The following is a 71675-nucleotide window of genomic DNA, read 5'->3' as shown; positions in this document are numbered from 1 at the left end:
TTACCAAAGGTAATTGAAGCAGATATTTATGAAGTCACTGGGAGGTGAACTATCTCCAATTCAAGAGGTCAATCATTAATATTTGGAGGATTTTCTTGCCAGGCTGTATTAGAACATCAACACACAGACATTTAAATTGTTTTATTGAACTAAAACAACAACGTTAAGTATTTGGGATTTTTTTCTTCAACAGCAAACAACATATTTTAACAAAAAAGGATAAATCACTTCTCACATTTATCTCCAGACTTCTTCTCCTTCTCCGGGTCTATTCCGCCCCCAACAATCTTCTATTCATTGAACTTTTGAAACTTTTCACTTTTAAAGAGAGGTAAGGGATTCACTCTGTGTACACAAATTTGCAGAGTGACAATAGAGTTGAGGTCTGTTATTTCTCACCTGTACACATTATTTATTTAAAAATATTTTTGCTGCTGACAAGCATGTTACCTCTGGAGACACAAAACCACAGTTTGAGAACTGCAAAACTAAGCATCTCTGATGGTATCTTCTAGACTGAGCACTGAGTCCCATTGGGTAGATAGAAAGATTAACCTAAATAATCTATACAGAAGCCTGTGGAATCCTGTAAGATTGGGTCCCTAATCCATGAACTATTAGAACTCATTTACAAAACTTTTCTTAAACATTACATGAATATATTGTCTCATTCTATATAATTAGAATTTATAATCCCTATTCCGTGACGAGATATAATGTATCTTAATTAAAACTATCTTTAGGTAAACACATGAAAGATCGTTCTCTGTTAATCGACCGTGAGGAGTTTGCACAGTGTTACACCTTGTTTGCCTTTGACCTGTCTCCCGACCAGGAATGTGCCGATCACTATTCCCTGATTAAAACCTGGAACCTGAGAGCAGAAATACATTTTGGGAAGGCTTTGATGTTCAATATGATCATGTATGGGGTTTTTGACAATGTCATAGAGATAAATCAGAGGAGAAACGTTCTGTTTGACTATATGTGAATATGGACACCATGCAGCTCTCACATGTCTTATCAACGGAACCTTACACAAAAAAAGAATTTCTTAGATGTGTTCCCTTGTGATTGGCTCCCTGGCGGCAAGCTGTCTCAGAGACCCCTAGGTTTGGTGGTCAACCGGCATCTGCACAACCAACCGAGTGAATACTGTCTCACCTTGTATCTGGCGGAGCGTAACCGTGGAGAGCTTTTTTTTACTCATACGGGTACCCCCTGAACAGTGTGTTATTTCTTAGAAGCATTATGAAATTTTTAAACAAAAATGCCACCGACATTGTGTTTCACACTAGATAATTACAAGACCCCCACTCCGTTGCTTGCAGCTATCACTGCATGTTTTTCTTACATCACCGTAGCAAGGGTTTATCTTTTGACCAGATTTTTTAAATTGTATTCTAACGACTTACTGCAAAATGACCAGATGGTGATGAATTTTGTAAAAAATATAAAATGTAAATTCTCAGGCATGCCTAGCCTCACTCAAAACATGTTTCAACAAACCTAGACATGTGTATCTTGCAATAACTTTCATTGCCATGATACCCTATAAAGCACCCAAGGTGAGGGGTTTAAAGGCAATTGCTGTTTGGTGAGGTTTTGTTCTTTTTAAAAAAAAACAATGACCAATTCAGAAAAAGTTCACGTAGATATTAACTTCTTTGGAAAAGTATAGAAATGTTTTATTTAAAGCAAAACATTACCACTTTTAAATATTTTAGAATGTGGAAAAACATCACATACTGAGCCATTCGGATCTTTTAGCCAATTTTTGTTTTTTAGATGGGAAAAAAGAGATCACCGTTTCTCGATCCACCCCAGTGTCGGCAGTCGAGGCCTTGAGGCGTTCCAAAAGATCTCTGTTGGCCACGTTGACTATGACAGAAGATGGTATGTTCAGTTCCGCCATGGCATTCATAAACACATCCCATCCTTTAGATATGTGTCTGCTAGGAACAGAGCACATCTGGGTGATGGCCCTGACCAAGTCCAGCATGTTAGAACTATTAACCACAGAGCCTTCATACACAAAAGCCCCGTTATCATTCCACAAAGAGAAATTTTTATCCTGGCCCAGCTTATTTAGCAATACTAATACATTTTTCTTATAACGCTTCTTCACGTTATCCAGCACCTCCTGAGCAACGGAGTCTGAGGTCTTTGGTGTTTCAGGGATTTGGCAGTAACACTCTGTTTCTGTTCCGGTAGAAACAGACTTATTTTCCCTTTATCAGCATCGCTCTGCCTCACGTGCGTTAGGTACCTTTTGAAGCACGGCGCTGTAAAGTTTAGCCTTTTCGGGTTTGGCTAACTCAGTCCTTTGAAGAACAGACTTCATTTCAGCATCCAGTAAACCACTTGCGGTCACTCTGATATTTTCCTCTGCCGGAGGAGGAGCTCTTAATTGCTCCAACTGGTGGCTGGGCACCACGTACATTTTTTCTGCATACTCCATTATCAATTAGTCAAAAGCCCCCTTATCAGAGCGATCGCAAAACTTAACAGAGGTCTGATAAACCCCCCAGACTGCTTCACCAGAAAAGAAAGCGTCTTTCTTTTAAGTGACACCTTTTTATTATACAAAGTTTTTATAAGCGTGTGTCTCTTTTTCAGCATGCGCACTTGATTCTGTGTCAAACGTACGTTTACTTTTTAGGTATTGAGCCTATTTCTGAGATGGCTGCTACTAGATCATCAGAGGCTGAACACAGTAGAGCCCTCCTTTGCTGCGGGGATGATTTGCTAAGTAATTTTAAAAGGCCCAGGTTTCTCTTCACGCAGCTAGACATGTTTTCGGTCAGCAACGTCGGCTGTTAAAAAGGTGCCTGCCAATAATCCCTCTTTTTATACCTGGCTGTTGTTTTTTTCAAAGTATAAACCACCAGCCAGTCTGCAGGAAAAAGGCAGGTTCTTACTCTATAAGCTTCTGGTGTGGAAGCATTTAAATCCACCACCTGGTAGCCATAAGGTCTTTTGGTAGCATCCTCAAAAGCTTCTAGAAAAAATTGAGCTTTGCTGGGGTACATTTGCCGAGCGAGCATAGTGATTTGTAATTTATCCCTGGGGTTTTTGAACAGAACCATGTGTTTAGGTTAATCGTGCGACTCTTTTTTCCCTGACAAAACACATTCTGAACTATATACATAATGCTCAGGTTCTTGTGACGCACGTACTTGGTAAAGACTTTCTCGATTTCACCGCTTTCACAAGCAGAGTTCATCAGATTGTCTACAATAATAATATTTACTTTACCGGCAGGAAACAAATGGTCATCGTCAAAAGCATCAGGAAGTCCCTTCACAAAATTGATACAGAGGTTGCCAACAACTGTAACACTATACAGCATTCTCAGGCATAACAGACAATGTTTGTTCAGCATTATCCAACACATTTTTTATAAAGTTACTTTTTCCACAGTTGCTAGGCCCCAGGAGAATTGCAGAAAAGGAGTGCTTCCACCTTGTATCCATTTTCAAAAGCCATAGGGCAGGGTTTTAAACCCTTATCCTAGGACCCTCTTGTTGTAAACAACTTTTTGCATTTTCTTAAGGGTTTTTGTCTCTATTTTCCACTGATTTTTGTTCCTTATGATAGAGCAGGGGTGGGCAACCTATGGCACACGTGTCGAAGGTGGCATACGAGCTGATTTTCAGTGGCACTCAGGTCCAGGGGCCTCTGCATTTTAATTTAATTTTAAATGAAGCTTCTTAAACATTTTTAAAACCTTATTTACTTTACATACAACAATAGTTTAGTTATATATTATAGACATAGTGACCTTCTAAAAACTTTAAAATGTGTTACTGGCACGTGAAACCTTAAATCAGAGTGAATAAATGAAGACTCAGCACACCACTTCTGAAAGGTTGCCGACCCCTGTGATAGAGGCTGCTGCACCTCTATCTTTTTTGGGGTGTTCTCTCGCAGGTCCATGCAATAGTCCAGGACTAGATCTTTCAAACTGTCAAAGTTGATCTTTTCACAGTTTGCTACTGTAGCCTCCCTCCGAGTGGGAGAGTGAGGAACCATTACACTCCCCTTGGAGGGTGGAGCCTAGATCACCCCGCTCCCCTCACCGGAAGAACCGGGGCATGGCCAGAAGAATAAAAGGCAGGCCCTGCAGCCTAGTTGGGGCAGAGCTGTGGAAGAGAAGGACGGTCCGTCTATTCTGCAGTGTCCCAGAGGCAGGGCCGGCTCTAACATTTTGCCGCCCCAAGCGAAAACAAAGAGTGCCGCCCCCCCCCTGAGCGTCACGTCGCCCAAGTCCCCACCCCCCCTGAGCGTCGTGTCGTGCTGCCCAAGTCCCCGCCCCCCAAGCGTTGCATTGCGTCGCCCAAGTCCCCGCCCCCTCCGAGTGCCGTGCCGCTGCAGCCTGTCCCAGCCGAGTGCCGCGCCGCCCAAGTCCCTGCCCCTCCAGCACGGTGCCCCGCCTCCCAAGCCCCGCCCCCCCAGCGCCGCCCAAGTCCCTGCCCCCCCGAGCGTCCCCGACGTCCCTGCCCCCGAACGTCGCACCGCCCAAGGCCCCGCCCCCCCGAGCGTCGTGTTGCCCAAGTCCCGCCCCCCGAGCTTCCCCCAAGTCCCCGCCCGCCCCAAGCATCGCCCCGCCCCCCGAGTGTCGCATCATGCCGCCCAAGTCCCCGCCCCGAACGTCGCATCGCCCAAGTCCCCGCCCCCTCGGAACGCCGCACCGCCCAAGTCCCCGCCCCTCCAGCATGGCGCCCCGCCTCCCAAGCCCCGCCCCCCCAGCGCCGCTCGGCCGAACCAAAAAAAACAAAAACAAACCCCGAGTGCCGCCCTGTCCCGAGGTGCCGCCCCAAGCACGTGCTTGGTAGGCTGGTGTCTGGAGCCGGCCCTACGCCTGGCTGTTCCTGATCCCCAGATGCCAACGAGGACTGGCCCGGAGTGCCTTCTTCTGTGTACCTTGGGGTGGCTGACTCCGTACACTGTTCAGAGAAACTCTAGCCCTGAAAAGGACCCTCCCTGACTGGTTGTTTGCTGGCTGCCTGAGCCCTGCTCAGGCTAAAGCCAGCCTTAAGGCTGTTTGCTTGCTGGCAACCTGAGCCTACTAAAGCCTAGGCCCCAGCTCACCTGTAGATGGTTTGCTTCGCTGGCTGCCTGAGGTCCACCCAGGCCAAATCCAGCCCTGAGACTGTTTTGCTTGCTGGCTGCCTGAGCCTTTTCAGGCCCACGTCCCAGCCCACTGCTAGACTGGTTATTTGCTGGCTGCCTGAGCTCTGCCCAGGCCAAAGCCAGTGCTGATAGACTCTGTTTAAAGGCTGACAGCTTGCGCCACCCAAGACCAGGCTAAAGCCTGACTGTGACTATTGTTCACTCAGCCCTATTGTGGGATCGTGACTATCCTGTGGACAGGACCAGCCTGAGTGGCCTCCCTCTGAGTGGGAGAGCCAGAGACCATTACAGCTATGTTCAGAGTAATCCCTTTGACTTCCATACAGGCCTTTCCTCCCGATAGCTTGTACCCGTATGTCTTCGGGCTGGCTGCCACAGACTCAGTGATGTGCTGATCTGGTGGGATTAGGGTGACCAGATGTCCTGATTTTTTAGAGACAGTCCTGATATTTGGGGCTTTTTCTTATATAAACTCCTATTACTCCCCACCCCCATCCCGATTTTTCACATTTGCTCTCTGGTCATCCTAGGCGGGATCTCACTCATGAGGTCCCCTAAATAATCCTCCAGAGGGGGATTCCAGTCACCCTCCCTTTTCACAAATATCACCGAGTCAGTGTCGTGGTACAGGCACCGCTCTTGCAGCCTGTCTAGCCGGTTGTATAATCCTAAGCGGGCGTAAGCAGTGGTGAAACAGGCTATGAAGCTGTTGGTATTGCCAGAGACCGAGTGCCGGTCTTTTGCGTGATTCCAAGACACACATGCCGTTTCATCATTGATAAACTCACGATGAAACCTCGTAATTGGGGGAAAACAGGTACTGAAGAGTTTGTCAGGGTCTCTCACGATGCTGGTATTGGTAGGTTTGTTCTTTGGCCGAATTTACTCCACAGAGTTTAGTGGGGTTCAACCTGATCTCTTGCTGGCATAAATGCACGCCTTTTTTCCAGTAGAAATCGTTAACATACTGTGACGGGGCAAGGCCAGATGGCGATAGGAAAGTAGTGGGAGATAGATATATTAGCCCGAGGTTAAACAAATCCTTGGTACCAGGATAAGTAAATGCCAGCTGCTCCAAGTCAGTTAGGACACCTGGGGCCAATTAAGAGCTTTCCAGAAGGCAGGGAGGATGCTAGGTTGATTGGGACACCTGAAGCCAATCAGGGGCTGGTTGAAACTAGTGGAAAGCCTCCCAGTTAGTCTGGTGGGCGCACATGTCAGGAGCTGTAGGAGGAAGTTGTGCTGTTGGAGAGACTGAGCTGTACACACCATATCAGGCACAAGGAAGGAGACCCTGAGGTAAGGGTGAAATGGAGCTTGAGGAAGTGGGGGCTGCTGTGGGGAAGTAGCCCAGGGAATTGTATGTGTCCTGTTCCTAAAAGGTCAGCTACCATAGCTGCAGAGGTGAAAGTAAGCTGGTGTGCCGTACCAGGGCGGCCCGGCTTCCCCAGGTGGCAATTTAAAGGGCCTGGGTCTCCCAGCAGGGGCTGGAGCCCCAGGCCTTTTAAATTGCCGCCAGAGCCCCACTGCTGGAGCCCTGGAGTAGCAGCAGGGCTCCGGCGGCTATTTAAAGGGCCCGGGGCAGTAAAGGCAGGAGAGCCCCAGGCCCTTTAAATAGCTGCTGGAGCCCTGGGGTAGCAGCGGCAGCTGGGGGCTCCGGCAGTGGTTTAAAAGACCAGAGGCCGTAGCAGCAGCCGAGTCCTGGGCCCTTTAAACTGCTGCCGGAGCCCCCGGCTGCCGCTGTTACCCCGGTGGGGGAGGGGGAGGGCACTTACCGGTACAGGTCAGGCTGGGGCTGGCTCTGACCCCCCATCCCCGCCCCTTCCGCCTGAGGCCCTGCCCCTTCCGGGGGCCAGAACCAGCTGCAACCCAGCCCCGTACCAGTAAGTCCCTATTTCTACTTTCACCCCTGCATAGCTGATACCATTAGGGTCCCTTGGTTGGAGCCCGGAGTAGAGGGTGGGCCCAGGCTCCCCTCCCACCATTGCCTGATTAATCACCGAGATTGGGAGACAACAGAGACTGTCCGAGGGTGGGTTGCTTGTCCTCACCTCCCTCACTGGCTTATGATGAAAATGGCTCAGTAGACTGTGACCCTTGTCTCTAGAGAGAAAAAGGTTAAAGGGAGGGTCACAATGAGTCTCTGAGGCTAGCGAAATCTGTCAGAAAATGCAGGACCCATGGAGACAAGGACAGAGCTTTGTCGCAGTACTTATTTTGTTTTTCTTCATCTGTGCACCAGCTGGGATACCCTGAATCCTCTTGTTCCCGGTGGAGGTGTAATTTTTTGTACTCTGAAAAGAGTGTGTCAGATTTTTCATTAAAATCTGAAATTTCATAGACTTTAGCCACCGCGTACCCCTTCACTATGGCCGCGTTAAATTCCACCATGCACCAAGTCCCCAGTATGGCCCTCTCCTCGTCAGTATGAGTGCATGTCTCCTGCTGCTCGGTTTCCGCACAGGTTCGGCATAGAGGGAACTTGGCACCCACTCTGACAGGTAACAACAGGGAAAAGAGGCCTCGTCGGGGGTTATTTAACTTTTGCAATTCCAAAATAATTTGTGAGGGGTCCAAATTTGTCATAAACTATATCAGGGTGTCCAATAGGGTATTCTTTGGTTTTGTTTACAAAAGGGTATTACAGGCTGGTAAAATCATAACAGTGGATTTCTTCCCCAGGGTTAGGTTTGTAATATTGGCAGATAGCATTCGTCCTCCCCCGAAAAAGAGCATCCCTAGGCACAAGAGGCTGGGGCAACTGGGATCAGTTAAAAAAACCTGCAAGCTCCCTGTCTGTTTCTTTCATCACCTCCCACTTGTGCTCCCAAAGGCATACATAACCAAGTCTTTTCAGATAGTTGGTCTTGAGCTGCGTCTTGTAGTAAAGAAACCCAAAAGTTGACCCCATCATAGGGTTCTTTGCTTTTTCACAATAACAGGTGACACAGCCTTGGAAAAAATACTCGTTAAATTCAAAGGCTGTGCGTACCCCATCAATGACAGTGTGACTGTCTAGAAAGTAAGGGCCTACCTGTAATTCCCCACCCCATAAAGCATGCTGTATCTGTATATTGTCTTTGTGAGCGGTATACAACAGCCACTGAATAGAGGCAGTCGAATATCTCTTTTTCTGCCAATAATAGTTGTCTGGAGGGAGAAGAGCTACTGTGTTAGGCTGCAAAAACATAAACCTGTACATAGCTATGCTGACAGATGCCAGCGTTATGTACCGGAAAGCATCTGTACACAATTTTACCTCTGTGAATTTACCTGGGCCTCTCTCTACAATATCTCCCATCGCTGTCATTTTCATGATCTTTTCTCTGTACAGGATATAGGCCCATCTCAAAATTTTGATGGCCTGCTGACAATAATATGTGAGCTCTTTCTGCAAGTCAAACGTCTCATATATGTTGTCCTGATACCAGTCAAGAAATTCTGCTTTCTCCCTGGGCATCATGCTGTCTACCCCATAGTGCTCCACCCTGGGCATAGGCCCCACATAATTTTGTGTTTCTAAAGTGTTAAAAAATGTGGGAAATACCCTTTGCCACCATCAAACCTCATTGCCTGTGGGAGCTTGCTGAGCTTCATAGAATATCAGGGTTGGAAGAGACCTCAGGAGAACATAAGAACGGCCGTACCGGGTCAGACCAAAGGTCCATCTAGCCCAGTATCTGTCTACCGACAGTGGCCAATGCCAGGTGCCCCAGAGGGAGTGAACCTAACAGGCAATGATCAAGTGATCTTCCTCCTGCCATCCATCTCCATCCTCTGACGAACAGAGGCTAGGGACACCATTCTTACCCATCCTGGCTAATAGCCATTTATGGACTTAGCCACCATGAATTTATCCAGTTCCCTTTTAAACATTGTTATAGTCCTAGCCTTCACAACCTCCTCAGGTAAGGAGTTCCACAAGTTGACTGTGCGCTGCGTGAAGAAGAACTTCCTTTTATTTGTTTTAAACCTGCTGCCTATTAATTTCATTTGGTGACCCCTAGTTCTTGTATTATGGGAATAAGTAAATAACTTCTCCTTATCCACTTTTTCAACATCACTCATGATTTTATATACCTCTATCATATCCCCCCTTAGTCTCCTCTTTTCCAAGCTGAAGAGTCCTAGCCTCTTTAATCTTTCCTCGTATGGGACCCTCTCCAAACCCCTAATCATTTTAGTTGCCCTTTTCTGAACCTTTTCTAATGCTAGAATATCTTTTTTGAGGTGAGGAGACCACATCTGTACACAGTATTCGAGATGTGGGCGTACCATGGATTTATATAAGGGCAATACTTTATTCTCCGTCTTGTTCTCTATCCCCTTTTTAATGATTCCTAACATCCTGTCTGCTTTTTTGATCGCCTCTGCACACTGCGTGGACATCTTCAGAGAACTATCCACAATGACTCCAAGATCTTTTTCCTGACTCGTTGTAGCTAAATTAGCCCCCATCATATTGTATGTATAGTTGGGGTTATTTTTTCCAATGTGCATTACTTTACATTTATCCACATTACATTTCATTTGCCATTTTGTTGCCCAATCACTTAGTTTTGTGAGATCTTTTTGAAGTTCTTCACAATCTGCTTTGGTCTTGACTATCTTGAGCAGTTTAGTATCATCTGCAAACTTTGCCACCTCACTGTTTACCCCTTTCTCCAGATCATTTATGAATAAATTGAATAGGATTGGTCCTAGGACTGACCCTTGGGGAACACCACTAGTTACCACTCTCCATTCTGAGAATTTACCATTAATTCCTACCCTTTGTTCCCTGTCTTTTAACCAGTTCTCAATCCATGAAAGGACCTTCCCCTTTATCCCATGACAACTTAATTTACGTAAGAGCCTTTGGTGAGGGACCTTGTCAAAGGCTTTCTGGAAATCCAAGTACACTATGTCCACCGGATCCCCCTTGTCCACATGTTTGTTGACCCTTTCAAAGAACTCTAATAGATTAGTAAGACATGATTTCCCTTTACAGAAACCATGTTGACTATTGCTCAACAGTTTATGTTTTTCTATGTGTCTGACAATTTTATTTTTAACTATTGTTTGAACTAATTTGCCCGGTACTGATGTTAGACTTACCGGTCTGTAATTGCCGGGATCACCTCTAGAGCCCTTTTTAAATATTGGCGTTACATTAGCTAACTTCCAATCATTGGGTACCGAAGCCGATTTAAAGGACAGGTTACAAACCTTAGTTAATAGTTCCGCAACTTCACATTTGAGTTCTTTCAGAACTCTTGGGTGAATGCCATCTGGTCCCGGTGACTTGTTAATGTTGAGTTTATCAATTAATTCCAAAACCTCCTCTAGTGACACTTCAATCTGTGACAGTTCCTCAGATTTGTCACCTACAAAAGCCAGCTCCAACCCCCTGCTCAAAGCTTCATGGGCAAGAAGTTAAAAGAGTCTACAAAACGAATGCCCAGGGCCTTAACTTCCACACACATTTGTTTACTACCCTGAGTGATCAGTTCTATACACATCTTTTCCTTCAGTAACTGCCTAATGATGAAGTACGCATCGTAACCTTTGGAATTGTGCGCTAGGATTGTGTAGTCCCAGAACTTTTTGCCAGTAAAAACCTTTACAAAGATAGAAGGACACTCACTGCCCTTAAATTTTCTGGATTTTTCCAGCTTTAGGGACATAGCAAAAATGTAATTGGGCACGTGCAATTCCGTCTCCTGTGTGCATTCAAAATTGTAAAAAATACACTTTTCTGATTATTCGGGCTTTCTAATGCTGTCTATAAAACACATGTGGCTGTCTACATCACCTGCGATCAAACCCTGATGCTGCTTACAGAGCCTCCCTTTACACCTGTGCCCCTTGTTAACGTAAGACTGACACTTATCACACAAAGTTTTCGACAGGCATTCAACCTGTTTTTTCGATGCACAGTCGATGTGTCTGTCTAAACACTCTTTGGACTGACAATATAGTCTACAGCTAGGACACCTCAGCTGCACCCCCATGCTGTTCGAGCACGTTGCACTCAAGCAGAGGTGGCAACGATACCTGCAAGAGTGGTCATGACTACTCCGCGTGGCAAAACTCACAATAATTTTTCGCACCAAACAACTTTTTCACAACCAGAACCCCATATTAATGCTCATTGTGCAACAGGATAAAAAAAGTCTTGGGGTACACTGGGCCCCCTGTTTTAAAAAAAACCCACCTGCCTTTTGCTGCATAAAGCACCACCTGTATGTTAACTGCTAAATGCTGTTCAACTGGTGCTACGTTGCTGAACAGAACCTTTTTTTGATCTGATCACCCGTTTCTCATGCAACTTTTTCACACACTCCCAACAATTCCGCGTCCATAGGTTTACGGTCGGACATGACAGCTAAGAGCCCACCTGCAAAGCACAGATTGGTACCAATGTAAGTCAGGTTTACTAAACATTGTCTCTTTTTATAGGCGATTTGACTACTAAGGATAGAATTTAAAACTCTACGGCCACCCCCCCCCCATTTTTTACAACTGTCACAATGAGGTGCAACGTCCTATCGACATGCATCTCTCTATTGCTCTGTAACAGCTTTGAGGTCTGATTGAAGAAATCCTCAGCAGACATCACATCCCTAGTTCTTCTGACAGAAAACAAAGGGTTGGTTAAATTATGGCTCTAAATGTAATTGTCAGGGGCTGCCCTACCGTTAATGTCATCGAGAACTAATTGCATCCCCCTGTGTTTGGCTTCAATGACCTGCTGAGCTGAATTGATTCGCTCAAGATTGACAAAACAAAATTCCTCACAATACACCAAACCCCCAAATCTAGGTAATTCCCGTTGCCAACTTCTCACTTGCTCCATATACGTGTCTGTTTGGGGGTCTGCCTCTGCATTTTCAGGGTTACTTGGGGGTTCCTCTATGGGATCATCAGCTGCATCTTCTATGTCAGATGCTATTTGAGTGTCAGACTCTGAGGGGCCACCGTGAGGATCATTAGGAGTAGATGAGGACCTATCTAGAGAGCCTGCTGGGGAATTTTCTAAATGAGACTCTGTATGAAAGTCACCACTGTCCTGCAGGTCAGATCCCACCTCCCCATTCTCAGACACATCAGTCTGAGAGCCTCCACTAGGGGGCATCTCTTTGTTTTTTTTTCTCCTCATCGCCTCTTTAGTCATTTTTAAACAATTTTTACAGTGACCCTGGCCCGTAACTTTTGGGCAGCTGTCCATTTATCCCCCAAATCCTGTCCCCACTTTTGTTTACATCTTAGCTGGTTTACACCCCTGAGGATGCCCCTTTTACCCAGGCCCCTTTCCATGACTTTCAGGCCTGCTCAGAGCCCCCCTCTGGAAAAAACTGAAGTATTTTTCAAAAAGTCACCTCCAAGAGCTTTTCCATTTTTAATGTAGTTTCCAGTCCTCCTTTCTTTTAGAACCCCCGAGGATACAGCATCCGTCAGCTTTCTGAATGAAGCCTCATATTTTTCCCAAATCTTTTTAGAATACTGAAGAGCTGTGCTGAGCTTACTGTGTTGGGGTAATGGTTCATAATAATTTTCAGATACTTCATAAGGAGATATCCCAGCATCACAGGAGCTTTCAGTGCTTGGTTTTTTTATTCACAACCGCTAAAGAGCGTGCGCCCAGATTGTGAATATATGTGTTTTCCCTCACATTCACAACCCCTAGAGTGCGTGCTCTGGGTTTGTGTATGTGTGTGTTTTCCCTCACAGTTTTCTCAGGGCTTGGTGTGGTGTTGACCACTGAGGAACTAGAGTTGTGTTTGCGTGGTTGCTTTTTACCAGAATCTTTTGTCATTGGGTTTGACGTATACAAGCTTTGGACTCCCCTGATCTTGTGCTGTTTTGCGTTGGCACTGTTGTTGTTGTCAGAGGTCTCAGAGCAGATTCCTGGTTCTTTGGCAGTTCTGGTGGAGGTGTCCCTGTAACTCTGACTAAAGCATCGTCAGGAGCCTGATTAAGAAAATCAGAGATGTTCCAATTTAGCATCAAATAAATATTTTACAAAATGTAACTTTCCCATCTTTCCCATCCACACCTATTTATTTGCTTAAAATGCAATACCTGATAAAATAACCAAACCAATAAGCAAAATATATTTACTGGGCTTCATCCATTCATCTGCCATTGATGCTGACGAATTTTCCTTTTCATCTGTCTTTCCTTTTTCTTTTGAGCTTGTTTACCCTCTGGGTCTAAGGAGCTCTCATGTTTTGACCGTACTGTGGAGCAGACAACATTATTATTATAAAACACATGAAACCGTTTTGTAAACTTAAAAAACAAAATACTCATTAGGGTGTTTATCTATTTAAAGAGTCATAGCTTTAAAACAAAATAATCCATTACAGGCTGTACAACAAACACAGATTTTGGTTTATTTCTACCACTAGTGTTTCTCTAAAACCTAGACATTTTTTTAATACGAGCACGTTTCCACCATGCACCCAAAAATGAAGTGTGCAATAAGATATTTTTTAAATTCCCTACTATAAGTATGTCTTGCATAGGCCCTGAATGACCAACAACAATTTAAACACTAACTAAATTTAAAACAATCACACACATGCACACACAAACACACACATAACCCCCCCCCCCAGCAGTTTTAAACTCACCAAATCAACAGTTTGCAACCATATACTTTAAAAAACCCATACCAATCTCTAGCATAGGCCCCTGGAATTACCAACAACAGTTTAAACACTAACTAATTAAAAAACATTCACACACACACCCACACACACCCACACACACTTTTAAAAGCCAATTGCAGAAAGTTACCTTCCACCACAGGGTAAAGGGATGCTGGCACATGGTTATTCTGTTTTCCCCCACATGTATTTGGGCCTTTGGATTAAAGATCAATTTTTAGTTAGTATTATTCCCCAATTGCATCAAATCCCTATGCTACCTGTGTTACACCTGATGTTTTTTAATTTAACAGTATTAAGCCCAACTATAGTTAAAAAGTTTACAGTTTACCTGGCCCTGGTGAAAAGCAGCTTGAAATTGCTATTTCCACGCTAAACAGATCACCCTGCAATAAAGATAGGCACCATTATTTAATAAGGACAGCATGGACAATGTGTGATAATATATAATATATATTTTATCAGAGTTAAAAATAAGCAGCATACCTGAGTCTTGCAGTCCAGCAGCTATTCTGTTCAAGATAGTTTCTGTTGAAAGAGGACAGTCTCCCAAAAACCTGAGGTTTTTATACCATCCTAACTCTTTCTTTCAGAGTCTGTAGTTAGCAGGTCGATTGGATTACTTACAACCCTGAACTAATAGATACTTAAGGAAATTAGGCACCCCTCCCCAAAGTTCCCTTTTGTGATCTGAGGGGTGGGGAATTAAATTGTCTGCACAATTGGGCTGCCTTTTTTTTTCTTTCTTTTTTTTGTTTAAGTTAAAAGTCATTTTTCTGTTTCAATGAAAAACCAGAGCACTGTAGGGCCTTCTTACAGTATTAAACAGTAAATCACCACACACAACAGTCCTTAATGTTACTGATATCAATGAATGTCTTGAGGTTTTTTAAACATGTTTCTTTCATGCTTAAAGTTTTGGGTTGTTTTTTTTTAATAAAATGGATGCATCACAACCATCGTAAACACCCTACAAATACCCAGAGCTTTTAAATGTTTTTACAACAAATGCTTGCTCTAAAGTATGGTGGAGGTTTGTGAACCTTTGACACATTTCAGTTTTGGGTTAGACCCTTGTTTATTTTTGTAAATATATTATTTTAATGACTTTGAGTTACTAGGAAGAGTGACCCATAGCGTTCAACCAACTCCTGGATTATATTTAAACTGTCCAATAATGTTCTACCAACACCTGCAGTTACATTTAAATTGTCCAATAGCAGCTACGAACTCCTGAGGTTTTATCCACACCCACCTCCCTCCCTTGCTGTGGGTGTGCACCCATCAAACTTCATTACTGATAACTAATACATTTAGCTCTGATGGCAACAAGGGTGGGTGATCACATCTAGACCTAAAGACTCAATAGAGTCCCCCTGGCTATTCAGCGGAGTGTGGTTAAACCATCAGCTCAACGGGGTGAGTCAGCAGTGTATTCAAACACGTCTCAAACATCCCTGTTTTATATAGAAGCCCTTTTTTGCTTTTATTTTAAACACCTTTGCGGGGGGGTCCCCCACAAGATTCTACAACACACATTTCAGCTCTTTGCTGTAAACTCGTCTCTTTTACACAAAGACACAACAGCTAGTTTCTCACAAAACTATTTTTTATTTAACAGACATGCACCCCTTGAAAACAAACCAAGATGCTCCATCAAAACTCTGATCTCATTTAAGGGCTACACAGACCTTCTAACAGAAACACAGATAGTCACAAAGCCCTTTTCAATAGATATTTTAATTTACAGCTACTACGTTTTATATCCCGTTTGTCCCCTCACCATTCTCTAACTTAATCCTTTCAGATTTCTTACAAATAGTCTTTTTCCTAAGCAGGGTTCTGTAACTTTTTGTGCAGACCAGACAGTCAATATAACGCTGTAAGCAGGCATCTTCCAGTTTGGTCATTTTCTTTAAAACACTGTTAGGGTCTTGACCGAATTGCACAGCATTTACTAAGGTCACTCCTTCTGCTAAATTTTCTTGGGTTAGGCACAGACATTGCAAAGCACAAGCTATGGCAATAACAGTGTTTAATAAGCTTTCCAAACACAGTTCAGCACACATGTCCCAGAACTTGTGGTTTATATTCTCCAAAGTCCAAGTCACACAGTCATGGTGCCATTGGGCTGGCGCGTCCATGACAAACCACTCACAATCTTCGAAATACTTTTCTCTAAGGCAGTGATTAAGAACAGCATAAACAGCAACACATACAATTGACCACATGACTTTTTTATGCTCACGACGTGGCACTGGCTCAGTTAGTTCCATGCCAAGCCTCCTCCTTAAGTCCATATAGTCATTGTCCTCGGCGTCCTCGTCAATGATTTGTACCAGCATTGAACAGAAACAAGACGTGCCTGGTTCGTCTTTGCTGTCTGATGCAATGCTGTCCAGGGCCTCTGGGTCCTCTAGAAAGGCATCGTTGAGCTGTCGAGAGATTTTCAGAAAAGAAACAACTGTAAGCCCTCACTGCTTGTTTTTAGATTTATGCAACCCCGGGTCCGTTCCTAACCCCCATTACACCCTATGCTCGACCATCACTTCTTAATTGTTAATCTACCTGAGCAACATCTTTTCTGTTCACCTTGTCCACTGGTGACTCCAGAGGGATCACCCGCCGCAGAACACCCCTTGATTTGTAATATCTCCTCTCAGGGTGGTCCTACAGTGTGGGGGCAAAACCCACCCTGATTGGCATAGGGTGGTGGGAGGAGTTCTTAGAGTGGTCACACGACCTTCTTCTGACCCGGTCACCCCACCCCAGAACACCCCGATTGGTCAAAGCTCCTCTTGGGATGGTCCTATGGGGGGGGGGGTTAAACCAATCCTGATTGGTAGAGGGCACTTGTATGAGTTCTTAGAGGGGTCACATGACACCCTTTGCTTCTGGTCATGTGTCCGTCTTGACTCCAGAAGTAATATGGATTGGATGAATGGACTATCAATTGGATAGAAAGATGGCTAGATCATCGGGCTCAATGGGTAGTGATCAATGTCTTAATGTCTAGTTGGCAGCCTGTATCAAGCACAATGCCCCAGGGGTCGGTCCTGGGGCCAGTTTTGGTTAACATCTTTATTAATGATCTGGAGGATGGGATGAATTGCACCCACAGCAAATTCATGGATTACAGTAAATTGTGGGGAGAGGTAGATATGCTGAAGGGTAGGGATAGGGTCCAGAGTGACAAAAAATTGGAGGATTGGACCAAAAGAAACCTGATGAGGTTCAACAAGGACAAGTGCAGAGTCCTGCACTTAGGAAGGAAGAATTCCATGCACCACTACAGGCTGGGGACCAACTGGCTAAGCAGCAGTTCTTCAGAAAAGGACCTGGGGATTACAGTGAACGAGAAGCTGGATATGAGTCAGCAGTGTGCCCTTGTTGCCAAGAAGGCTAATGGCATATTGGGCTGTATTAGTAGGACCATTGCCAGCAGATCGAGGGATGTGATCATTCCCCTTTATTCGACACTGGTGAGGCCACACCTGGAGTATTGCGTCCAGTTTTGGTCCCCTCACTACAGAAGCATGTGGACAAATTAGAGAGAGTCCAGCGGAGGGCAACGAAAATGATTAGGGGTCTGGGGCACATGACTTATGAGGAGAGGCTGAGGGAACTGGGCTTATTTAGTCTGCAGAAGATACGAGTGAGGGGGGGATTTGATAGCAGCCTTCAACTACCTGAAGGGGGGTTCCAAAGTGGGTGGAGCTTGGCCATTCTCAGTGGTGGCAGATGACAGAACAAGGAGCAGGGGTCTCAAGTAGCAGTGTGGGAGGTCTAGGTTGGATATTAGGAAACACTATTTCACTAGGAGGGTGGTGAAGCACTGGAATGGGTTCCCTAGAGAGGTGGTGGAATCTCCATCCTTAGAGGTTTCTAGAGCCTGGCTTGACAAAGCCCTGGCTGAGATGATTTACTTGAGGACTGGTCTTGCTTTGAGCAGGGGATTGGACTAGATGACCTCCAGAGGTGTCTTCCAACCTTGATATTCTATGATTCTATGTGCCTACATGTCCTGCTGACTCATAGGCATAGCCCCTGGCTTCTCTCAGTATTATTAACTCACAGTACAAAGATGATTCATACATATAAACGAGATTACTATATTTAGTGAATCATAACTTTTCCACTGATACCTTACATGGCATATCTTGTAAGAGTCATTGCAATTTTGTAATATTGGTATCAATAATATTATAAATGGCCATCTATAGTCCATACAGCGTCACAGCCACAACCTGTGAAATGGATCCATGCCCTTCCGGGCTGGTGAAAGCCCGTTATGCCCATTACTAATAGGAATAGACAATGCCTCCTTCAGAGAAGCGCATGTACCAAATCCCTTGGAATATGCTATAGGTCACCCAATCCTCAGGAAATCAACACATGACCCGGAAGATCTCTTCAAACGCTGTCCCACCTCCAAACTCCCATTGCTGGGAAAAATAAGTGAGAAATAGGAGCCACCAAGCTCCAACAATGTCATTGACAGCAAAGGAAGTTCCCTGGGGGCATAATGCAGGCCTGGAGCCAGTATATAGAAATGGGCAGACTTTGGGGAGGCATCAAAGAATGTGATGGGGGGCTGAAGCCCTGTGACATATCCCTTCCCTAATCAAATCAAACGATTGCTGCCTCTGCACACTCCCATCTGTTGTCAGTTGGTGTGCATGTAGGGTGACCAGATGCTAACTGGAAACTATCAGGACCGCTGCAGGGGGAGCGCCTTTTCAATTGTTACACTCACCTGTCCAGGTCTTCGGCAGCACTTCGGTAGTGGGTCCTTCAGTCGCTGACAGGCTTTGGCGGCATTTCAGCGGCGGGTAATAAACCTTGCAGCCAAAGAAAGAAGTACCTGCCGCCAAAATGCTGCCGAAGACCGTCAGCAACTGATGGAGCCACCACCGAAGTGCTGCCGAAGACCCGGACAGGTGAGTGTAACAATTGAAAAGGCGCCCCCCCTGCGGCAGTCCCGATATTTTCCTAAGCAAAGCCTAAGCAAAAAGAAAAAAAACAAGCAAAAAAGTGCCCGAAACAAAATATCGGGACAAATGGAGTCCCGACCGTACTTTGGTCAGGACACAGGACAAACTGCTCGATATCGGGACAATCCCAATTTTTATCAGGACATCTGGTCACCCTATGTGCATGTGTGCTCTCTGCATATGCTGTCCCAGCCCGGCGCAGACAGTTGGTTCAGCAGACCTCGCTAGAACTACCCGGAAAGAAAGACCACAGACATGGTTCACTGACAAAGGCACTTGGCCAGGATTATTGACCTGAAGGCACAGTCCTAGTGCCCTGGCTCCATGGTTACAGGCAGGGACATCCCTGGCCATTCTGGGGCCCCATGCAGCTGTGTACTTTGCGTATGGGTAGGGACAGCTCTGGTTACAGGTACACTGACACATTAGTCCCCAATGGTAAGGTGTGACTCAGTCAGCAGCGGGAATCTCTGTTGTCCCCTCAGCCACACAAAGGGTTTCGGTGAGGTACCCCGACATTTATAGACTGAGACAAATGACTTATGTTGCATTTTACGTGTTCCATGACATCTGCTTGTTACCTCCTCTTGTATCTTGCTCCAGGTGTCTCAGGCAACATCCCTGTTCATCTCTTCTCTCAAACCCTCTTATCTGGTGTTAGGTCAGGATGTATCTGGGCTAATCTTCTGGAGCGTGTTCACACACATGCCCAGGATCCGTTGCTTCTTATGAATGCCTGTGTTCCAGCAACACCAGCAATACCTTTGCCAAGGTCACGTATAGAACAGGAAACTTGTAAGCATCTGCTTTCATCCATGGCCTGACTTTAGTTCATGGCATGGCCTAAGTTTGCTGACTATGGTACTGCCCACCAGGCCCAGTGCTCCATGCTCTCTTTCGCCTACACCCACAAAAATCAATCAGTTCCCCTTTGTTTATATGGGACCCTGCTGCCGCCCCTGTTCTTGATGGCCTTCTGGACCTCTGCACCTGGAGATGATAACTTATCATTGTTGTAATTATTGGCTGAGTGAAGCGAGGTTCTACATCCTCCATCAGAACAAGAGCCCCACATCAGCTAGGCCCATCTTCCCAGTTGAGTTTGACATGGTGACACCCTGAATAACTGGTCTCCAGACAGAAAGAATACAAATAATAATGGGGGGAAGGAGTCGGGGATGGGGGGTAAAGGGTCCATACTCCTGCTGGGGAGATGCCCCCTGTTTACACCATGAAAGCACCAATCCAGAGTCCCCAAGTGCTCACTCTGTGACATTCCCACCATGTGTTACGCGGGTAGCTAAGGGAGGGCACAGCACACAGGAAATGTGCAGCAGTGCCATTTATCTGTGTGCGTTTCCATGTTTTTGTGTATTTGTTCTGCTGTTGGGTGTGAAAGGGTGTCTCCAACCTGTTCTAATCTGTGGTGTTTACTTACCCACACCCAGGACTTTCCACACAAAATAGAAAGTGAAAATAAAATTCCTTTCATGTGATAGGTAGCAGCGAGTGGGCAGAACTGACTGTCTTGTGGTTGCTTCTATAAAACAAACTGGGACGTGCTATGTTCACTTCTGGCATTAAACAGATCTGTGTAGTTGGCTTCCTATATAAAGAGAAGAGAGAAGGTGAGACAGATAGGAGGGTTTTGTGATCAAACACCTGGAGACTGGCCTGTTTCTTCAAGAAAGCTCAGAAGAACTGAAGCATTTGTGGGCTGACGGTGAGAGATTCTTGTGTTTTGTGCCTTGTTCAACCATAGGAGCAACCCCAAGGAGAAGGGGATGGATGTGTGTGTGGGGGGGGGCATGTACCCCCAATATTTTGGGAAAGGCCTTTTTCCAGCATCAGTTTCTTATCCAGGTCCTCCTGATCCAAACCCCACTGACATCAATGGGAGTCTTTCATAAAGTACCAAAGCTTGGGTCCTGGCAGACTGAAGAGGTACTTCTCTGATATAAGCAACAGAACACGGATGGAGGGAGCTCAGTGGGAAAGACAAATCCATCCTTGACTAGATTGTATTCTCTGTCCCCCACCCCGCAGCTCAGGAGGCAATGGAACCTCTGGCTGTAATTCATAATGTGGGAACATTTTGTGGTCAGTTAGCAAGGTTACCCATATCCCTGGCCAGGAAGGTGAAATCGCTTCCTGGGACTAGGAAACAGGAGTGCCAGATGCATCTGACTGTTGTGAACATATATAAAGACAGATTGGACCTTACTGCCAATCTCTTAATAGGTAAAATAGAGTCTAATAAGGTGAAAATCTTACAGGAACCAAACAGCACTGTAGAATCTCTACAGATAGAAATTCCATGCTTGAATAATAAGAGAACAGCAGTAGGACTATACTACTGACTACCTGAGCAGGATGTGATGGTGATTGTGAAATGCTCAGGGAGACTAGACAGGCCTCAAAACCTGAAAATGCAACAATAATAGTCCTCATATTGACTTGGTAAATGGCACCTCAGGACATGTGCAGAGATCAAATTTCTAGATACCATAAATGAGTCTTTCTTGGGGCAGCTAGTCCTCGAACTCACAAGAGGAGAGGCAATGCCTGATTTAGTGCTAAGTAAAGCACAGGATCTATTCAAAGAGGTGAATATAGCTGAACCACTCAGTAATAATGACCATAATGTAATTAAATTTAACATCCTTGTGGTGTGTGGGGAATATCAAAAAATATACCTCACAGAAACATTTAATTTTAAAAAGGGAAACTATTCAGGAATCAGGATGCTCGTTAAGATGGAAATTAGAAAGGGGAGTCATAAGGGTAAAATACCTGCAAGTAGCATGGAGACTACTTAAAAACATCTTGTGGCGTAGCCAGGTTCCAAGAGCAGGGGGAGCAAATGTTAAAAAGGCCCCCCCTTGGCTCTTCCTCCAGCCGCTCCCCGCCCCGCTCTTCCTCCAGCCACTCCGCGCCCCCCCCCGGCTCCTCCTCCGGCTGCTCCGCACCCCCTCTCTCCCTTGGCTCTTCCTCCGGCCTCTCCGCGCCCCCTCTCCCCCTTGGCTCTTCCTCCAGCCGCTCCGCGTCCCCCCGGCTCTTCCTCCGGCCACGCCGTGCCACGCCTCCCCCTCATGGCTTCTTTGGCCGCGCTGCAGCCATGCTGCACCCTCCCTTCAAGCCTGGGGTGTGGCAGCCCCCCCCCAATTCCAGCCCCGTGTGTGTGCAGGGAACAGAGTGGGGGTACAGTCTGGATCGGGGTTACAGGGCCTGGCTATGCTCAGGGGTTCTGACCCCTCACGGCTGACTGGGAACGCAGCTCCTGGTGGGTCCGAGCCCGTTGGGCAGTGGGGCAGTTTGGGGGAGTCTCTGTGCTCCAGGCTGAGCGCCGGCTGCCCCGAACTCATCCCCCCGCATGCCCGGCTCAGGCTGGGCGGCAAAGAGCCAGAGGCTCCCACCTAGGCTGACATCCCCTCACGCCTCTGTTCTTCCCCGGGGCCCGCCCGCTTCCCCTCACGCACCTTCCCACTACGCCACTTCCCCGTGCTGCCCCCCCCCCAGCCATGGCTCCTCCAGCTGTGCTGCAGTTTGCCATGCTGTGCCCCTCCTCGGTCCTCTGGCCGCACCCCCCCTCATGTCTCCTCCAGCCGTGCTGCCCCCCTTGCCTGCAGGAGCCCAGCGCTGGCCTGGCAGGCCAAGCTTTAGAGCGGAGCGTGGGCCCCACCCGCTGGCGCCATGGTAACCCCTAACTAAGGCGCCACTTTTGGAAAATGTGCTGAGGGGAAACGGCTGCTTCCCCTGTACCCCCCCAGCTATGCTACTGAAAACACCATAATAGAAGCTCAGACTAAATACATACCCAAAATCAAAGAAGACAGTAGGAGGACCAAAAGACTGCTCCATGGCTAAACACCAGAGTAATGGAGGCCATTAGAGGCAAAAAGGCACCCTTTAAAATTTGGAAGCCAAATCCTAATGAGGAAAATAGGAAGGAGCATGAACTCTGGTGTGATGGGTCAGGACCTGGGGTGCCTGCTGAGGTGCTGAAATACCACTGAGTCAGCTGCTTATGCCAGCCTGGGCCACCCTTTTACCTGATCTTGTCGAGTCAGGCTCTCCAGCAAAGCTCACAGGCAGGGCAGAACTCAAATGTGAAATTGCAGAACTACTAGCTATAGTATGTAACCCAGGGGTGGGCAAACTTTTTCGCCCGAGGGCCACATCTGGGTATGGAAATTGTATGGCGGGCCATGAATGCTCACAAAATTGGGGGTTGGGGTGCAGGGATCTGGCTGGGGGTGCAGGCTCTGGAGTGGGGCCAGAAATGAAGAGTTCAGGGTGCAGGAGGGGGCTGTGGGTTGGGGCAAGGAGTTGGGGTGTGGGGGTGCGGGCTCTGGGGTGGGGCTGAGGATGAGGGGTTGGAGTGCAGGAGGGTGTTTCAGGCTGGGACCGAGGGGTTCAGAGGGCGGGAGGGGAATCAGGGCTGGGGCAGGGGGTTGGAGTGCAGGAGAGGGTCAGGGGGTACAGGCTCTGGGCGGTGCTTACCTCAAGCAGCTCCCAGAAGGAGCAGCACGTCCCCCCTCCTGGTCCTACACGGAGGCGTGGCCAGATGGCCAGGCTGCCCTGTCCACAGGTACCAACCCTGCAGCTCCCATTGGCCATGGTTCCTGGCCAATGGGAGCTGTGGGGGCAGCACTAGAGGCAAGGGCAGCGTGCAGAGCCCCTTGGCTACCCCTATGCATAGGAGCCGGAGGTGGGACATGCCTCTGCTTCCGGGAGCTGCACAGAGTGGGGCAAGCCCACGACCCCGCTCCCTGGCAGGAGCTCGAGGACTGGATTAAAAAGTCTGGAGGGCCGGATGCGGTCCTCCGGGCCATAGTTTGCCCACCGCTGATGTAACCTCTCACTGAAATCATCCCCTGTCGCAGATGACTTGAAGGAGCTAATGAAAAACTGTTTTTTTTAAAAAGGCTCCAGAGTTGATCCTGGCAATTACAGGCCAGTTAGCCTAACTTCTGCAATGAGCAAATTGGTAGAAACTGTAATAAAGAACAGACACATAGAGGAACATGATTTGATGGGGGAGAGCCAATATGGCTTTTGTAAAGGGAAATCATACTTCACCAATCTACTAGAATTCGCTGAAGGTGTCAACAAGCATGTGGAAAAGGGTGATCCAGTCAATATAGTCTACACGGTGTGACACTGCAACCCATATTCTTCAGAGTGATATTTTTATAATAGTGTTATAGCATAATTATGATGCATTTTATGCAAGATATGTCGTGAGGTGTCAATGGAAAAGTTATGATTTGCTGAATATGATTATCCTATTTATATGTGAAGGACATAAATCCACACCGTGTGGAGGTCAAGCATAGGCGTTTATTACACACAGCGCTGGCAGAGTGTCACCTTGCTTATTAGGCTCAGAGACACTGTCAATCAACTGATTACAATAGAATATAGAGATTTTCCATGGCTGGGGGAAAGTGACGGGATAGACAGTTCCACACCCCGGGATAGGTTTTGCAGCAAGACAAGATAGCACATTAGCCATTGGTTAACAGGTTACATAATGTCTCTTTGCCCTGACAGAACAAGGAGTAATGGTCTCAAGTTGAAGAGGGGGAGGTTTAGGTTGGACATTAGGAAAACCTTTTTCACTAGTAGGGTGGTGAAGCACTGGAATGGGTTACCTAGGGAGGTGGTGGAATCTCCTTCCTTAGAGGTTTTTAAGGTCAGGCTTGACAAAGCCCTGGCTGGGATAATTTAGTTGGGTTTGGTCCTGCTTTGAGCAGGGGGTTGGACTAGATGACCTCCTGAGGTCCCTTCCAACCCTGAGATTCTATGATTCTATGATGGTCTCAAGTTAGCAAGTTAACATTTAATTAATACTTTGATGAAATGTTAGTAGTATAAAATATCTATGTTGAATTCTGATTTGGGGTCCATAGGAATGGAGCAACTCCTTGGATTGTCCACCAGGTACATTCCTAGGGGTTAAAGCAAAGAAACAGTGAAAGTATATGGCAATAAAGATTGCCCCCTTTATATCTTAAGGCAGGCACTGGTCCCTGGGAAGGAAGGTGGAAAGATGCCATATCTTATACTGACGTGCCAATTTTCATAACTCAAGGTTGGATCTGTGGGAAGAACGTTCCCTACAGAAGAGACTGACACAATAGGAACAGGGATCCTTTGTTCAATTTGCAACTTTGAATAAGACACAATTATTTAGTTCTTAGCTCCAACACCTGGCAATTTGCTGACCAGGCCTATTTTAGCAAAAACAAGATTATCTGTTTACCCCCAGCTTTCTCTTAGCTAATCACTTTTGCTAGGCCTCTGGTCTCTTGACCAAACTCTGGACTTTGGGTCTGGAAAAGAGCTGGCACAATCCGTATACCAGGTTGTTATATAAAATGCACATGGGTTTTAACCCTTCAATATGCATGTATCATTTTTGTATTTGAAGTTATTGACTATGTACCTGTATTTCAAATGTAGTTACACCTGGGTAACTCCCACTAGACAAGATGTTTTCAGTCTAGATAGTGGGTGAGGAATGGCCTATTCAGGGCCTATGCATCCAAAGAAGTGAGCTGTAGCCCACGAAAGCTTATGCTGAAATAAATTTGTTAGTCTCTAAGGTGCCATGAGTACTCCTTTTCTTTTTGCAGATACAGACTAACGCGGCTGCTACTCTGAAACCTATTCAGGGTAATGGACCATTAAGTAAGAACAATAGGCCTTAGGAAAAGCTTCTCCTAAGCTATCTCCAAATGGGGGAGCCTTCCTGAGAACACTACAGAATGCTCCGAGTAATGGCTGCTATGACTCTACAAGGACATGTGATGACATCACGTCTCTGGGCTCCATCTTGGGATGTCAGTATTTTTCCACAGGCTGGTCTGGGAACCAAGCTTTGGGAACAAAAGGTTCTCGCTATATGCAAAAGCTACACAAGGTAGCAAGTGACATAATTTGGTGTTCTTCACTTCCCACACAGGAAGACTCCTGGAAACACCTGTTGCCGGCTCAAAGAGCCCGAGGCGGAGCAACAGCAGGTTCGTTGCCCGGTGTGCATAGCACTAATCGACACACCAGGGTGGAGAAGCAAAACCACGTTTATTTGAGCCCAAATAAGGTGCCAGGGAGACATAACAATCTCAAATCCTGCACACCCGCTCGCAGGCGGGGTCCCAGCATTTATACCCCACTTGTTTGTGTAAGCCTTTTGTTCGGTTTTCCCCCTCACCCCTCCCTTCCCAACAGCAGTTACTTCAAACATTACATTTCAGCGTGTTAGAAAACGTTCCCATTCGCAAGCTTATCTCTTGGCCTTCACAGCTCAGGCACATGAAGCCTTCTTCCCCCTTTCCTCCCGCCTTCTCACTACTTTTGCTAGTTTCAGCGGGACTGCAGCTGTCTGCTAAAAAGCTGACTCTCACATATTCTGCTTTTTAGGCTGTTAGCATGCAGGTTGGTTAAAATTCACAGCATGTAAGAACTTTGGTTCACTTCAGGCCCAAAGTCACAACTTTGGTTTACTTAGGTCTAGTGACACCAACAATTCCCCCCTTTGAGAATACTCAACAAACTTTTGGTGAGTTTTCTCAAACTTTAAAGACAAAAAGCAATGAAGCTTTACAGATATATGTACAACTGCTCTTTTGAGCTTAGTCACCCCCAACCCAGGAATGAATGCATGGACAAAAGAGTGGAATGTTCATTTAACAACTAAGGGATTGGGGCACTGACTATAAATCAGGTAGGTATATCAAGTGGTTTAATTTCCCAGATGTCTTGGTGAATAATTTAGTCCCACATGCATCCTTCCCATGGACCCAGCAGGATTCGGTATGTGGGAGCCCACACCCACCCTAACCGGTCCATATGCTTGGAAGGAGCACTGGGAATGTCCCCACTTCCATCCAGAAAGTGTCCAAGTATGTCTCCATGACCACAGATCAGATGGTACTCCTGATGCGTCTGTAAGGGCAGTGGGCCAAGTCTGGTCTAGATCCCACTGCAATGCCTTCCCAGCCTCAGTGATATTTAATACCATCTCTGTCAGTAACTTCTGGGTCATAAAACTAAGGGCTGAAATGACATGTAACTCACCAACTCCAGCCTGTACTTAAAATAGCTGAGTTTCAAGAATAAGGCTAGTAGCCTTTTCTAGTTGGCCCAATTTTTTATCATGTTCTTGGCTTTTAAGATATTGGCCCTAGCCCACAGGGATCTGCTCAATTCTCTTTCTTTCCAGAGGAAATAACCCAGGCCCTCTGTTGTGCTAATCTAATGGCAGCCCCTTGTGAGCAATCTGGGTATGTAGAAGTGATTTGAAAACCTGATAAGGGCAATGTCATCTAAAATCCAATTAGGGAGGGCAATACGTACTGAAGGATTTATCCAAAACACAGGGATAAATGTGTTATGACTGTAGAATAAACCCCAAAATCCAATTAATACCACATTCCCAAGCATGGGTCCCACAAATTTCTTCCTGCCAGTGTACAATTCTTTGTTTCTACACCAGGGTCAGTTCTCAATGTCCTTTTAGTCAGGAATTCCTGGACTTTGGCAATGTCAGTGGAGTGAGTGTTTCTTCTTCTTTCCCAAAACAATTGTGGTTTAGCATCCTACAGGGGAGAGGTTGCCAGCACATCACCCTGTAATGGCTTTGCTTTTTCTAGAAAAGTCTAAAGGCACAGTTGGTCTGTCATTGGACAAGAGAGAGGTTACAAGCACGTCACCTTGTCCTTTTTCCCTGCTGTCCAGAAGCACAGCAGAGCTAGAAGAAGAATAGGCTAATCATCAATAGGAAAATTCTTCTGATGTGGAGGGGTCTTTTTGCAGTGAGAATCCTGGGTCCAGGCAGTCAGTCTTTGGCACTTCACAGCAGTGTTGGTAGACAGCAGGACTTGGAAAGGGCCTTTCCAGCGTGGAGCCAAGGCAGTCTTTCGTTGATGGATCTTTATGTAGACCCAGTCTCCTGGTTCCAAGGAGTGGCAGGGCTGCTAGGATCTTTGGGTTGTTTCTTCTTTACCTGTGAGAAAAGAAACCTAACACATTGCATTAGTGTCTTTGCAGATTTTACAAATTTTATAGCTGCATGGGCAAATTTAAGTCCCCCCCCCTTTTTCTGGTTTTTAGCCAAGTAATGGCTCTTATACTTATCAGTGCCAAAGGAAGGGCATCTGGCCACTTTAAGTTCGTCTCAGCACAAATCTTGGCCAGTTTATTTTTAGCATGTTAGCTATTTTTTTCTCAGTTAACTCGTTTTTTTTTCTTTTCCCATTTTTGGCTTCTTTAACCTATAAAGGAAACTTTTACTTATACACCTTTTGTTAACAATGAACACATACACAGTACATTAGTCTTATTCAATGTATGCCACATATACCCTTTCACTAAAATAACCTTATTACAGAGCTTTAGAACAACAAGCCAGGACAAGCACACCCACTTTGATGAGTTCATTCAATACAACCTCTAGTCCAATAGCTTCCCACCATCCCCAGCCCTCTGGCTAAAAGTCTGAGGTAGCCAGAAGGATCCCATGTACAATATGGGGAGTGGGTTAACTTTCCATGTCCTTGCTTTTAAAGACTGTTAGTATGCAAATTTTAATAACAATTTTCAATTAAAAGATTTGGCCAATGAAATTTCTTTCTCTTACTTAAGAAAATGTATTAGACTTTAGTATATCACATTTTTCTGATATATCCAAGCACTTTGTATTCTAAGTAGAACAAAACAAGTATCTGCATTTCAATTCAACACTGCTGCTTAATTTTAAATCAGACTATCCCATAAAAATATTAAACACAACAATTCTGGCCACGAGACAAACACCACAAGACAGAACATAGAACACAAAACATAATTGTTACTCTGTCAGTAAATGCATGATATGTTGAATGCTGTTCAGCTGGCATTAGTTTTCTTTGATCATCTGAAAGACAAAAACAAAAGTCTACCCCTTCTGGGCAGTCAATCATTACTTAAAATATACAAATACTCTTGTTGATTTTAGGCAAAACAGGAGAATTACCCCATATGTTCTTTGCCTGAATTTATTTACAAACATTTCAAAGACACCAAAAACTTTTCTCTTTAGCATTTTTACAAAGTTCAACTGCTGTTCCCTCTAGCAACTACAGAGTTAACTTTTCACTTTCCCTTAAAAATCACTTGCTCTTCCCTTCAACAGCCACTTTACCAATTCAAATCACCATTCCGAATATCCTTCTGAGTATTTGAAATTCTCATGCTTATATTCACTTACTCCTTCTTTCCACTACACCCTCAAAAGTTTCCAACCTGTTTTCCAATCTCTCTGTCTGTTGGCTGCCCGCCTGGGCCTGATCCTGCTTTTCTCGCTGAATCGTCCCTATCCTGGACACAAACTTGTTCCACTACCAGTTTAGCTAGGAGGGTGGGCTTCACAACTAGCCCCCACCCTTCTGGTCTTTTCCCTAAAACATTTTTACTCCCAAAACTACTCGAGTCCTCCCTAGTAAGTCTTGCCACCTGGGCAAAAATACATGGCCATTGGGTAAAGGTCATTTACTTAACACATAATCCAAACCCTTTTAGGGGGTCTACCCAGAGACTCACCCATTTGTCTGCTGACACTTAAACAGAAAAGAAAATTACACAGAGAGCAGAGAAAATTACAGTCTAAGCCAGATTTTTCCTACTTCTATTACATTGTCCGTTACAGGGGGGCGGGACAGTAGGATCTCAATACAACCTCAGAGCTTCATCGCACACATGGCTTCCACCCTGAGGAATTACGAACGAGAAGTTCAGTTCCGCCCACACACCTAACGCCCAAATGAACAGAGCAGAAAAACAACAGTAACCGGTTAAACAGAACCAGATAGTGCACCAAAACCAGATAGTGTTTCCTTATTCTATTAGGGCTCACCTTTAACCATACAATCCTTATCATATAACACCAACCATACCAAACAAAGCAAACATAAAATAACAAGGGTAAAACAGATAGATGGTGTAAATTCTGCAGGGCTCCCCCATTCTCAATTGCTCAAACTGTGACAAATTTCTGTTACCAATTTATCCCTCATATGTCAGGTGATCAAACTGACACTGCAGGACGGTGGGGGGGTGGATAGAGAAAGCACACCATATAACCAAATTTTAATGCTTCATTAAAAATAATAAAACAACAATGGAGAGTGTTGGGAACACTCCCACATCACTCAGGAAAAATATGAATGCTCCAAGCCTTAAGCCACTTTAATACTTACACATATTCAGACTGGCCACGTCTGTGTATAATGTTCAGAGAAGGGAAATAGGTGGACGGGAGATTATCCTGTATACAGCTTGTCCAGAATTTTCAACATGCTTCTGCTCTTGGGATGGCTGTTCTTTTACACTCTGAAGTCTCCTGCGGTGTCTCTTTCAGAGATTCCAGTTCAGGTCAGCTGCCTGTGGCTTTTCCAGTGTCACCAAGCCACACCAGCTACAGGGTCGCAGAAGCACACTGCTGAATCTCACTGGAAAGTTAAGCTTTGCAAATGTAATTTCAGTTCTGTACCTTGTATTGCCTTTGGTTTGCCTCTGTCTCTATTTTTCCACAACCAGCTGGGGCTGAAAACAGTTTTTCTTTGTACTTAACATAGTCTGTGCTAATTCTTGACCTTGTACGCAGAGCAGCTTTCTCTTTATCTCTGGGGTTAGCCGAGTTTCAAATTAACCCGTTCCTAGACAAATTGCTCACACTGTGTCAGAGGCTTTTCTTTGTGATTAAAAGCTCCTCTGAGATATATGATCTTATCTAGATTGAAGATACCTTCTAATGGGCACTGTTTAGATGGATTTTCACGCATGTGAAGATTCCAATTCTCTAAATACCTGCAGGTTTTAGGACCATAATGTACGTACATGTACTATGCTGGGGTACCCTTAGGGGGTGAGGTAGAATTTTTAGACTGTCCCTTACCCATTTTCCACTTACACACACAGAGAGGGTTCCCTGTCCGCGCTAGCGGCTCATAAACTAAGGATCTCTCCCTACAAGACACTCACACAGGAGAGACTAACGAGGATGACTGACTCTCCTACACCTCCCTTCAGCAAAGAGCGTCGGCTAGTCTCTGGGAGACGGCGCCGCGTACTCTGATTGCATCCAGTGAGATGATCAGACTGTCAGTAGCCCACACGGAAAGGAAGGGGGGGAGGGAAGATGGGTTCACACATTCCTAGACCCAGGCAGCTTCCTCGCCGGACGATGCCAGGCCGAGTCAGCCCACCGTGGGTCGGATCTCCTAAAGATCCACTAGTTACCGGGCTTGCGTTAGAATACTCCTGATCATTAGCATTTGCTTCACAGGGCATTCTGGGCGTCTTCTGGTAACGAACACTCACACTGGTATACACACACACACACACCAAGGCCATTATTTCCTATTACCACGATGCATCTTATCTTGCTGCACAGTCAATAAGTTCAGATGGCATGAGCCCAACAGAGACAGACATTCCCACGGACAGTTCTCCTCCCAGTGCAGCTCTGGGGCATATGATGAGGGATTTTTACAAGAGCTCTCTATACAAACAGCTTCAGAAGCTACCCATTCGCTGACAAAACAGAAGTAATTGAAGGATCATGTTGTAATTAAGTGATCCTTCTGGTGGCCACCTTTCCTGGCTCTCTAACTGATACTGAGGCCAGTCTACTGTATAAAATCTTTTCAGTTTACTTTTAGTCAATGGATCTGATTCAAACACTTTCCAATTCACCAGAATGCATTTTAAGGGTGTACACCATGCCCTGCCTATACTCTGTCCCTGCCCCATACCACGGGCTTGCCCTTGACCCACTATAGAACGCTCTCTTGTCTAGTGGGAATTACAACGGCTGGGCATCCCCAGCCTCAGGCAAAAGTCCACACGACTGGACTGTTCCTACCTTGTCCACAGGACCGGTTCCTCACTGTCACCTGCAACAGCTTCTCCACTATCTGAGTGCGTTGCACCGTTGTGTCCTCCAAGGTCAGCCTGACGCGTCTCTGCCGAGGCCCCCGGTAAAGGCACCGGTGCGCGCTGGGCGTCGGCTGTGACCATCGTCCACCGGCCATTGGAGGAGTCCGGGCAAGGCACAATTTTGCCTCGAGCCCACCCAGGGACGCCAAAACTGTTGCCGGCTCAAAGAGCCTGAGGCGGAGCAACAGCAGGGTTTGTTGCCCGGTGTGCATAGCACTAATCGACACACCAGGGTGGAGAAGCAAAACCACGTTTATTTGAGCCCAAATAAGGTGCCAGGGAGACATAACAATCTCAAATCCTGCACACCCGCTCGCAGGCGGGGTCCCAGCATTTATACCCCACTTGTTTGTGTAAGCCTTTTGTTCGGTTTTCCCCCTCACCCCTCCCTTCCCAACAGCAGTTACTTCAAACATTACATTTCAGCGTGTTAGAAAACGTTCCCATTCGCAAGCTTATCTCTTGGCCTTCACAGCTCAGGCACATGAAGCCTTCTCCCCCCTTTCCTCCCACCTTCTCACTACTTTTGCTAGTTTCAGCGGGACTGCAGCTGTCTGCTAAAAAGCTGACTCTCACATATTCTGCTTTTTAGGCTGTTAGCATGCAGGCTGGTTAAAATTCACAGCATGTAAGAACTTTGGTTCACTTCAGGCCCAAAGTCACAACTTTGGTTTACTTAGGTCTAGTGACACCAACACACCTGAGGAACAAAGACTGAACTGGGGGAAGTGCTGGACCCAGGCTATAGGGATTTCTAGCCTGTGAATGGAACACCTGGGATGTAAGCAAGTGCAGCTATCCCCTTAAGAATCAACAGCCTCTTTGTATCATCTCTTCGGGTAAGAATCTGCTACTCATATCCAATCTATTTAGAATATTAAGCTTAGTGTGCGTTTTTTTTATTTGCTAGGTGATCTGCTCTGATCTGTTTGCTATTCCTTATAATCACTTAACATCTAACTTTTGTAGCTAAAAAAACTTGTTTTGCTTTATCTAAACCAGTGACTTGGAGTGAAGTGTGTGGGAATCATAACTCGGGGCAAAAGCCTGTTGCACATTGAGAGAGGGTGCGAATTTCATGAGCTTATGCTGTGCCGTTCCCTGTGTAGCGCAAGATGGTATAATTTGGGGTTTATACTCCTGGGAGCTAGGAGTTCCATTAGCTGCAGCCTTCCCATGCAGGGGTTGGTCAGAGAATCTGCATGTAACTGCAGCTGGGTGGGTCCGCACCTGTGTGAATGCTGGTGAAAGTGCAGGCTGGAGGGCTTTGCAGCTTGTCACAGCAGCACAGTGCGAGAAGGAGCCCAGGCTGGTGGGTTAGTGGGGGTGCAGCGGTACCCCAGTTCCAGATGGCACCCCAGGGGGAACCCATCACAGATGGATTTTCAGAGATCCTCGACAAGGACACGCCCTACAGTCTCTGAAGGAAAATGGGGAATCACTGGCTAGGCAGCAGTACTGCTAAAAGGGATCTGGAGGTTATACTGCTGTGGTTTTCAAACTTATTTTCTAGTGACTCAGTTGAAGAAAATTGTTGATGCCCGCAACCCAACAGACCTGGGGATGAGGGGTTTGGGGTGCGGGAGAGTCTAAGGGCTCGGGCAGAGTGTTGAGGTGCAGGGTGGGGCCCGAAATGAAGGGTTCAGGGTGTGGGAGGGAACTCAGGCCTGGGGCAGGAGGTTGAGGTACAGGAGGGGGGGTCAGGACTCTGGGCTGGGGATACAGGCTCTGGGGTGGGGCTGCAGATGAGTGGTTTGGGATGCAGGAAGGGGCTCCAGGTTAGGAGAGGGTCAGGGCTGGGGCAGGAGATTGGGGTGCGGGGTTGGGGCTCCCAGTCAGCAGCGCAGCGGGGGTGCTAAGGCTGGATTCCTGCCTGTCCTGGCACCGCGGACCGCGCTGTGCCCCAGAAGCGGCCAGCAGCAGGTCCAGCTCCTAGGTGGAGGCATGCAAGTGGCTCTTCATGATTCTCACCCACAGGCACTGCCCCCACAGCTCCCATTGGCCAGTTCCCAGCCAATGGGAGTGATGAGCCAGTGCTTGGGGCAGGGCAGCGCACGGAACGCCGTGCCCGCCCTCCCATAACTAGGAGCTGGACAAGCTCTGTTTACATCAGTCTGGCAGGGCCAGATTAACGCAGGGGCTTTAGGGTCTGCAGCCCAGGGCCTCGGGCTAAGGGGGACCCCGCAAAAATAAATCCATAATTATATACAATCAGTGGTCACCAACCCATTGATCGCGATGGACTGGTTGATCCTGGAGCCTCCACCAGTTGATCGTCTCCAGGCCACTAAAGGTCCGGCGGCGCAGCAGGGCTCACGCAGGGTGTCTGCATGCTGTGGCTCCACACCACTCCTGGAAGCGGCCAGAGGCTGGCACATCTCTGCGGCCCCTGGTGGGGGGGAGAGGCAGCTCCACGCACTGCCCCCACCCCCAGCACCATCTCCGCAGCTCCCATTGGCTAGGAACCAGCCAATGGGAGCTGCAGGGGTGGCGCTTTCAGGTTCAGACAGCGCACTGAGACACACTGTCCACCTCCTCTCAGAGGTGCACAGAAACATGCCTGCAGCCGGCTGCTTCCGGGAGTGGCGTGGGGCCATGGCATGCAGAAAGCCTGCCTGAACCCTGCTGCGCCGCCAGTCGGGAGCCACCTGTGGTGAGCACCTCGCAGCCGGAGCCCAAGGTCAGAATCCCCTCCTGCACCAAACTCCCTTCCAGAGCCTGCACTCCTCACCCTCTCCTTCACCCAATCACGCTGCCCCAGCCTGCAGCCCCGTCCTGCACCCAAACTCCCTCCCAGAAAGAAACTAATATAACAGCTGTTCTAAGGTAAGAAGTCGGGTATTTTGAATTAACTTAACCATATTCTACATGTTTTAAGACTGAAATGTAACAACAGAACGTCTTTGACATATTTATGTTAATTAAAAGGCAAGTCTAGTATAGCGTTAATAGCCTCCATGCCATAATTGTGATCATTTTGATTTAAATTAGGAAAAAGACTTGTATACAGGGGCCCTACAAAATCTTATAGACCCAGGCCTGTAGGGGAGTTAATCCGGCCCTGTAGTCTGGGAAAGGGGGAAAGTGCCCCAGATGAGTGGACCAATGGGGTTATAATGAAGATACTAAAAAAAGGAACTCTCTATGATTGTAATAACTGCCGTAGTTTCACACTTTTATCTGTGCCAATCTAGCTATTGTGTAAGATCCTAGTCCGTCGTATATCAGAGGCCGTTGATAGCATTCTCAGAAAAGAGCAAGCTGGTTTTCGGAAATGGGGTGGATGCACAGACCAGATCTTCACTCTATGAAACATCATAGAACAGTGCTGAGAATGGCAACGGAAACTCTACATAAACTTCATAGACTCTGAGAAGGCTTTTGATAACATTCACAGGACCAGCCTATGGTGCATTCTGCAGGCATATGGAATCCCTCTCCGTATAATCAACATCATCTAAAGCTTCTGTTTCAACTTTACATGCAGTGTTGATCACAGTGAATTTAGTTTTGAAGTCAAAACAGGAATACGTCAGGGGTGTGTCATGTCTGCAACCCTCTGCAACATGGCCATCGCCTGGGTAATGCGCGTACAGCAGAAGACATGCCAAGAGGCATTAAATGGACACTCTTCTCATCCCCCGAAGACCTGGACTTCGCAGATGATCTCGCTCTCCTATCACACACCCAACACCATACACAAGGGGAAAAAAACTTGACTCAATGCAACCAGTCAACCAGCAAATTTGACTGAAGATCAATTGCAATAAGACAGCTATCTGAACTTTAATATTGCCTCAACATCACCAGTACAAATAGAGAATCATGTTCTCACTATCAGAGGGGCAGCCGTGTTAGTCTGGATCTGTAAAAGCAGCAAAGAGTCTTGTGGCACCTTATAGACTAACAGACATGCATCCGACGAAGCGGGTATTCACCCACGAAAGCTCATGCTCCAAAACATCTGTTAGTCTATAAGGTGCCACTGGACTCTTTGCTTCTTTTATGTTCTCGCTAGTGTAGAAACATTCACACACTTGGGAAGCACCAGCAGCCAGGACGGTGGAACAAGCCAGGACGTCCGGAACAGAATCAGTAGAGCCAGGAACACCTTCAGGAGCTTAAATACAGTCTGGAAATCATCAACATACAACCCCAAACCCAAACTCAAGATTTATCAGAGCTGGGTACTTTCAACATTACTTTACAGTGCAGAATGCTGGGGAATGAGAAAGTCTGACATGTCCAAACTGTCTTCATTCCATACAACCTGCCTCAGAAAAATCCTCCGTATCTTTTGGCCCAGAACAATCTCAAACCAAGACCTATTCACACAGTGCAGCCAACAGGATATGAGCACCATTATTGCCAGGAGGCGTTGGAGATGGATTGGCCATGTGCTTCGGATGGAAATTGGTTCCGTCACCAGAGTGGCAATAAGATGGACACCCGAAGGCAAGCGAAAATGACGCCAACCGAAAACAACACGGCGAAGAGCTGTGGAAGCTGAGCTGAAAACCTGGGGCAGAGCTGGGGAACCATTGAAAGACTTGCCAGAAAGAGACAGGAGTGGAGGAGCTTGGTCACTGCCCTAAACGCCAGAGGCGTAATGGGAACATGATGATGATGATATTAAGGGCTGTTACAACAACAGTGATCAATTGTTCATGTCCACTGAAGGTCGGACAACTAGTAATGGGATTAATCTGCAGCAAGGAAAATTCAGGTTAGATATTAGGAAAAAAATCTAATTCTAAGGATAGTTAATCTCTGGAACTTCCTGCAGCCCGGCCAGACCAAACAAACTGACTAGCCCTGGTTACTTCTGTCCTGCACTACCAGTGCCTGGCTTGTATTTGCCTGTCTTCTGAGCAGATGCCTCTTCTGATTGTGGGGCACAGAACCAGCCTTAATCCACACCCAGGCCCAGCATGTAGGTGGTGATATAGTTATTGGAAGTCACTCAGGGTGCCAGGTTTACCGTGACTTGGACACAAGCAATGTTGGTGGTTCAGGAGCTAGGTCGCGTAGGTGTTGCTAACCCTGGTGGGTCCCAATAACCACTCAGACCCCTGGCTCAGGGGAGTTTCTGAGGACTGGCAGGAAAGGGGAAGGTTGCAGATACCCCAGGTACAGAGGGTAACAGCTACAGTTCAAAGGCAGCGAGAGCGGTTCCTGTTGGGCCCCTGGGGGGCATCCAGTCAAGAGTTCAGTGCCTGTGGTGACCTCTCCAGTCCAGTTCCTATCCCAGCAAATAGGAGTTTGTGCGTTTCCAGGCCAGGCTCAGTTAGTGTCTCTCATTGGGGCCCTTCTGCAGTGGCTCCCCGCCTAGCCATTGCTGCTCCCCAATGAGCCCATTCAGACCTGAACAGGGATTTCCCCACGTGTACACCCCCCTGAATTTCACCAACCCCCCACCCCCCAGTTTTGTGAACTAGTTACATGCAGTGTTGCCAATTTAGTGATTGTTTGGAAATTTGAATTGAAATTGAAACATCAATACACGCTTTAAAAGCATGTAAAGTGTATGATAACATACGTGTATCTGAAAAAGTCTAATAGGTTTGAAAAGTATGAACCTAGACTAGCTTCCTTATACAGCTGTTGTTTTTTATGACAATGTCAGTGCATTCATTTCAGTGATCTTGGCCAACCTAATCATTTCAAATGATGATTTGTAAGCAAAGTCGAAATGAGCTCTCCCTGACAGCGAGTGATGAGCTTGCTGGGAGGATAATCTTTTGTTTTGTTAAGTGACCGCTACAGCTGAACTCACTGATAATCAGGTCTGAGTGCTTAGTCCTGCTGTGGGACAGTGTTTCTGTGGAACAGACGGCTCAGCCTGCACTAGCAGCGATGTTCCCCCACTGAGAGCTCAGCTGAAATCACTGAGAACTGGGTGGAACCTCAAGAGACCAACTCGCAGAGGTCACAGTGGCAGGTGGCAGCAGAAGGTGACGGCACAGGGCCATTGGCAACAGAGCAATGGAGTGAACGGTGGCCCAATGCACAGCCATGGCCAGAGCGAACAGTGAGCAGCTGGAGGAACGAGGAAGGTGCCTTCTTGCCCCCAACCTGGGAGGTGAACTCATGTGAAAGCACCTCTGAACTCTGAGTCTCCACTGACCATGGACAGCACTGGTGAGTGTTAATGAGGCTATTAAGAATGCTGGAGACACAACACAGTTCAAACATGGCTGTGGCATCACACTTTCTATTTAAACAAGAGATACCACACACTACAAACTGGAGGCCAATGTTAAGTGCATTGTCACTTGTTCATCCTGAAGTTGAACACTGGTTCCGAACAAGAGCAGCAAATGCTCACTATCTTTCTGCAAGAAACTCAGCTGACTGGCTAGAAGCATGTGGTGCAACAGTGAAAGACTCAACAGTTGAAAAAGTGAAGAACGCTCTCACCACATTCAAAAAATTGGCATACATGGCTGATGAATGCGCCAATGCAAATGGGCATCAAGTATTAAGTCATTGTGTATGTTATCTTGATGTCAGTGGTAGGCCAGTAAATGCATTTCTAGATGTTCGAGTTATAGAAAACACATCGTCTGCATCTGTGACAACCCAGATCTTAGAAGAGTTAATGCTTGTCAGTTGGACCCCAAACAGATGGCTGCTTGTGCATTTGATGGAGCTGCAAACTTCTCTGGAAGACATGGTGGAGCACAAGCTTTTCTCAGAGAAAAGTGTAACCCTAATCTCTCCTATACACACTGCAGAGGCCATCTACTCCAACTAGCACTAGTACGAGCTGCAGAATCTTCAAAAGACAGTTTAAACGCTATACAATTAATGTCTTCATTATATTCTTTTTTCAGCAAGAGTCCAAAAAGACTGAATATCTTGGAAAATATAGAAGATACACTGGGACTGAAGTTCAAATTAGTCCAACCTGGGAAAACCCTCTGGCTTTCTCATGAGTGATCCTTGGCTGTTGTCTTAAAATTACTTCAGCCAAAGTATCTACCAAGGTGGGATAGATCTAAGTAGTGAGACTGGTGGATTATTTTTGCTATGACATTCAGAGAAGACTATTGTCATTCTCTCTCTTGTAAGTCTACTGTTGAAACCACTTGGATCATTAAACAATGCCATCCAGGCATCTGCTACAACAGTAGTAGATCTTTGTCCAGCAATAGAAGCTACATTTGGATCAGAGAACTATCCATTGAAAAAGTACCAGAAGAATCAAAGACTTCAGTCAAGAAGTTGACTAATGAAGGCATTTATATTGAATCTTTAAGTGAAGAAGACAAGAAATGCTTGTTAAGACAACTGAAAAAGCACACAAACTTGATTCTTAAAAATCTGCAACAGTGATGTCTAGATTCTACTCAATCTCTACGTAGCTTTTACAGATCCCTGTCAACACCGACAGTTGAGTGGAGTGAGGCACTACCAGCAATGGGGCTGCCATGTGCTCAGGACAGAATAGAGAATTTGAACACAGAGTGGAAGATCATACGACGAATGAATGAAGATTTGATTTCAACTTCTTTTTTATCATCACTAGGGGCTCGACCTGATCTTTGTGCTCTGTTTCCTGGGATGAAAGGAGTCAGAATTCATCTCTTGCTACTCCCAGTAACAACAGCTACAGTTGAGCATTCTTTTTCACCATTGAATAGAATTTTGTGTTCTGAAAGAAGTCGCCTCCTGCCTGGTCATGTGAATGAACTAATGAGCATATCAATTGAAGGAATGGAAGTACTGGACACAAAAGAAGCCACCAAAAATGAACACATTGCATTCAAGAAGTTCATTAACAGAGTTGTGCAAAATTATAACAAGAAACCAAGAAGGATGTAGATGTCATGCTTCATAGAAGGTTTGAGTAGCCAACTTTAATTTGTGTGATGATTTTAAAACATGAGTTAAGTGCTCCAGGAGGCATCAATCCAGCAGCAGCACAGGCCATCCTTAGGGTTTATTATTGGTCTGTCAGTCACTTTATTTCCCTTCCTGATTGGCTAAATCTGTCTTGAGTTTGCAATGCCTTAGCTACTTAGTAAGACCTTGCTAGGCAGGATTGCAATAGGGGCGGGACTACTTCTGGATTTTTCCATTGGTGCATATTTGGGAGCGGCCGCATTTGGTGTTGCCAGTAGAGAAACCTCCCTTTTCCTGGCTCTGTGACTCAGCTTGGAGAGTTATGACTGGTCAGGGCAATATGATGTCAATTGGCTGCCCTGCGGAATTTTTGATTGGCAAGTGAAACCTGTTGCTAGACAGAGCAGCCAGTGCGGGGATTTTGCAATGGCAATGCAGGACTGCTTGGGACAACTTAAAATTTCAGGCCAGATGTGGGACACTCGAGAGGGTTCCCCTGCCTTCTGTGTGGCCCTGCGTCTACCAGTGCACATCCAGGCTTGATTTCTGTGGGCACTATTGCAGTTGTAGTCCCTTCTTAGAGATCCATCATGGTGGCCAAAAAGCTTCTTAGCAGGGGTTGGCCGCAAGGTGTGCAGGATGTGAGGTGTTACCTTCACAGTGTTCAGAGGGTTGCGTTTGGCCACTCTCCAAACATAAGGCAGAACTGGGCAGCCTGAATTCTACATTAACATCATTATTTAGGCAGTGAATAGATAGCAAAATTGATCTGCCTTTGTTGAAAACTCATTCACGTTACACTGAGATTGGTGAAATTATCTTTTTCACCCCCAGCAAACTACAGCTTCCCATGTGAGCAGGTCGTTTGGAATTTACCAGTTAATAATACATTGTTAGGATCTTTCTATTCCTTTTCTAGGATTTTCTGGTACCATTGCCAGGCGCTGCCATGGCCGAAAAACTCTCCCAAGAGGAACTGAAAGAGCTGAAGGCTGCTTATGAAACAGGAAACCTCACAGGAGCAGCAGCAAAACTGCAGGAGGAGCTGGAATCATTAGAAAAAATCCCACTGGACATCGCCATCACAGGAGAGTCGGGCTCTGGAAAATCATCCTTCGTCAACGCCATCCGGGGCCTGGGAGATGAAGATGAAGGTGCTGCGAAGACTGGAGAGGTTGAAACAACAAAGTATCCAAAGGCTTATCCACACCCTTTACTCCCCAATGTAACAGTATGGGATCTGCCGGGAATTGGGACACCGAGTTTTCAGGCAGACAAGTACCTCAAACAAGTAAACTTCAGCCGCTATGACTTCTTCATCATCATCGCCTCAGAGCGCTTCACTTCCCACCACATCACACTCGCCCGGGAGATTCACAAGATGGGAAAGAGGTTTTATTACGTGCGCTCCAAAGTGGATGCCGACTTGTACGCAGCTCAGACCCGCCGGCCCAGCACCTACAATGAGGTGCGGATCCTGCAGGGCATCCGGGACAACTGCATCAAGAACCTGAGGGATGCAGGTGAGGTCTCCCCACGGGTTTTCCTGATCTGTAGCTGGAACTGGGACAAGTATGATTTCCCGCTCTTGCAGGAGACACTGGAGAATGAGCTGGATGATCAGAAGAGACACGCTTTCATCCTCGCCCTGCCCAACATCTCGGCAAAGATCCTGGAAAAGAAAAAGGCTGAACTGAAGAAACATATTTGGAAACTGGCCCTTGTGTCAGGTGCTATTTCCCTCATTCCTATCCCAGGTCTCTCATTTACTTCTGATTTAGAAATCTTGATGGTAAACATGAAACGTTACCTCACTGCCTTTGGCTTGGATGATAATTCCCTTACTAGACTCGCTAGGCAGGTTGGCAAGCCCGTTGCAGAACTGAAGTCTGTAATTAAAGCAGTTCCTATGGCCAACTCAATATCAAAAGAGTGGGTGGTGAGTCTACTGTCTAAATCTGCATGTGGTGCAGTGATGATAGCTGAAGAGGCTTTAGATTTAATACCAGTCGTTGGTTCTTTGTTATCTGGAGGAGTTTCCTTTGGAACCACCTATTACATGCTGAACAGCTTTCTGAATGATGCTGCCAAAGATGCCCAAAATGTTCTGGCCAAAGCTCTGTCTTAAGCAAAAGGTAAAGAGTACAAATATCAGCAACAAAAGATCCACTGCTACCACCCAGAAAAAAGGCTTAAATCCCATTTCAGTTGTGTCAGAATCTCTCAAAATTGATCAACCAAAACCAGCCTAAATGAAACAAAATAAAAAACAGTGTGAACAAGAGGAGGAGAGAGAAAGAGGCCGGACCAGACTCCTTGGAGTTTTGGTTGGAAATTCTTTTTTCATTGTGTCAAAGATATATTAGTAAAGTGATAAAACCACTTGAAATTGAGAGAAAGTTCCCTAATCAATTTTCAGCCCCCTACAGGGATAGTTAAACTTTCCCATTTATCTCTCACTAGTGGTAAGTATCTAGTGCAGCAGATTGAATGTTACTAGAGACCAGCACCAACAGCAATAGATGCTTGCTGCTTCCCTGATTTTCATAGGCTAAAACCCACTTCATCAGATGCATGGAGTGGAAAATACAGCAGGAAGATTATATATGTATAGAGAACATGAAAAGATGGGTGTTGCCATACCAACTCTAACAAGAGTAATCAATTAAGGTGGGCTATTATCAGCAGGAGAAAAAAAAACTTCTGTAGTGATAATCAGAAGGTGTGAGTAACAGTAGGGGCTAAAAATAGCATGAGGAAATAGTTTTTAGTCCAGACACCTTTAAATTAGGCTTGAATAAAGACTGGGAGTGGATGGGTCATTACACAAAGTAAAAACTATTTCCCCATGCTAATTGTTCCCCTACTGTTACTCACACCTTCTTGTCAACTGTTGGAAATGGGCCATCCTGATTACCACTACAAAAGTTTTTTGTCTTCTGCTGATAATAGCTCACCTTAATTGATCACTCTTGTTAGAGTTGGAATGGCAACACCCATTGTTTCAGGTTCTCTGTATATATATATGTATATATCGTCCTATTATATTTTCCACTGCATGCATCTGATGAAGTGGGTTTTAACCCACGAAAGCTTATGCCCAAATAAATTTGTTAGTCTCTAAGATGCCACAAAGACTCCTCGTTCTTTTTGCTGATACAGACTAACACAGCTACCACTCTGAAACTTGATTTTCATGTTTCCCTTGCCATTAAATGCCAGGTTTGATGGGTTCCACACTGTGGCATTTAGGGACAAGGGCAAAACAAATTAAAATGGAATCTGGCTGTGTGAAGGTCGAAACAAAAACACATGATATATTTTTTCCAACCACAAAGATGACTCTGCCCCACTCCCAATGCTTGTATCCAGCACATCATCTTTGTACTCTGAGACCATGAGGAATAAACTCTTTAAGAAACTCCTGAATGATTGGAATAACTGGATCATCATGTCCCTACATTTCTGCAGCCTGGGCAGAGAGTTAACCCTGTAATCATCACTTCATTGTAAACTGAGATAGGTTTGGATGTTGTTAAATCCATTTCAAAGGCATTATGGTTAAAATACCTGAGCTGAAATTACCACTTCCATGCAGAGCTGTGATTTGAGTTATTGGTTCTGATTTTATAGCTTTTTCTTATTCATTTCTCTGTACCCAGTGTCAGAGCAGGGGATTGGTCCTGCTTTGAGCAGGGGGTTGGACTAGATGACCTTCTGAGGTCCCTTCCAATTCTAATCTTCTATGATTCTTCTATGATTCTACGATTCCAGTGGGGGCTGCATGTGTGTCTCTGAACCTGACCCTTTGGATTTACTATATTACAAAGTCTATTGCTGTTTGTATCAGGTGATCTCTCTCAATTGACTGACTCATCTTGTAGCCTATAGGATTAACCTGCTTGTTTGCATATATATCTATCTTTTCTCATACTTTAAGTATTTGGTTTATTGTAATAGGTTTATAGATTTATATTAAAGTAAGTTTGGCTGTAATGCAAAGGACCTACAGGCCATGTTCTGTATGTTGAGCTAAGGCAAAGTTAGCATGTCTGGGACCTTTCACCCAGATAGCAAAGTCAACACACATGTTTAAGACCTTTCACCTAGACAGATAGATAATGGTAGAATGGCACAGGGGGCTTCCAAGTCTGTACCTCAAACTTAATATGCACACCACAAGGAAAGAACCAAAATAACCTGGAGAACAAAAATAACACGTGTGTATGATCTAATGTCATTAATATGTATATACATGTCATCAATATGTACAAACATATTAGCCTATGGAGTAAGTGTACCCTGACATTTTTTGTGGGCGAGGAATGAAGTTTGGGCATAGGAGGAAGGATTTCAGGCACTTGTGCCCTATAAAAGAGGTGACCCACCGTGCTAGAGTAGACTAGTAGGCTATGTTTGTTTTTCTTAAACTTTCTAAGTTCCAAGGGGACTAGGCTAAGCTTGGTTTCCCTAAGCTTTTGTTCTTAGTTTTGTTTATTAGGTTTTAATTTTAAGTTTAAGTTAGTTAACTTAGAGTTTACTTAAGTTCGGTAGCTCTTAGCTCTAGCTTCTTCTAAGCTTTGCAACTCTCACTCAAGAATTGAGGAACCTGAACCACCAGAGGCGAGGCTGGTCCTGTGTGTCTCACCTCCAGGTTATCAAGGAAGGGTGTGAGTATATTAACCAAAGCTTTGTACCATATAACATCATAATGCCATATAGATCTTTTGAATAGCAGTAGTGCAATTGTAACTGTAACTCTGATTATTTTACCATTTAATTACTACTTCATTTATCTTAATAAAAATTCTTTAAGGCTGTATCAGTCTCAGTGTGAGCTTCCTGTTGGTTTTTTGGTTGGCTAGCTCCCAGTACAGGGTTGGCAGGTGTCCAGTTTTCAACCAAAATGTCCGGTTGAAAAGGGACCCTGGCGACTCCGGTCAGCTCCACTGACCATGCTGTTAAAAGTCCAGTTGCTTGTACAGTGGGGCTGAGGCAGGCTCCGTCCCTGCCTACCTTGGATCCACACAGCTGCCAGAAGCAGTGGCTCCCATGCATAGGGGCAGCCAGGGGGCTCCAATTGCTGCCCCCACCCCAAGCACAGGCTCTGCAGCTCCCATTGACCGGGAACCAGGAGCAATGGGAGCTGTGGGGGCGGTGCCTGTGGATGGGGCAGTGTGCAGAGCTGCCTGGCTGTGCCTCTGCGTAGGAGCCAGAGGGGGGACATGCGGCTGCTTCCAGGATCTACTTGAGGTAAGCCCTGCCAGGAGCCTGCACCCATTTCCCCCCCATTCCCCTACACCCTGCCCCAGCCCTGATCCCCCTCCTGCCCTCTGAACCCATCGATCCCAGTCTGGAGCATGCTCCTGCACCCCAAACCCCTCATTCCCAGCCCCACCTCAGAGCCCGCATCGCCAGACAGAGCCTTCATCCCCCCACACCTCAAACCCCTGCCCCAGTCCAGAGCCCTCTCCTGCTCTCCGAACCCCTCATCTCCAGCCCTTCATCCCAAATCCCTCATCCCCGGCCCCACAGCAGAGCCCTCATCCCCCCTCCCATATCCCAACCCCCTGCCCCAGCCCGGTGAAAATGAGCCAGTGAGTGAGGGTGGGGAAAGTGAGTGACAGAGGCAGGAGGGATGGAGTGAGTGGAGAGCGGGACCTCAGAGAAGAGGCAGGGTGGGGCCTCGGAGGAGAAGAGGGGCGGGACAGGGGGTGGGCAAGGGTGTTAGGCTTTGGGCGAGTAGAAAGTTGGCGACCCTATCCCGATGTAAGGGTCTAAATGAGCTGAATGAATTCTCCCCTGACAGCTAGCTGGGAGGGGGAGAGATTTCTTGAGCAGACTGTATTTGCATGAACACACCTACTTTGCCTAGATATCCAGCAGACAGAGATGTGGTGCTCAAAATAACCAACTTTGGCTGGTGTTGGGTTACAATCATTTTTCCGTTGGACCATATGAACTGGAATCATAAACTCACTGAATGTGAAATCTCACCAAATGAGGGTCAATCCATCCTCACCATAGTAGCCACTCATTATACTCCACATCTGAACATAGCCATTATATGAGCAACGTACCCTCATATTTCAATTTCTGTACTTTGACCCATCAAACTTTTACCCCCAATCAGAGATACTGCAGATTATATATACCTTACACCATCCAATCTTAAGCCAAACTTCGCACCCCCTAAGAATCTGTACGTTATTCCCTGATAACCAGAAACTTCTACGCTTAAACTCTGTACCGTTCACTTTTTTTTAAACATCATCCTAAAAAAAATTTTAAAACTGAATGCAGGGGTAGTGAAATGCTGTTTCAATGTTGTTTCATTATTGTATGAATACAGAGAAGCAGGACTGTGCTGGACCTGACCCAGATGAGGGGATCACCCTCAACTGAAAGAACCTCTTTAAGCCAGGGGCTCAAATGCCAGAGCCCTGTGAAAATAAGAGGGGTGGGGACAGATATCCCAGCCAGAAGATGTGGGCCGTCCCCCAAGGGTCTTCTCTGGATTGGTTTAACCTGTTTCCCCCACTGTTCAAAGAAGAAGCTACATAGAGATCATTAGGAGTCTCTTTGTTATGTTAAATACTCAATCAGAGCTGAAATGGGTTGGGGTAGGACTGTGTTTCTGCCCTGTCTGCTAAGAGCTAAAAATCACTGAGAGCTGAAATTGCTTGGTGGGGGGCAGTGTTTCTGCCCAGCCTGCAAAAAACTGACAATTACTAAGAGACTAATGTGCAGAGGTCACAGCAGAGAGGTGGGTGGAAGCAGAAGGTGACTGACGGTCGGATGGTGAATGAGTGGCTGGGGAGCCAGAGAGGGACAGCAAGTGGCTGTGGAGAGGCTTGGCGAGAGCGGTGAGCAGGTGGCCAGCAGGGTGGCTGGCAGAGAGAGGTGGCGAGCGAGTGCCTGAGCAGCAGAGTGGGTAAGGTGCCTCTTTACGCCCCCGTCCCCGCTCCACCCAAGGTGGGAGTTGAACTCTGCAGATGCATCTCTGAACTCTGGCTCTGCGCTGACCAAGGACAGCAACTGTGAGTAGGGTTCAGAGAAGGGTCAGGCACGTGAAAGGGAATTTTGGGTTGCTGGACTTAAGAACCTGAGGGGAAAAGGACACTGGCCAACCTATGTGGTGGTGGGTATTTTGCTCATGGTTTATGTTTATGAACATGGATGGTGGGTGAACAGCTGGCTTGGGAAGACTAGCCCCCAGCCCCACCCCTTCTGCCCAAGGCCCCGCCCCTTCTGTGCCCACCAGAGCCCAGCCCCCACTGTGGCCGCTGGCCCCTGCCCCATGCCCCCAGTCCCCCCATTGTGGCCGCTCTAGCACACACACCCCCGGAGTGCTGGGGGCCGGGCAGCCCAACCCCCTCCCCTCTGGCCCCAGCAGAATGGCCCCAGCCTTCCCGGCTCCAGAATGCCAGGGGGCCAGACAGTGCGGCCCCAGCTATCCTTCCCCCAGAGTGTCAGGGGGCCAGGCAGCCATGGGAGAGCCAGCCGCCTGCAGAGTGGACGGGCCACATCTGGCTGTTTGGGGAGGCTCAGCCTCCCCCTCCCTCTGATACTTGGTGCCCATATTTATGAACCCTGTTTGCGGTGTTTTCCCAAATTAACTCCGAATTACTTCCCTCCTTTTATTAAAAGTTTCTTTTCTACAATCAGACTCTGTGCTTGTGAGTGGGGACGTTTTACCTCTCAGAGGTGCCCAGGGGTGGTGTGTAATTTTCCCAGGTTACTGGGTGGGAGCTCAAGCCAGTTCTGTGTTGTATCGATAGAAAGGAACCCCTAGATACTGAACCCGGCCCTGGTTGCTGCTGGCTCCATCTGGCAGAAGGGTTACACCAGTACCAAAGGAAAGGGAAGGGTCGATGGGAAATCAGGATCCTGAGACTGACAGTCCCCAGGAGCAATGGGGAGTGGCCAGTGCTCCAGGTCAGCCTGCTTTCTGTTTAATAAACTGTATTTGCTTTGAACTGTATGTAACAATCAGTGGGTCAGTGAAGCATCCAGTGGAGAGAGAGCCCCCCGGAGTGTGGACACCCCAGCCCCTGCCCTAAGTGACCACAACAAGGTTGGGGGTCAAGCCCCCCGCCAGGAATGCTGGGCCCAGCCTTGTTGGGGCTACGAGGACTCTGCCACACAGGAGAGTGGAAGGGGAGCCCTCCAGTGCAGGGAGGCCTCTGGGTAAAGGACGTGGGATCACCTGCCCCTCTTTTCCAAAGCCCCCTGGGTTACAGCTCTGTGTCTCTGCCTTCAGTCCTGGGCAGCAACAAACGTGCCTCAGTCTGCTCACAGCTTGTGCTTTGTCTGTAGCTGTGCAGCTTGCAGTCCTGCTGCGGTCACATGCTCTGCTCTGCCGACTCCTAGTTGTTAACAGCCAACGCCCGGTCACTGGTCTTTGTTGTGTCTCTGAGTCTGAGGCAATTTCATTCATATGGGGACAGTTCTTTGTAATTCCTTCACACCAACCCAGACATGCCTATGTGACACCCTCATGCCATACTCAGTCCCACTGTGCCGGAGGAGTAATTAGTGAGAGGGGAAACTGAGTCGTGCATATTTCCCATCAAATATTTCCATGTTCTCCACAGACTGATTTCCAGAAGTGCTGAGCTCCCACAGCTGCAATGGGAGCTGCAGTTGGAGCTGCCGGTGCTCAGCACCTCTGGGAATCACAGGGGGACATGAGGGATAAGAAGGAGAGACAGACAGACATGCACAAAGGGGGTGGAGAGAGAAAATGGGGCTCAGAGCCCTCAGCACCTCAGCATAGTGATCTGGCTTCCAGCCCATGGCCAGTTCTGACTCTTGCCTCTGCTACCTGCCCCCAGAGATGTGCTGATCTTTCTCTCCTCTGTCCCTCTTTGATCTCCCTGCAGTCTGGCCAGTCCAAGCTCACCCCAGCAGCTGGCTGGATGATGCCAATCAGCAGGGCCCCACGAATTGCCACTGGCAGCTCTGCTCCTGACTTATTGTCCTATTCAGATTGTGGGCCTCAGATCCCAGAATCCACTTTTAATCCATCCGTGGTACCCGATCAGGTGCTCAGATACCACTGTGATGGGCGTTGCACAGGCACCTAGATCGATAGGGCAGAGCACTCTCTCACGATGAGGCCATCAGTAAAGGAGGAGAAATGAGCACCATTCTGGAAAGATGAAGGTTCAGAGAGGGACTAAGCTAGGAGCTGGGTTTGCTCACTGGCCAGACACAGATTTCCCCCGTTCAGAACAAAATTCTCCCTCTGCTTTTACCTCCTCTTCTTAACTCTTATCTTTGCTGAAATCAACCTTTTCCCATGAGAAATCTTAGTCAAACGAGCTGTTGTGACTTTGCCTGATGAAAACAGCTAATTGCAATCTTTCTCTCCCTTTCCTAAGGCATACCTGAGACTGATTGAACCGCAGCCAAGCTGCCATGGGTGCTAAGTTCTCCAAAAAGGACATTGAAGAATTAGAAGCTGCTGCCAAAACAGGAAACCTCGCAGAAATAGCAGCAAAGCTGAAGGTGTCTGTAGAGTTGATAGAAAACACCCAACTCCACATCGCTGTCACGGGAGAGTCGGGCTCCGGAAAATCGTCCTTTATCAACGCCATCCGGGGACTGGGAGATGAAGATGACGGTTCCGCTGAAACTGGGGTGGTAGAAACAACGATGGAGCCAACGGCTTATCCCCACCCTGTATTCCACAATTTAACAATGTGGGATCTTCCAGGAATCGGGACTCCCAAGTTTCAGGCAGACCAATACCTCAAAGAGGTAAAATTCAACAACTACGACTTCTTCATCATCATCGCCTCAGAGCGCTTCACTTCCCACCACACCAACCTCGCCCAGGAGATTCACAAGATGGGGAAGAGGTTTTATTACGTGCGCTCCAAAGTGGATAATGACTTGAAAGCTGCAAAAAGGAAAAATAATTTCAACCAGGAGAGAACCCTGCAGGAGATCAGGGAGGACTGTGTAGAGAACCTGAGAGAAGTAGGTGAGGCCTCCCCGCGGGTTTTCCTGCTCTCCAGCTGGGAACTGCACAAGTACGATTTCCAGCTCCTGCAGGAAACACTGGAGAGGGAGCTGGACGCTCACAAGGGACTCGCTTTCATACTGGCCCAGCCTGACATCTCAGAAAAGATCGTGGAAAAAAATAAAGTGAAACCACTGAAGCATAGATCGAAACGTGCCTCGGTCTCATCTGCTATCGCTGCTGATCCTGACCCAGGTTTTACCTTTGCTTGTGATATTATCATAGGGCTTGAATCAGGGGGGCTACATAGCAGGATGGTTTATCAGCACCTGTCCTGTGAGGCCATCTTGTTCTCTAAAATAGCCACTATTTCCAAAAATTTAGTCTCTGGCTCTAATACTTACATAGAAAACCTTCAGAACGTGGCCCACCATGTATAACCATTGTTTGTTGCCTGCCTGAGTCTGCAGAGAGCCTGAAACAATCACTCTGAGAATGGTGAACTGCCCCATGCTCATCAGCTGAGGTGTTGACCTCAGTGATGATCATTTAAATGGTGCCTTTGTGACTGATTTCACTGCTGTTGACAGCAGGGGAGAGGGAGGAAAAGGAGACTCTGCACAGTCTGATGTGAGAGATGTCTGAAGTGGGCAGAGTTTAGTCTGAGGGCAGAGTTTAGGAAGGCACTAAGTCGTTCCCCAGTCTGACTGCTCTGTGCCCTTGGGGCCATCCAGGGTTATTTACTGAAGAGCTTTTGCCTGAACAAGGCATTGGACGTTGATCTTTCTGATACGCTCTGGCACCCATCACAGAGCTGACGTCTGATATTAACACACAAAAAGTCATTGGTAAAGTTAAGGTGACTCAGCGGAACCTCTGATCCGCAAACCCTTCCAGAGTCGGGAGCTGAAACCCTAACACTAAACCTCTGAGAACAAGGAAATGCAGAGTTAAGCTAATGCCTCCCACACCCCATGCCCCCTTTGATCCTCACCCCAAGGAGTTCCTCACTGAGGTCATGTTTAGTCTGGAGGAAAGAAGACTGAGGGGGGACCTGATAACAGTCTTCAGGCGTTTTCAGGGCTGCTATAAAGAGGACAGTGATCAACTGTTCTCTGTGACCACTGAAGCTAGGACAAGAAGTAATGGACTTAAACGGCTGTAAGGAAGAATTAGATTGGATATTAGTAAGGCTACGACTTGGCCACAGAAGTCTAGGAATCCAGACAGCTCTGTGGCTTCAGCCCGCAGCAGCCGGGAGCTGCAGGGTCCCCCTGCCACCTGCAGTGGCCCCCAGGAGCTCTGAGCCACTGTGGGCAGTGGGGGTAACCTAGATCTCCGAGCCACAGGCGATGGGGACCCCTGAGCTCTGAGCCAGGCCCCTGCAGCGGTCCAGCCGCTGCAGGCAGTGTGGGGACTCTGTAGCTCCCTAGTTTGTCACAGATGTTTTTAGTAAAAGTCACGGACAGGTCACGGGCTTCCATGAATTTTTCTTTACTGCCCGTGACCTGGCCGTGACTTTAGCCTCACTTAGGAAAATCTTTCCCACTCTCAGGGGAGTGAAGCTCTGGAGCCGGCTGCCATGGAAGGCTGCGGAAGCCCCACCAGGGGAGGTTTTCAAGAGCACGTTGGACAAACACGTGCCAGGGAAGGTCATTGACAGTTTCTACTGCTGTCCTCACAGGGATACAGGGGGTGCAGTGCGAGGGGAAGGAATGTTAAGTTGAGGGGAGCATGTGAGAGGCTTTACCTTAACTCTGTACTTCCTCATGGTCAGGGGGTTTGTTTCAGGTGTTTAGCTCCCTGCTCAGAAAGGCTTCGGGGAGAAGAGCCTCTGCTAAGCAGCCAACTTAACTCCCCTTTAACTAAGTTTTTTGGTAGGGAATTTCCTTTGTGTTTTTAACATGCAGAGTGGGAATGACAGGGCTGATGTGGGCAGGGGCCTGGAGGAGAGAGACAAAGCCCAGCCCTGCAGCCTGGAGGTAAAGGCAAAGGCGATGCACCGGGGGGAATGTGGGGTCAAGTTTCCCCCCACCCCCAATTCTCCTGCTGCCCCCTCACTGCTCCCACTGGGCAGCTCTCACACCGACCCAGAGTGGAGTGGCCAGCATGCAGCATGCTCCCTGCCTGGGCCTGGCTGCCAGGGACAGAGGCCTAGCATGCTGGGGGAGGAGGCACAGTGGGAGAAGGAGTAATATGGCGGGGAGAGTGCTGTGGTCCCAGGCTGGGCACAGGGCGGGGGGGTTGCTGGGCAGAAGAGACATGTGGGGTGGTCACATGTCCTCCCCTTAGATTGTGCCCCCCTACACACACATGTGGGGAGGCACAAGTTGTCTATGCCTGGAGAGAACCCTCAGAGCCAGATACAGCAGCCCATGGCCGAGGCACAAATGCTCTGGCACCTGGGGTGCAGGGCTTTGGAGGTTCACGGAGGCGGCCGTAGGAGAGACGAGGGGATGGGAGCTGGGGCGGGTAGAGGGGAAGGGAGACTAAGGGTTGGGAGCTAAGTGGGGTGGATGGGATTTGGGAACACAGGGGCAGGACTGCAGGTGGGGCAGGGGGCGGGGGAGGAGGGGGAAAGAGCCGGGGTAGGTAGAGGGAAGTGGAGAAAAGTGGGGCAGGAGTTGAAAGGAAGGTGGGAGAACGGGGGACGAAGGGGGAGCTGACATGGATATAGAGGCCAATAGAGGCAGGAGCTGAGGTGGGATGGGGGAACAAAGGGGAACCAGGGTGCCGGGGATGAGGTGGGGTGCGGGGATAGAGGGACATGAGTAGGGCCCTACCAAATTCACAGTCCATTTTGGTCAATTTCACCGTCATAGGATTTTTAAAATAGAAAATTTCATGATTTCAGCTATTTAAATCTCAAATGTCATGGTGCTGTAATTGGAGGGGTCCTGACCCAAAAAGGAGTTGTTGTGGGGAGGGGGGAGGTCACAAGGTTATTGTGGGGGGGGGGGGAGTTGCGGTACTGCTACCCTTACTTCTGTGCAGCTCCTGGCGGCGGTGCTGGCTTCAGAGCTGGCAGCTGGAGAGCACCAGCTGCTGGCTGGATGCCCAGGTCTGAAGGCAGAGCCGCTGCCACAGCAGTGCAGAAGTCGGGATGGCATGGTAGGGTATTGCCACCCTTACTTCTGCACCACCACTCCTTCTTTTAGTGACTCACCCCTCCCTGCCCCTGGGGTGGCTGGATAGGACAGTGATGGGATCAGGCCTCTGCAGCACTCTGCGGTGCACAGCGAAGAACTGCACTTCTACAGCCACCCCTAGCTGCACCTGCCCTCCTGGGCTCCTCAGAGGTTGAAAGAGCATCTAGTGGCCCACCGGAAGGTCGGGACTTCACTCCACAAGCTGCTCCAGCCTCCTGCCCCTTTGACCATCCCAGGGAGGAGACATGCAGAGCAGGGCCAGAGCAACAGAAATCTTGTAATCCCTTTGCTCAGCATCCCACCTCTTCCCTCTCTTGTCATCTCCCCCTTCTCTCTCTCTCTGGAGATTGTGGGAGCTCCCGAGGGTGAGACTGTGTTTGGGAAGTGCCGTGAACAGGGCCTGGCTCTCCGATAGTTTGGTTTGCTTTGTTACTCGTAAGTTTCTTTGTTGCAGGGGTGTTGTTATCTCCCCATATTTTGGGGGGAAGCCTTCACCATGAGGTCCAGTTCAGATGGGCTCCGCATTCTGACCCGCAGACGTGGGGTCAGCATGTGTCTGTTGTCTCCTGCTCTCTGGGGATGTATCTGAGTGTAGCTGAGGTTACTGACTGTATTAATATTAAATCTGTCTCAAATCAATAGTGATGTTTTTGGCCTAGGAGCAGTTTGTGAATCTCTTGGTCCAGGATCGACTCTGTGTCAAGGAATCTTTTGTTCCACTTTTCCCTCAGTTACTCCTGTCACTACAGTTGTTTTTCTTTTCAATGCCCCCTCTTATTCACAATGAGACTCTTACGCTGGCGCTCTCCCAGTATGGGAAGGTAGCTTCTGCCATTAAGATGGTCCTACTGGGCTGTGTGAGTCTGGATGTGAGGCAGGTCACACAGATGTGGTGATGTTCACAGCCCACACAGAGAGAAGTTAGATAAAAACATAAGGTAGGTACTCTCTCTAGAAAATTACAATGTAACATGACTTTATTTCTTAGAATCCACAGTCTGACCACTCAAGAATCCAAAGCAGAGCGAGACAAAACAGGCTGCTCTCTGTAGCCCAGCTCATTCCGCCTGGCTTTGACCTGGCTCTGCAGACTGACTTTAATCACATGCTTCCATACTGAGCCCCCTAGCCTGCCAGTAGGGCCAGGAAACCTCTTACTCCTCTACGGTGCCACAAGTACTCCTCGTTCGTCTTATTCCTAAAGTGACAGTTTATAATTTCAACATAGTTTTCAATACACCACAGTCATGCTGCTCCAATCCCAGGGTTTCGGGGTTTCAAATGAGTTGGGGCAGCCTTTGAGCCTGGCTGTGATGCATCCCATGGATGGGACACAGAGGTTGTTTGCCACCCACAACACAGAGTTTCTGCTCTTTCTCTCCCCTTTGTCATGCTGGGGGATGGGCTTTGACTCTCACCTGTTTCTGTTGGTGCTTGGTAGATTGAAGGGTTTGGACATGCCTCTGTTTTCTAGCAGTCTTTCTAATGCTTAGCAACCCCTGAGAGGTGCTTGGCCAGACTAGGGGCTTTTGGGGGAGCAGCAGGTGTTTTTAAAACCCTCTTTTCACCTCCAGGAACCTGTTTTCTGCGTAGCCTCTGGCAGGGGTGACAAGGCTTTCCTACGGGATCGATCTTGCTTAGTCAGGCTGAAAGCCTGCAGCAACACTCCTGCTCAGACTGGGGTCTGGTTCACTTTTTTCCTTGACTGGCCCCTTTTGATCCCTCTGTTTCAATTTTTAAGTTGTCTTTTTACTGGATTGGGACTGGTTTTTTCCAGGCCTCTTTATTTTGGGAGTGTGCCACCTCCTGGTGAGGGATGGTGGGGGGAGGGGAAGGACAGCCTGAGCGCAACGGCAGCCTCAGCTCTCCTCCACCACTTCAATCCCTCACCAGGAGGTGGCAGCAGGTCTCCTCAGCCCTGGCAGCGAGTCTCACAGAGGGAGCCCCATCCCCGACCCCAGGGCTGACAGTGGAGCTGTGAGCCCCAGGCCAGACTCAGCTGCACAGCACAGAGCCAACCAGCTGTGAAATTGACATCCTTGTTAGTTTTTCTGATGCTATTATTTCCCATTTCCTCTCAGGATCTGGGGTCTCCAGATGTGAGCCCCAAGGGGGCTGACAGCTCGGGCCGTCAGCAGGTTGGGGGGGCTCTGGCTGGGAGCCCCCTGTTGGCTGACTGGCACCGGAGACCAAATATGAAATAATAGGAGCCATGAAACAGACAAGAATGTCAATTTCTCGGCCGGTAGGCTGCCTGCTGTGAACTTGAGCCCCGTGCCTTGCTCACAGGTGTCCCACTTCTGTTGGTGCAAACACTACTGGTGAGGACATGCACCACTGGCGGAGCTTTAGAGTCAGTCAAGAACTGCAGTTTGGGGACCCAGGCAATGTCTTCTGACTCAGGTACCATCAAGCTAGTGGGGCTGTTCTCAGGTCAGCTGGCCAGTCTGCAATGTCTGTGTCTCTACTTTCCTTGGAAGAGGAAGTAGGAACATCGGCAGTTGAACTGTCATGGTGGTGACCTGAGAGTAGCAGGGGACCTCTCACCTCAACTGCATCGTCCAATCCTGATTAGTCTCCATGCATCTGCAGAAGTGGGGTTTTGACCCATGAAAGCTTATGCCCAAATAAATCTGTTAGTCTTTAAGGTGCCAGCGGACTCCTTGTTGTTTTTGTGGATACAGACTAACACGGCTGCCCCTCTGATACCCTATTACGCAATGTCATTCTGACTCTTGGTCCATTTTGGGGGTTCTTTTAGAGTGCTGTTTCTTCATTATGTCCATGAGTCTGTTTTTTCCCCCAAAGAAACAATACCGAGAGAATAACAGGAGGTGATGACAGTATCACTATCTCAAACCCTTGTGTTTAGGGATGGACCAACCTTTTCAATGACATGGGCCTCATGTCTAGTTGTGCAGCAGCTCCTCAGACCACATACAGAATCAAAAGAGCGTTCTCTGTGCGGCATGACCTCGCACGCACGATACGTGTGATGTCATGCTGTGCAGAGGGTGCCATTTTGTAGAGCAGGTCTGCTGCGGGGGCAGAAACATTCTGGGGCTGACTGGAAATGTTCCGCAGGCTCGACCCAGCCCGTGAGCCCACACCTGGACCAGCCTGGCTGGCCAGAGCACATGACCCACTGTCTTTTGACTTTCAAAAGTACAGAAGTAGTTCCCTAGCCATTCGCACATGCTTACACTTCCTCAGGATGGACAAGGCCTCCTAAATAAAACAAGAATTTGCAGAGCTAAAACTACAGCTGGGATCCTGGGTGAAAGGTTACTTCACTCTATCAGGGCTTAAAATCAAGCTACTTCAGAGCTACTTATTAAATCCATTAAAATATAACCAATGAAAGTTTATACTCAATGTCTACATGACTATATGTCCTACCCTGATTTTCAATATTTATTTATTTATGTGTGTGCTTTGTCATATATCATTTTTATAATACCTGCTGGTATATTTTACTTAGAATCATCTAGTCTGACCTCCTGTATATCACAAGCCATAGGATTGTATATAGTTCCCCTGTGTTGAGCCCCAAAACTTGTATTTGACTAAAGCATCTTCCAGCAAGGCCTCCAGTCTGGATTGGAAGATGCCAAGAGGTTTAGAATCCATCACTTCCTCTGATAGTGTGTTCCAATAATTAATCACCCTCACTGTTTAAAAGTGGTGCCTTATTTCAAGTTTGAATTTTCTGGATTTCACCTGCAGCCATCTGTTCTTTTTATGTCTTTCTGTGCCAGATTAAAGACCCCTTCAGTGCTTGGTGTCTTCTCCCCGTGAAGATACTGATACCCCATAATCAAGTCAGCTCATGATCTTCCTTTTGATAAGTTAAATAGCCAGGGGTGAAAGTAATTTACAGGACTGACCGGTACTGCCGGAGTCCTGAAGGGGGCGTGGCCTCATCCAGAAGGGACATGGCCTCATCTGGAAGGGGCGTGGCCTTGGGATTTAAAGGCCCTGGGGCACCAACTGTGGCTGGGAGACCCAGGGCCTTTAAATCAACCAGGGGCTCCCAGCTGCAGAGGTAGCTGGGAGGCCCCCAGAGCTCAGGGGCAAATTAAAGGGCCCGGGGCTCCGGCTGCTGCGGGGAACCCCGAGCCCTTTAAATCCTGGCCCCAGCCCGGCCACTGGAGCCGCAGCCGGGATTCAAAGGGCTCTGGGCTGCCCGCAGCGGTGGGGAGCTCTGAGCTCTTTAAATCTCAGCTGTGGCGGGGGGTTTAAAGAGCTCTGGGCTGACTGCCGCTGCGGCAGCCCAGAGCCCTTTAAATCTGGCCCCAGCCCAGCCACCGGAGCTGTGGGTGGGGGGTTTAAAGGGCTCTGGGCTGCCAGCTGCGGCGGGGAGCCCAGAGCCCTTTAAATCCCCATAGCGAAAGCCGGTGCAGTCCGGCACGGCATACTGGCTCTTGCCGGTACCCATACCGGCTTGTACCGGCTTACTTTCACCTCTGTAAATAGCTGAGCTCTGTAAGTCTCTCAGTATTGGGCAGTTTCTCCAGCCCTCAGATAATTCTCATGGCTCTTCTCTGCACTGCTTTCAGTTTTTCCAATATCTTTTTTAAACCGTGGACCACAGAACAGGATGCAGTGTTCTAGTATAGGGAAAATGACCTCCTGACTCCTACTCACTACTCCCCTCTTTAGACATCCATGGATCACATTAGCTCTTTTTGCCACAGCATCGCACTTGGAGCTCATGTTGAGTTGCTGGTCTGCTAAGGCCCCTAAATCCTTTTCAGAGTCCCTGCTTTTCAGGATACAGTCCCCCATTCTGAAGACAGGGCCTGCATTCCTTGATCCTAGTTGTCAGACCTTATATTTAGCCATATTAAACTGCATTTTGGTCGAATGATCCCTGCTCACCAAATGATCCAGATCTCTCTGTATGATGGTCCAGACCTCATATTTACCACTCCGATGATCTTTTTGTCATCTGCACATTTCATCAGGAGTGATTCTATATTTACTTTTTGGTCATTGATTAAAATGTTGAATAGAGTTAAGCCTAGAACCGATCTATGAGGAATCCCACTAGAAACACCCCCAGGGAAACATACCGACAGACCTATACCGGTAGAATTGCACTGCTATAACTACCCTTATTTCAGAATACGAGTGTTTTGTCCCAGTTTAGTTTATAGCATTTTAAAAGTGTCATACGCTCACCCAGCAAAAGGCACCTATTCCAGAGAGAGTGTCCACAGGGGAGCTATAGCGGTGTAGTTAGACTGGCACGGCTCTGCTGGTAAATGTCCAATGTATACAAGCTCTTTGTCCAATGACTAGAATCAAAGTGGCCAGATTTTCTGTCGATGGTAAAACACGGGGGACACTTCATGCTGATACGTAGGAAGGGTGGATGAGGTCGTATCTTTTTTTGGACCAACTTCTGTCGGCAAAAGAGACAGGATTTCAAGCTCCCTGGAGCTCCACAATGGATGCTGACTTGTATGTGGTTCAGACTTACCGGCCCAGCATGTACAGCAAAGCTTGAAAACTTGTCCGGTTCACCAACAGAAGTTGCTCTAGCAAAAGATATTACCTCACTTACCTTCTCACTAATATCCTGGAACCAACATAGCTACAGCAGCATTGCAAACAATAGATTGGAAAATCATCCATCTGTGGAAGGGATAGCTCAGTGGTTTGAGCATTGGCCCCCCTAAGCCCAGGGTTGTGAGTTCAATCCTTGAGGAGGCTACTTAGGGATCTGGGGCAAAATCAGTACTTGGTCCTGCTAGTGAAGGCAGGGGGCTGGACTCAATGACCTTTTAGGGTCCCTTCCAGTTCTATGAGATGGTGTATCTCCATATATTATATTATTATCCATTGTTACATTTCCATTACAAACTTGTGCATTTTAAACTCCTGGTGTTGAAATTAACCTTGTCCCTCAACAAACTATAGATGAACCAGCTGCTGTGACATTGTCTGATAAAATAACTAATTGCAATGTTTCTTTCCCTTTTCTAAGACTTGCAGCTAAAACCAAGTGACCCATTGCCAGCAGCTGCCATGTCAACGTTCTCCAAAGAGGACAATGAAGAATTAGAAGCTGCTGCCAGAACAGGAAACCTCTCAGAAATAGCAGTGAAACTGAAAAAGTCTCTAGAGTCATCAGAAAATACCCCACTGCACATTGCAGTCACAGGGAATTCAGGCTCTGGAAAATCATCCTTTGTCAATGCCATCTTGGGACTGGGAGATGAAGATGACGGTTCCGCTGAAACTGGGGTGGTAGAAAAAACGATGGAGCCAAAGGCTTATCCCCACCCTGTACTCCCCAATGTAATAATGTGGGACCTGCCAGGAATCGGGACACCCAATTTTCAGCCAGACAAATACCTCAAGCAGGTAAAATTCAACAGCTATGACTTCTTCATCATCATTGCCTCAGAGCGCTTCACTTCCCACCACACCAACCTCGCCCAGGAGATTCACAAGATGGGGAAGAGGTTTTACTACGTGCGCTCCAAAGTGGATGCCGACATGTACGCAGCTCAGATCCGCCGGCCCAGCACCTACAATGAGGAACAGATCCTGCAGGGCATCCGGGACAACTGCATCAAGAACCTGAGGGAAGCAGATGAGGCCTCCCCACGGGTTTTCCTGATCTCCAATTGGGAACTGCTTAAATATGATTTCCACTTGCTGCAGGAGACACTGGAGCAGGAACTGGATGCTCACAAAAGACTCACTTTCATCCTGGCCCTGCCCAACATCTCGGCAAAGATCCTGGAAAAGAAAAAGGCTGAACTGAAGAAGGAGATATGGAAACTAGCTCTTGTGTCTTCTGCTGCCGCTGCCATCCCTCTCCCAGGTCTTGGTCTTGCTTGTGATATTACCATCCTGGTGACATCCATGAGACATTACTGTAAGGCCTTTGGACTGGATAGAACCTCACTCACTAATCTTGCCAACAGGGTGGGAACGACCGTCTCAGAGCTGAGGGCGGTTATAAAGTTCCCACTGGCTGCAGAAATATCTAAAGAGCTTGTAATCAAGCTGCTAAGCAAGGCTGCATGTGGTGCAGCGATGGCAGCTGAAGCAGCTCTGAGTTTTATCCCAGTACCAGTGGTGGGGTCTCTGCTAGCTGCAGGAGTTTCTTTCGGGACCACGTACTACATGCTGCAGAGCTTTCTGGATGAGGCTGTGGAAGATGCTCAGAAAGTTCTGAGCAAGGCTCTTGAGGATGAAAAATTCAAATAAGAACAAACAACCCAGTGCATCAAATATCAAAAATTCTTAAAGTGATTGCAAAAAAATGAGAGAGAGACCAGATGAGATTTCCAAGGTTTCTGATTGGGATGTTTTAACCATTGCATTAAAGAGGCGCTCCAGTGAACTCCAGTTATATACTCTAAAGGGCTTAGCTCAATTGTGGTAGTGCTTTCAACGTGGAGGTTTAGCTGGCTGTAGAGGCGCTATAGGCTAAAACATGAGTGACTCCTGCTCATCAGCTGCTAATGTAATGGGGCAAGAGGAGGCAGGGGCCATTATTCTTCATTGACAAACAAATCTTATTAATGCAGAGTTCAGCTTGCCTGGCAATAGCTCGGCCCTTCCAGAACAGCGAATTCAGCAAAACTCAAGCCGGTGAACACCAGGAAATACAGAGTTACCGTATTTTTCCGTGTATAAGACGCTACTTTTTCCTAAAAATCGTTAGACTAAAAATTGAGGGTCGTCTTATGCACGGAAGTAAGTTTTTTTTATGTTTAATATATTAATTTCTGAAATTTTGGGTTAGAAAAGTGGGGGTCGTCTTATACATGGGGGTGTCTTATACACGGAAAAATACGGTAGCTACAAGCCCCCACACCCTTAACTCTGCCCTCTTTGAGTGATGCCCCAGTACACCCCTAACACACATACTCACCCTCTGCCTTTGCAGATAGTGCATGTCCCTCAGGGAATAGGGCCCATGTCAACTGCAGCACAAATTCAAACACCTTCCCTGTGCTAAGGCAGACCTTGTGTTTAGATGAGCTGTACTGACCAGGAGCTACCTACACCTGTTCTACAGTCAGACACTGAACCTACTCCCAGAAACAACTCCCCACTTGCTCAGTTTTACATCCCCATCACCCTTCTGCACACAGTGCCATCTACCATTGCACTTTCACCTACTCTTCCAAGAAGACCACTGTGTCTCACTATGACACAACCAATACAATGGAGCACTGAAATGGTGCCTACTGGATCCCCCAAGGTACATATGCTTCTCTTGCTGTTGATCACCCCCCCAGAGAGGAGGGGGCAGCACCTCATATCACAGGCATTCCTCTACCACACTGCTCCAGCTAATGCCTCCATCACTCAGTACAGCTGCACCAAGCACGGTGATTGCACAGCTGGAGTTACAGACAATTCCCTGTGGCTGTTGCCAGCTCCGGGGTGCTGAGTTCGGGTTGTCTGGGTGTTTACTCTGTATTTCCTGGCTTTCAGACGTTTGAGCTGTGCTGAACTGGATGTTTTGGAAAGGCACAATGTACCTCTGGGCAACCACAACTCTGCCATAACCATGTTTTCAGACAGTCAGGCTCCTGGGTGTTGCCTACAGGAAGAGAAATGTTTGTAGGAGTTCATGGTCATTTAGACAGTTGTAATTACCATGCAGATGTGCAGCTGAGGCACCCTATGGCTAATACCTAGATCTTACACAGTGCTTTTCACCAGGACAGCTCAAAGAATTTTATATCATTATCCCCATTCACGGATGGGAAACTGAGGCACAGGGCGGGGAAGTGACTTGCCAAAGGTCACCCAGAAAGCCAGTGGCAGAGCTAGGAATAGTCCCAGTCCAGGGGTCTCTCCACTAGGCCACACAATTGCCATGTGACTCCTCAGGGCTTCTCCCCTCTCCTGTACGTTGTGTTACAGTGTGGTGGGGATAATGGTTCCACTGTGAAATGTGTGCAGCGTGTAGCTGCTAATAGGGCCAGTGAGAGAAATCTCAGCCATAGTCTATGTCCCAAACCTTTGACAGTTTTAGCGTTACCCTATTTCAAGTTCCCAAATAGAAGACACTGTCAAAGGCAGAAGGGTTTGGAGGGGGACGAGGGTACAAGTTTCTACTATACGGTTTCTTTCTACCTTGACTATCTAACATTTATAAACAACAAGAGTAAAGGTCTCAAAAATAAATGGCTTTCATATCAAATTGAAATGTACCTTTTTACATGCAGTCAGTCCTTTCCTACTGCGCCTAGTCCTGGCATATTTCTCTGTGGAGCGTATCTTTCTCAGCAGTGGTTGATTGCTCATCAAGTAGCCATGAAAATCTTTGAAAAATGTTTGCCTGAAGTTGTACTGTACAAGCAGGATCCCTTTCAGTGACTCAACAGTCAATACCATTCCCACCCTAACTTCTGTGCAGCTGCTGGCAGCAGCACTGCCTTCAGAGCTGGGGGCCTAGCCAGAAGCTGCCACTTTCTGGCCACCCCACTCGGAGGGCAGTGCTGTTCCCAGCAGCAGCGCAGAAGAAAAGGTGGCAAACCAGTAAACACGCTCACTGCTATTAGGGCATGCTGGGAATTGCAGATCTACCAGAATCAATGTTGGAAAAGCCAAGAAAAAAAAATCATGGACATTTGTTCTTATTTAAAAAATCAGCCCCGACAGAGACCAGAGGATCAAAAAAGAGTTCATGTCCAGGAAAACCCAGACATATGGAAATCCTAGACAGGAAGTTACTAGACAGCTGGTGACAGTAAGTTTAAGTGTGTGAGAGAGAACTGGTGTCTCTCTCCTTCTCCACCTGTCCAGCACCCATTCCCTGCAACATGTGCTCCCCCCATCGATATTTCCAGCTGCCCCTCCCTTTCCCATCCCATTAAGCCAGTAGCTTTATTACAACCACTAACATGTAAGAAGTTGCCTCTTGCTGTCTCCTGCCCTGTGCTGCTGCATACATGTACCTATTGGGTTTCTGGGAACTGGGTGGGCGGAAGCAGTGGTGAGCTTGAGCCGGTTCGCAGCGGTTCGCATGAACCGGTTGTTAAATTTAGCAGCCCTTTTAGAACCGGTTGTTCCAGGACAACCGGTTCTATAAGGGCTTTATTTAACAAAAGCTCCGGCCCAAGCTCACTTCCCCCTCCTCTCCTGCTCTGCCCCCCTTCTCCTTCCCTTCCCCTGCTTCCCACGAATCAGATGTTCGCAGGAAGCCAAGAACAAACAGCAGGCAGGCAGGTAAGCTGGGGCACGGTGGGAGGGGAGGTGCGGCTGGCTCAGCGGCTCCCTCCAGCACAGCTCCTGGTCCCGGAGCGCAGCTCCCTCCAGCCTGGCACCCTCCGGCCAAGCACCCCCAGCCCCAGCCCGGTCCCGGCCCCCTGTGAGCGCCTCCAGCTTCGGCTCCACAGCTCCAGCCCGGCCCCCGTGGAGCCAGTGCTGGTTCCGGCCCCCACGATTGCAGCTCCAGCCTGGCTCGGGCCCTGCAGCACTGGTGCTGGTCCTAGTGCTGCGGCTCCGGCCGGTCCCGGGTGCCAGTGCTGGCTCCGGCCCGGCCGGTCCTGGGTGCCGGTGCTGGGCCCGGCCCCACGGTTGCGGCTCCGGCGTTGGTCCCGGCGCTGCGGCTCCGGCCGGTCCCGGGTGCCGGTGCTGGTTCTGGCCCAGCCGGTCCCGGGTGCCGGTGCTGGGCCCGTGCCCCGCGGCTCCAGCCCGGCCCCCGTGGTTGCGGCTCCAGCCCAGGCCCTGCAGCGCTGGCACCAGTGCTGGCTCCGGCCCCACAGTTGCGGCTCAGGCCCCGTGGCACCGGTGCTGGTCCCGGCCCCCGCAGTTGCGGCTCTGGCCCCGCTCGGGCCCCGCAATGCCGGTGCTGGTCCCGGCCCCTGCAGTTGCGGCTCTGGCCCGGCTCGGGCCCCGCGGTGCCGATGCTGGTCCCAGCCCTCGCGGTTGTGGCTCTGGCCTGGCTCGGGCCCCACGGCGCTGGTGCTGGTGCTGGTCCTGGTCCGGCAGAGCGGATCCAGGCAGCGCTGTAAGAGAACAAGGAGGGGGTGTTGGAAGAGGGCAGGGGAGTTTGGGAGGTCGTGGGGTGGGTGGATAGGGGTGGGGCGGTCAGAGGGCAGGGGACAGGGGGATTGAATGGGGGCAAGGGTCCTGGGGAGGCAGTCAGGAAGGAGCAGGAGTTGGATGGGGTGGCAGGGGGCAGTCAGGGACAGGGAGAAGGGGTGGTTGGATGGGGCAGGGGTCTCAGGGGGCAATCAGGAATGAGAGGAGGGGTTGGATGGGGAGCAGGGGGTAGTCAGGGGTCAGGGAAGGGGGGTGGATGGGGCAGGGGTCCCAGGGGGGCATCAAAGAACGTGGGGGTTGGATTGGGTAGGAGGCCAGGGGGGGTGGCCACAACCGCCTCGTGGGGTGAGGAGGAGGGAACCTGTTGTTAATATTTTGGCAGCTCATCACTGGGCGGAAGCCCGCCCACTGCTAAAGGATCTCCCCCCAGCCTAAGGGGAGGATCGACAGGACCTCAGAAACCCACTAATTTCAGGGGACAACTAATAAAAGAACAGGCACAGGAGTGTGGTCAGAGGGTCATAAGAAGGGAGCCTGACGGGGACACCGAGCAGAGAGCCCCGGACAGTGCCCACTGCTCCTCGAAGGCATCAAGGGAGCCAGTGGACGCCACCCAGAGGAACTCCGCCCGGAGATGTGAACGGACGGAGGATCGGAACCAAGCCCCACAGTCGCAGGAGTCTCCGTCGGCCAACCTCCTCTCCCTGGTCGCGTGGATGGCCTTCTTAGCCAGGGCGAGGAGGAGGTTGACCAGGAGGTCCCGCGACTTTGTGGGGCCATGGATAGGGAGTGCATGGAGGAGAACCTATTGGGTTTCCAGGGAATGGGGCGGGCGAGCCCGCCCCATGCTAACGGAACCCCCCCCAGCCTAAGGGGAGGTGCCACAGAGCCTCAGAAACCCACTAATTGCGGGGGACAACTAATAAAAGAACAGGGACAGGAGTGAGGTCAAAGGGTCATAAGGAGGGAGCCTGATGGGGACACCGAGCAGAGAACCCCGGACAGCGTCCACTGCTCCTCGAAGGCGTCAAGGGAGCCAGCGGACGCCGCCCAGAGGAACTCCGCCCGGAGACGTGAACGGACTAAGGATCGGAAACAAGCCCCACAGTCGCAGGAGTCTCCGTCGGCCAACCTCCTCTCCCTGGTCGCGTGGATGGCCTTCTTAGCCAGGGCGAGGAGGAGGTTGACCAGGAGGTCCTGCGACTTTGTGGGGCCATGGATAGGGAGTGCATGGAGGAGAAGCAGGGTGGACACCCACTCCTGCCCTGAGGGGTTTAAAAGCAGCCCTGCAGAGGGCTGCAGCTCTAAAAGCCTGGGCTGATTGGGGAAAGCAGGCTCAGCTGTGGCTGTGCCCCAATCAGGCCCAGCTGGCCCCTATAAGAGGCAGAGAAGCCAGGGGCAGACACAGGAGTCTCTCTAGCTGTAGAGGGAGAAGGACCTGGATGCAGGGAGCTGGACACCGGGTACCTGAGTGGAGCAGGGCTGGGGAAAGGCAGAGGAGCTGGGGAGCTCCAGCCTGGAAAGCCCCAGGCTGCGGCCTAGCATTGGGCTAACAGGTACTGGGGGTTGCAGAGGGCAGCCCAGGGGTAGGCCAAGGCAGCAGGTCCAAACCCTCCTTGCCAGTGCTGAGTGGCTGATACTGCAGCCTGCCCCAGGGTGTGGGGCTAGATGATGACTGGCAGTAGCCTGATACTGAGGTGAGGTGGGGATAGTGGGTGGGGGTTCCCCTGGGAGAGGGAGACCCTGAGAGAAAGGGGTTACTGCTAGGGTGTAACACCCCAGATAAAAGGGTACTGGGTTCAGGGAGGGACATGGGGGCCAGAGGACAGATGGATCATTGGCCTGCAGAGGGTGCTCCGGAGCTGGAACTGAGCTAATTCCCAGGAGTCACCAGGAGGAGGCGCCGCAGGGGTGAGTCTGCTTGTTTACAGTACACATCACAGGCAGCAGCTTACTTGAGGGCTGCCTGCTAGCTTGGGGAATGTAGCCTGAGCTGCACAAGGAGCTTGGCCTCTTACTCCAATGTCCACTCTTAACTGGGACTCCAGCCCTGATTCAGCTTCCCCAGCCATAGAACCAGGCAATCATAGAAATGTGGGGCTGGAAGGGAACTCAAGAATTCATCAAGTCCAGCACCCTGCACTGTGACAAGACAAAGTAAAACAAGACCACCCCTGAGAGGTGTTTGTCCAACTTGTTTTTAAAAGTGCCCAGTGATGGGGACTCCATGATGTCCTTTGGAAGCTTGTTCCAGAGCTTAACTACCCTTAGATTAGGAAAGTTTTTCCTAATATCTAACCTTAATCTCCCTTGCTGCTGATTAAGCCCATTCCTGCTTGTCCTGCCTTCAGTGGACGTGGAGAGCAATTGATCCCCATCCCCTTTATAACACCCCTTAGCATTCAAAGACTATCAGGTTCCCCACACTCTTCTTTTCTCAAGACTAAACATTACCTTATTTTTAACCTTTCCTCATAGGACAGGTTGTCTAAACCAAGGTGTTTCAACCTGTGGGTTGGGACCCAAAATTAGGTTGCCAGAATGTTTCAGAACTGTCGTGTGGCAGTTCCTGTGGCTCCTGTTCCACAGGGCTGGCCTGGCTCGCCTCCTGGCTCCGGGCACTGCTACCTCTGGGGTCCCAGTGCCACTCAGGTTTGGCCCAGTTGTCGTGATGACAGGAGTCCTGCTAGGCCAAATTGGAGTGAATGGCACTGCAATCCCATGAGCCAGATCACAGCTCCACTCACATAAATTTTGTCCAGCGAGAGGGACAGGCCCAAACCTGAGCGGTGCTGCAACCCTGGAGGTTGCAACCCCAAGAGCCAAGCCCAGCCAGCCCCACAGCACAGGAGCAGCAGCAGCCATCACTGTGGGGTGAGTGTTGTGCAGGACCCAACCCCTCAGGGGCAGGATCCAACCAAAACCACCCCAGGGCCTCCACCCCCACACTATGTACTGGGTCGCAACAGGCCATAAACAATTACAAATGGGTCATGAGCCCCAAAAGGTTGAGAACCTCTGACTTAGGGGATTATGTCCCTGCAATAACAGAGGCAAAACAAGACTTCTGTTCCTCTGCAGTCAACATGGCAGAATCATGGCCAGCAGAGAGAATCTGCTAACCAAGCCAGCTGCACAGCCCAGACATGAGACCCATGCATGCAACATGTGAAGAACTGCCAGCATGCTTCACTACTTCTTCTTAATGTATGTGCAATGTGCCTCAGGTGGCACGTGACCAGGATTCAGCACCTAATTTGGTCCACTGGTTGGATCATCAGCTTTCCCAGGCCAGGTACTGATGGGGAGTGCAAAATGAATGCTGATCCATGCCCCCCTCGCCAGCATACTTCACTGATAAAAGCAACAGAACACACAGGGAGTGAAGTGGGATAGAAATGTCCACCCCTGACCAGACTATGATCTGCCCCACCATCCCTGACTGAGTTGGGTCCTATCACATGTCAGAGCTCCTGAAACTCTCAAAAATATTACAGCCACAACCTGCAACGTGGATCCATGCCTCTCCTGGCTGGTTCATGCTCACTATTAATAGCAACAGAGAAATGCAACTACCAAACCCCTTGGAAAATGTCATAGGTCACCCAATCCTCAGGAAGCCAACGCATGACCCAGAAGAACTCTCTAACCGCTGTCCCATCTCCAACTTCCATTCCCAGGCAAAATAAGAGAGAAAGTAGGAACCCCCAAGCTCCAACAACATCATTGACAGCAAAGGGAGCCCCCAGGGGGCATAATGGAGGCCTGGAGACAGTATTTACAAATGGGTAGACTTTGGGGCGACATCAAACAATGTGCTGGGGGGCTGCAGCCCTGTAAAATGGCCCTTCCCAATGCAAATCAAACAGTTGCTACCTCTCTCCACTCCCCACAAAAATCAGTCAGTTCCCCCTGTGTCTTAATGGGACTCTGCTGCCGCCCCTGCTCCTGCTGTCCTAATGGGCCCCTGTGCTTGGGGCGATCACTTATTATTACTGTGATTATTGGCAGAGCGAAGCAAGGTTCTACACCTACAACACCTCCCTGCAGAACAACAGCCCCACCTCAGCTCTGCCAATCCTCCCAATGCAGTTTGATGTAATAACACCCTGAATGACTGGTCTCCCTCACAGAAATAATAAAATAGTAATAATAATGGAGGGCAGAGTCTGAGGGAGAAATGAGCCTTTATGATCATGTGGCAGTAGTATAATGACCCTACAATCAATCAAACATTGGCCCTGACCTCTCAGGACACGCCCACCTGTCACCAAAGGCGTGTCCTGAGAGGTCAGGGCCAATGTTTGATTGATTGTAGGGTCATTATACTACTGCCACATGGTCATAAAGGCTCATTTCTCCCTCTGACTCTGCACTCCATTATTATTACTATTTTATTATTTCTGTGAGGGAGACCAGTCATTCAGGGCGTTATTACATCAAACGCATTGGGAGGATTGGCAGAGCTGAGGTGGGGCTGTTGTTCTGCAGGGAGGTGTTGTAGGTGTAGAACCTTGCTTCGCTCTGCCAATAATCACAGTAATAATAAGTGATCGCCCCAAGCACAGGGGCCCATTAGGACAGCAGGAGCAGGGGCGGCAGCAGAGTCCCATTAAGACACAGGGGGAACGGACTGATTTTTGTGGGGAGTGGAAAGAGGTATCCACCCACTGGGGATATTACTTCCAGAGTCAAGATGGACACATGACCAGAAGCAAAGGGTATTATGTGGCCCCTCTAAGGGTACGTCTACACTACAAGACTATTTCGATTAATCTTAATTCGAATTTCTGGAATCGACCTAATGAAGTCGAAGTTGTGTATCCACAATAAATACACTAATTCGACTGTGTGAGTCCACAGTAACGGGCGAAGCGTCGACTTTTGAAGCGGTGCACTGTGGGAAGCTATCCCACAGTTCCCGCACTCCCCGCCGCCCATTGGAATGCTGGGATTTGCCACCAATGCATGCTGGGGGGGGGAATTGTGTGGAGGGTGGTTTTGGGTAACTGTCATCATTGAACCGTCAATCACGCCCAGCATCCCTCCCTGAAAGCGCCAGCTGGCAAGCTGTTCGTGCACTTTTCTGTTCAGTGACAGCGCGGGCGCCACAGCACTGCGAGCACGGATCCCGCTGCAGTTGTGGCCGCTGTCAGCTCCTCGCAACTTATCGTCCACATCTTCCGCAGTCAGCTGTTGAGAACTTTGGCTAATTTTCAATGGTGCTGTGAGCAGTGGTGGACGTTTTACCAACATCAACGTCGGGTGGCCAGGCAAAGTTCATGACGCGCGTGTTTTCCGGAACTCTGGTCTGCTTAGACGCCTGCAGGAAGGTAGTTTCTTCCCGGACCTCAAAATAATGCTTGTGATGTGCAGATGCCCATACTGATCTTAGGGGACCCTGCCTACCCACTAATGCCCTGGCTCAACACGCCCTATGCAGGCACCTTGCACAGCGACAAAGAAGTCTTCAAGTACCAGCGAGCAGCGTGAACAGTGACTGTTCACTTTCTTCACAGAGAAGCTGAACCTGCCCCAGTTTCTTTACCAAGTGACTGTTGACTAGCCTCTGCAGTTACATACCCCGTCCACCCCGCTTCCCCAACTTCTAACACACATTTAAAAATTAAAGTACGTGCTCCACTGTAGCTTTACAACGGTGTCCTTATTGCTGACTTTGCATTAAAGGGTTGAAACTGGGACGCACACTGTGCTGGGTAGGGTGTGTGGTCATGTAAAGACCGCCTCTAAAGTCAAGGTTTGACATGCTCCCGCTCCCAGACTGGTCAGCAGTGCCGGACTGGTTGTTTCAACGGATCCTTCCATCCCTCCTTTTTTGGACTCTGTGTGCAGGGGCTATGTGGCCTTGTTGCGGGGGAGGACGGATACAGATTCCTCTGCTGCGTGGCTCTGCGGTCCATTACAGGGACCATTGCATCACATCTGTAACCACCTGTGGGAATAGAATGTGAGATGCTGAGATTGTTTAGGCTTCTGGGACGAGCTGATTGTGCTGGGGGTTGTGTGTGAAGGGCTGGCCTTGGGCTTGTTCTCATCGGCCAGCTAATTGTAAATAGGATGATAAGTCAGACAGGTGTGTAGGATGATAATTACCCTATGGGTTACAGCTGCGGCTGTGTGAGTTTAATTAATCAATTAGCAATTGTTTGATTGCTTACCATATTGTATATAAGAGCATGCTGGGAATGAATAAATGCATATATGCATACACACACACGCTTTCTCTCTCTGCTTGGGATCACATTGAATGTTGAACTCTGTTCCTGCTCTTCTGCGATGCAACAACCACCCTCCCCCGCTACAAATGCACGTACCACCCCCAACGACAGAAAACCTGAAAACCACCTCCCATACCAGCTAACCGCCTACTGACTGCACTGTGTGTGTGACATGCTGCTGATCCATCCCCCGTCTCTGTACCCTGCTAAAGGTGACTGTCCTATGCATTACACTACCCCCTAAACCACCCAACGACCCACCCAAGACAGCAAACACAGCGTTGTGTAAAAAACCATGACGGAAAAAGTAAGTAACAGAAAAATACCTTTAATAATGAACAACACAGTAAGGGAAGGACTTTTCAAAAGGTAGTGACTGATAGCTTTTGGGTAATTTAACACTGTCCTGTGGTGCAGTGACAGTTTTCACGGCCCCTGGTGACCCTCCTTCTTGTTATTTTGGGTGGGGGGGGATTGGAGTTTGTGGCGGGGGAGGGCGGTTGCAGATACAGTGCAGGGGGGCTCTGTCCTCCTGCTTGCGGTCCTGCAGAACATCGACAAGGCGCCTGAGCGTGTCCGTTTGCTCCCTCATTAGTCCAAGCAGCGTTTGAGTCGCCTGCTGGTCCTCCTGACGCCACCTATCCTCCCGTTCGCAGACTGAGCGGTGCTGCTGAGTGAGGTTCTCCCTCCACTGGCTCTGCTGGTCCGCCTCAGCTCTGGAGCAGCCCATAAGTTCTGCAAACATCTCGTCCCTTGTCTTTTTCTTACGCCTTCTACTTTGCGCCAGCATCTGTGAGGGGCATGGTGCATCATGCCGTGATACAGTTGCACCTGTGTGATGTCAAAAAGATAGTGAATTTCTTACAAAGCTACATTTATTAAACAAAGAAACATAGTCTACTCGGTGTCTGTCAACAAGACTATGCACAGCACCTCTCTCATGCGCAGTCACTAATGGAAAGTTCTAGTTCTCTGAATGCTCTTTCATTGCCTGGGGTATTGGGCTGCAGATCAGGGAACCTTTCCAGGAAAGAAGAATTCGTGTAGTGCCAAGGCATGGTAAGCCAAACACTTTTGGATTCATAGAACTGAATGTACAGCTCTGTCCTCTTGCTGCAGGCAATCCTGAAAGCATAAACTCGGCCCCTGTTGCACCCCCTCGCGGCTGTTAACTCGTAAAGATCCCTGAATGCTGCCACTCTGTAGACTGCAACACGTGGCTGTTAAGTGAGGCTTCTTGTTATGCAAAGGAACAGTTAAGCGCTCCCATTACTAATAGTACCCCAATTACTCTAATTTCATGCAGGAGTGTGCGAGAGAGATCACCCTGAGGAGAGTCTCACGGGCAGAGAGAGCACGGATGTTGGAACAAAGCAACCACAACCCAGGGGCCTACTGTGGAATGCTCGTGAGGGCAATGGTTCCGGAGTTCCAGCTTATAGCATGGCGCGGCAAAGTGTGCTACCTCGGGGCACACGATAAGCTAGCTCTGCCAAGGAACCTCCTGCATAGACTTTCAGATTACCTCCAGGAGAGTTTCCTGGAGATATCTTCTGAAGACAAAAGTTCCATCCCCCTGTACGTAGACCTTGTGTTCTCCTAATGTCTCTCCCTGTTTATTTAGTAAAAGAATGTTAAATCGTTGGTCTTTGCTGCCTTTAATAAATAAATGT

At 48.2% G+C, this 71675-nt stretch overlaps 3 protein-coding genes across 3 annotated transcripts; all 3 read left to right on the top strand.

Annotated features, from left to right (window-relative positions):
* The first annotated feature begins 32476 nt into the window (after positions 1 to 32476).
* Positions 32477 to 41744, top strand: LOC123351696 (interferon-inducible GTPase 5-like). Its single transcript, XM_044991244.1, has 2 exons — positions 32477 to 32607; positions 40536 to 41744. Exon 2 carries the CDS (start codon positions 40566 to 40568, stop codon positions 41742 to 41744), a length of 1179 nt encoding a protein of 392 aa, XP_044847179.1. The 5' UTR covers positions 32477 to 32607; positions 40536 to 40565.
* A 7295-nt stretch (positions 41745 to 49039) lies between these two features.
* Positions 49040 to 58768, top strand: LOC123352010 (interferon-inducible GTPase 5-like; the record flags this gene model as incomplete). Its single annotated transcript, XM_044991693.1, has 2 exons — positions 49040 to 49841; positions 58728 to 58768. Coding segments are annotated over exons 1-2 (843 nt in total), but the record flags the coding sequence as incomplete, so codon positions are not given.
* LOC123351695 (interferon-inducible GTPase 5-like) lies at positions 58769 to 59962 on the top strand. Its single transcript, XM_044991242.1, has one exon. The coding sequence runs from the start codon at positions 58769 to 58771 to the stop codon at positions 59960 to 59962; it is 1194 nt and encodes a 397-aa protein (XP_044847177.1).
* The last annotated feature ends 11713 nt before the right edge of the window (positions 59963 to 71675 follow it).

This window comes from Mauremys mutica, chromosome 17 (genome assembly GCF_020497125.1).
Source record: "Mauremys mutica isolate MM-2020 ecotype Southern chromosome 17, ASM2049712v1, whole genome shotgun sequence".
NCBI lineage: Eukaryota > Metazoa > Chordata > Testudines > Geoemydidae > Mauremys > Mauremys mutica.
Note: the sequence above shows the minus strand (reverse complement) of the source record. Positions and strands in the feature narration are given on the sequence as shown.

Coding starts and splice junctions, on each gene's coding strand:
- LOC123351696 (XM_044991244.1), top strand. CDS start 40,566: ATGGCCGAAAAACTCTCCCAAGAGGAACTGAAAGAGCTGAAGGCTGCT.
- LOC123351695 (XM_044991242.1), top strand. CDS start 58,769: ATGTCAACGTTCTCCAAAGAGGACAATGAAGAATTAGAAGCTGCTGCC.